The following is a 72,089-nucleotide window of genomic DNA, read 5'->3' on the forward strand; positions in this document are numbered from 1 at the left end:
ACTGGGAGGCCTGGTGTACTAGACACAACTCCAAGTGTTTTGATCTCATTACCCAACATGACTCTCCCAGGCACTTCACTCTGCACACTAACACGTATCTTAACAGTCATGTCATTGCACTGGATGAGAGCTGATAACTGGGGAGGCATTTGCACAGGGCCTCCAGCTAACTTGGTTAGGCATGTGGGTGCCTTAGCAACATCCTCCACCTTGAAATATGATTCATCAACCACAGTTATGCTGGCTCCAGTGTCTCTGATGACAGGAGTCTCCTGGCCATTCACAAGAAAACTATCTTTATAATACTCTTTAGTATTATCTGGGATGAAATTATAGACATCTAAATTCTGTTGTTCCCACAAACCCAGGGACACTAAAGAAACACTAGCTGAGACTCTCATGGGCCCATCAGCTAATAGGTGAAGGTTTCCACTTGCCATAGGTACTTCTTCCTCTGGGGAGAAGACTAAAGAGACAGTGTGGACCCCTGAAGGTTTACCCTTACATCTGGGATCCCCTTTCACATGGTCAGTTGACCCACAAACATAACATTTCCCAAATGTTTTGATGAATGGGGGCTTGTTCTGACCTCCATCCGGTTTGGGTCCAGATGGTACACTAGTCTGATTCGGTTTCCATTGTGGCTTACCCTTATTGTTTTGTTTGGGGCCCTCTTTTGGATTGGAGGTATTCAAATTCTCCTCGTTATCTTTCTTTGGCTGCTTTCTCTCATCCTTCTTCTGAGTTGCCCCAGAATCTTTGTGAGTAGCCCTGTTGGTAACCCACAAGTCAGCAGCCTTAGCTAACTTCTTTGGATATATCTCCTTAGAATCAGCCAAGTGCTGTCTGAGCTCAGGAGAGCAGGCATCATAAATTGACTCCAACATAACAAGATTTCTCATAACTTCATAAGTGTTTACTCTGTAACCCTTAACCCAACCATCTACGTTTTTCAAACATTCACATAACTAGGTAGCCCAAGGGGTACCATCATGCTTTTTTGGGGTCCTAACCTCTCAAGGTACTGGGAAGTGGTCTTCCCAAATCTAGTAATTAAAGCTAGCTTCACACACTCATAATTCATCCAATCCACCTCCCCCAACTCCATCACAACATCAGATGCAACAGTGGGTAGCCTAGAGAAGAGCCAAGAAAGCAACTGATTCCCTGTAATGTCTTGAATCCCATGGTTATATTCAAAAATTGCCAACCAATCCAAAATATCAAGCTTAGCCTCATACATACCAACAATTTCTTTAGGCATATGCATTCTCTTAGGACTGGACGACCTAGAAGACTCTGGGAGGGAAGCATTTTCCAAAGACAACTTTTTCATTTCAAAGGCATGATTCAACTCCATTTCTCTGAGCTTAAGTTCTTGATGCTTTTGATCAGTTTGAGCATTTATACATTTAAATTCAAGCCTCATTTTTTCTAGAGCAATGAATTCTGGACTGAGTGTAGGACCTGTAGGGGTCCCAGTGAACAAAGGTTGAGGTTGCTGAGCAGGCAGAGGCGCAGTGAGGCCTACATTGGGAGACACATCTGCCTCATCTAACTCATCAATTGATACTCATCCTCATCATTTTCCACATTTGTTGAGGGATTAGTTATTTCAGACCCACCCTCCGAACTTTGTTTCTCTAACAACCTTTCAATCAATTCTGACTTTTTAGCTTTAACAGAGAAATTCCTATCTCTACACAGGTTTTTCAGAAATCCACAGTGTAACTAAGGAGGGACTCCTGACTGTAGCTTTCCATATCAGACATGATTAATATTTTTAGTGATGTTTAGCCTTCTGGTTAGTTGATCCAAGGTAATAGCAGCACTCTAAGTGTAATCACTATACTTGATCCTGTGGGATGTTTTTACCCATGCATCCAAGCCCTACCACAAAACTGTGCATTACTGGCATTGAAAACATCATGATGGCCAGAACTCCCCAGAAAGTGCACAGGGAAACATGAAGAATAGGCTGCCACCCTGTGAATCTGATAAAATGAGAAGCCTGGTATTGTTATCGTTAGACTCATCATTAGTAACTGTTAGAATCACCGTTACCCAATCATTACTCTTTGCTATGGAATCATTCCATTATTTGCATTCTGTTTAGTTCTGATTAGTATATTGCTGAAGTAGACACTGTTATTTGCAATATGCTTTTAGAATGATACTGTATGTATATAGTGCTTGCATTGCGAGGGATTTGCAGTAAACACTAGGAAGCATTCAGAATGAGACACGAGGCCTATGAGCCATTTTTTGATGGAGAAAGACAGAAGTTGCTCAGTGCGAAGAAATGTTATGGTACACTGTGTTGTAAACATTGGCAGAGAGTACAGATAACATGAACCTTTGTCCTAGTAGAGACGGCCTATGAAGCTTATCAGCATGGCTGGTGTGCTCCGCAGAGACTGCAAAGGTGGGGGCTGCGCCAAGGGAGTGGGTAGACAGGAGAGAGGGAACCCTTTTCACACAGAAGAGGTGCTTTAAGAACGGGGCCTAAGAGCTTTTTGTAATGCAGAGTGAATTCTACAGTGGAGAGAATGGAGAAGCAGGGAATATATGATGTATTTCGCAACATATTCGGAAGGCCAAGAGGGAGAGATATGAGGTCACGCTGACAGCACACGAAGTGACAGGACATGCCGAGACAAGTAACACGCAAGGAGACAGGCAGGCATTTTGCTAAATGCTGAGGGAGAGACATTCTTAGACATTCTGTGCGTCATTGGAGACTATAACTAGGGGGGCTGGAGAGAGTGAGAGAGGAGTTCGGGAGAGTTGTGAGTCTGCACGAGAGAGAGAGTTGGCCAGAGAGTTCGAGGGAGTTTGAGGTCTGCACTGGGAGAACTGCATGAGGAGAGTTGAGACTGCACGAGAGATCGGGAGAGCCACAGAAAGGGTTGGCTGGAGATGGTGCTTGGTGCAGCAGACTGATGGGCCTTGATGAGATCGAGAGCTTGGCAGTTGGCAGTCTTGAGGCCTGCCACTGGCCGATTGACAACAGAATGGGAAGTATGGGTTTGGCCTAGGCTTAAATTGATTGATAAGAACAGACACACACACACACAGGTTTGGGTGAAGGGGAAACTAGACAGGGATTGTTTAGAGTATGAAGATGGTGTGGATTTGATGGTGTGGATTTACCCATGAAGGTGATGGATGCTAGCGCTTGCATTAGATTGCATTAGAACCACACACTTGCAGCACAGGCTTACATAGTTACTGCATGGTAGCTTTGCACCAGAAGTATAAAAGGTGCAAATCAGACATAGCATTAGAACTGCCTGCATTGTCATGCATTATACTTAGCTGTGTGTATATAAATAAATGTATCCTATTGTTATAAATTGAATCGATTCTTTGTGTTTTCTTTGTGTCTTAGTGTAATTTGTTATTGCCCACGGTAGTAAGATAGGTGTATGTTATTTGGCGTAGTCTAGGAGTAGGTAACCACAGTGCACATGGGGCCTGATATGAATGCAGCCAAAGGGGGTGTATAGTGATTCACACCCCCAATAGGAGATTGTCAAAGATGGCCAGAACTCCCCAGAAAGTGCACAGGGAAACATGAAGAATAGGCTGCCACCCATTTTTGCCTATGTTTGTGAGCACATTAGGGCACTGCCTAAAACCATAATTGGGCTACACACACAGTAGCCTGAAACCATTGGGAATGGCAATGCTGATTGCCAAAAGCAACCCAGAGCTGTTGGGAATTCATTTTATTGATGTCAAAAATGTGCTAAAATCATGGCTCACAAGACCACTCTAAAGATTCAACCTTCTTGTGGGGTGTTCCACATCACCACTCTACTGTAAGGATTCCCATCAAAACAATGTTAAGCAAGGATCATATAATATCAAGTAAAATCCCCTTTGTGAAATGGAATTAATTCAAGACAGATCCCAAAAATGGGTGCAATACCGGCATTGGACACAAACCGGCGCTAGCGGTCTAAACTCTGACTGGGGACCTGTATTGCAGAAGCTAAACAGCATCCTGAGCTAGCTGGGACTTCAAAGGTTTGTTCCCAGGAGGCAGTCTGATTCAATTAAAACAGTTCAAAGGGCCTCTGTCCATGGGAAGCATTCACACCAGCCCTTACCAGCAACAGCCCAGGAGATCACATGGTCATGCTAACCAAAGGCAGAGTGGCCCCCTAGTCTGCTGACCTCGGTGAACACAATATACTATTTCCATTGAATAGGGTATGCAGATTTTAGCTGTTTACTGTCAACACACTGCTCTGGGAGAAGCCAGACATGTGATCTCTGACTCACCAAGCTTCTGTGGGTGGACACAAACACTGAAGTGAAGTGAATTGAAGGCCAATATATGTTTTATAAGAATACTGATAACTAATTGTAACCAGATGACAGAAATGTACAACTTTGGGAACTTTAAAATGACACATTCACTCCCAGTTCAAGACTAGGCTGGTCGCTCTGTGATGTTCTGAGGCAAAACCCCCAGATTTATGAATGCTGCAAACACTGTATTTTTGCTAGAGACACGATAATATGCTCAGGAAGAGGGTACAGGTCTGTGTAAAGATTTGATGAAAAATCAATGTTGCAAAAGCTACCAAAAACAAAAATAAGTTGTCATTTTTTAATGCAAGCTCTTAGAAACATCAGAGTTGGAACAGAGACTATCTCATGTAATATATGATATGTACATGTAATGAAACCTGTTAGTTATGAAAAATTCATATTCTAAGTAAAAGCAAAAGCAAAGGGGCGTTTCTTCAATAGATTGTAAATGATGATGACTCACTCTGACTCACTCTGACACGCAATCCCTTATCAAATCAGGGATCAAAGAATCCTTTGACCTATCAAATCACGAGAGGGCTGGGCATGCAGAATGAGCCGACCCACCCACTTTCTAAAGACATAAAAAGAGCCACTGGAAGCTAGACAGGGACATTCATTTTCCAACCTTCAACTGAATTAATGCGCAGCACGCTGACGGAGAACTCCAGAAGCCAGAACTCCAGAGATCCAGACTAACTCCAGAACAAAAACTCCAAAGAGCTGAACTCTTCAGCATGCCTTAAAATATTTTGCAAACTATTCAACCGCCGGGCTGTGCGGTTTACTGCTTGCTAAGAATCCTGTGTATCGAGAACAGAATCAGAGACCCAGACCAGACTGCTGTGACCAGAACCGGTGCCTGATTGACCCGCCGAGCAAAGAGAACCGCAGCTAAACTTGTTGACCAAATCCGTGACAAGGCCATTCCTTTCAAATTTATATATATAGTGTGAGTACCAAGCTAGAACTGTGCAGAAACCATCTCTTAGCTTAAAATAATCTGATTCAAAACATTTAACCTGTTCAAAACTGCATCATAGAATCGTGTGTCTCTTCTCCGATTTTAAACCTGTAAAAGTGTCATTTACCATTTTGAATCATTATCTCATTTCTGAAAAACTACCTTCATAAAATCGTCCGTATCTCTTGAAACGTTTGTGCTAGGAACGAGATTTAACTTTTATTTGGAAGCTAAGATTCCCAGCTTCCCAACAAGCTCTAATCCGACTACTCCTTATAGCGCCTCTGTAATTGCGCTCGACGCACTCGAAAAAAAGTGCCGCGATTTGACATTTGCTTCATTTCAACCACGTGTAGAAAGATCTGTCCTTTGCTTCCTTTCCTGAAATCCGTTTTCAACCTGATAATCCCTCATTAATCATTGTTAGTGTGGACCTGAACTGATTTAAAGTATCTCTCACTCACCCTGAACCTCTAGAGGGAATTAAAATCAATTTTAGCATATTTCACTCCCTTGCAAATCAGCTGAAAGTCTTTTGCTTGTGTTTCAAAATCATCCATGGTGCTATAAGCTTGCTAGGGGGGAACTGAATTCGTATTGTACTGTGATTGTATTCCTGAAGACTGTGTGTGTTACTTCCATCTCCTTACATTGCATAGGGGGGGAGTGAATTGTCAGAGAAAAAGTGATCATATTATCTTTTGCTGAAATCATATCAAATTTATTTCTGTACTGCCTTTTATTCATCTTTGCATCTCCTTGAAACCATAAAGCATTCCCAGCTACCTTGTTCTTTCCGTACCAACTCCTAAGTAATAAAATAAGTGTGCTAGTATAACATTATCCATTGTTGATCGCCATTATACTCATAAGTGTGATATCAAATATTAATTTATTATGAAAGTGTGATATATATCTATTGTTTAATTTGTCAAATAAACCTTTTTAATTTGCAAAACAAACCTACTTCTTGGCTCAGTGGGATCAGGGGGATTCTAAGAGAGGGGCGTTATACAAGGGTTCATCATCAAAGATTATAACTTGTCATAAAAAAAAATAAGGGCTTCCCTTGAGCAATCCCAGACAAGGCACTGACTTAGTCGGAATGCTTGATTGGAGTCATTAACAGAGTGGGGGCTCGTAGCTGGGGATTCTGGATTACAGCTACCGCTTGTGCAGCTTAATACAGTGTACTAACTGATAGGATACATGAATCCTGTTGGATCACTACGCTGTGCTATGCTGTTAAAACACCCCTCAAAAAGGAACGCTCTCAAGAAACTTGTCTGTTTTGCAAAATAAAATACTAACTTCGGTAAGTCAGGAAGGAAATCAATTTCCAGAATGACGACACTAGTAGACATCAAAATAGCGAGAGAGCACCTCTTACATAAACTGTTTGTGAGAGGTGAATGGTCTGAACAGGACCAAAATGTATGGTTGCAGGCGATCACACAACAGGTCACTACAACTGGGTCAGATATCTGGAGAGATCAGGGTCCCTTACATGTGGCCCTGAGTGAACTATATATGGCTCCTAAAGCTAAAGATGAACACGACAAGATTGTCAGGATAGCGGCATATTTGTATCTATGTATGGGAGCCATGCAGGACAAATGTGCTGAAGGCCAAGATCTGGCAAGTAGACAACTGTTTGTGAAAGGGGTTGTAGATGCACACACCTGTATAAAGAATATTATGAAAAGAGACTATAAATAGTTTTAAGTAACCTTTTAAGGTGCGGGGGAGGAAACGTAATCCTGGCACAGGATCACAAGTACCTATCCGTACTGAGAAGAAAAAGAGGATCCATAGGTAGGAGCCCTCCCGTCCCCTGCACACTATTAGTATCCCGTGTATTAACGGTTAATAATAAATCTAAAGTCAAACATAGGTATACAGTAATGTAAATAATTGGTCATATAATTCCAAAGCTACAAGGCGTTTCAAATTGAAGAATTTAATGGTGAAAAACCGTTTTCTTGAAAAAATGATATACATCAATAAATCTTCTGATGCTGAGACCAAAAATAAATGTCAAATGATATACAATATACTAATTTGTTTAGAACAATGTAAATCAAGTATATATACAATTACAACTAAAAAATGGCTGACGCGTTTCGGGATCCTGTCCCTTCTTCTAGAGCCAAGTGAATTGCAAACTAGAAATCCACCCCGAAGCTGCATAAAGCACTCAGACACGTCCAGGGCCAGCTGGACTCCCTATCAGTGTTAGGCTGTGAGGACGCACGCCCAGGCACAGAGGGTCTACAGTACCCTGGGATTAAGGAACAGAGAGAGTTCTGGTCTGTGCGAGGGGCTTTTTCATCTCTTCTTTTCTCATTGCTCACTTCTCCTTCACACTTGCAGTAACTTTCAATATCCCAGATTTTAGCTTCTTTCCAGAAACTTGAATTGATTCATTTCTACGTATTAGTATTTCGAGACCCCACTCCTGCATGCAGAAATGCTGCCTCGCGTCTCCTCGGTAGTACAACTGTTGGCATTAGAGAAGGCCCAATCTGATCTGGACTCTTCTGAGCAGAGGCTGCACAGGAGCCAGGAGTCAGAAAATGATAGTAGACAGTACATCATTAAAATAAAGGAGGATATGGATATCCTGCAACAGGAAAAGGCTGACCAGGATACCAGAATTCTGGCTTTGCAGAAGGAGCTCCAAGACAGTTTGGACTCCTACCTGCAGTGCCAGAACAAGCTGGAGCAACAGATCAATTTCAACAGGGCATGCACAGAGCAGGTAGCCACCTTGCAAATCCAACTAGACAGAGAGAAAGAGGAAAGCAATACATTGATTTTGAAAGACCTCGATACCCAGGCAGAGTTTGATGAAGAGCGCCAGAAAGCTGGTGCCCTTCAACGGCAGAGGGACGACCTGGCGGCACAGATGCAGGCTCTTGCCCAGGAAAGGGACACCTTAGGCCAGGAAGTCTGCCACTTAAAAAGAAAAATTCAAGAAAATCACTTGGCCCTCCAGGGACTGGGTGTCCTCCAAAAAGAGCATCAGAACTTGTTAGAGCACACCAGGAGGGTGGAAGATGCTCTGACAAGAAAGGAGCAGGCCAGTACGGAAGGTGCCCAGGAGGTAACCACCCTGCAGCAAAGGCTGACCCAGTGCTCCAGGACCAATCAGGAAGCACAGAGGGAAAATGAGGCTCTCTGTCAACACAATGATAGGCTCCAGCAACAGGTAGCCATGCAGGAGAGACTGATAGAGTCTAGTAAGGCCTTGGTTGAGAAACTGAAAGCGCAGGCTCTTGCATCGCAACAGGGAGCAGGGGCTGATAGAGATGAAGTTCGCTGGGAAAGGGAAACCCCTGAGCATAACCTCAGGAGCCCTAGTACCAGAGGCCTCCACCTCTCCCAATTCCTGGACTCTGCCACCCCCATGTCCCCTGGCGCACATGAGCACAGGGCCACAGGGATGGCAGATTACTATCCAGCCAAAAGTATGTGGCTCATAGGCCAGTACCACCCAGGAATGGAGGGGCGGGCATGGGCACCCCAGCACAGTGCAATTTAGTGGGGAACCCCAGGAGAGTAGGCCCACTAAGGGCATCCTGAAAACCTTTGCCCAGTTAGGTCAGTGGGGGGTACCCATCAAATCCTGGCAGCAAGGAGGGATCTGAAGACTCCTCTGAGCATCACAGGACACAGGAGACCAGGTCCCCACATTCTGCCAGCCATTCCCAGGCTCGCAGAATCCGGGAAAACCTGGAAGATCAGACGGGGACCTCTGGGAGCAGTGCTTCTGAGTCAGAGGATGAATGGACCAGGGTTACCCGAACTAAATAAGGCAATAAGGCAAAAATGGCTTTGCTTAAGGACCCCTTAAAGCAGATCAAGGCAATAAGGAGTGTCATCACGCCTTATCACAAGAACTCCAAGTATTCTGTTTGGGAACACTTGGAGCTCTTTGAGCAAATGATGGAGACTTTCCGTTTGAAGGACAGCAGTAGCTGCATCCAGTACGTCAAATGGACATTCTCCCCAGAATACTCCAGTTTCTTTGCGGGCTGGAGGACCAAAATCATTCAAGATGGTCCACCTATAGGGCGGCCATCTTGAAACATTTTTCTGTTCATAGAAATCCTCAAGAGGCTCGCAAGGCAGCCTACAATTTGCAATGTGGGGAGGATCAGGCCCCACAAGAATTTGTGCAGGAGTTAAAGCGTGCTTTTGCGCAGACTACCAAAAGGGTGCGCACCGACAGTAAGGAATTTGTTAATACGTTTTTCCATGCCTTACCCAAATACATAATGACCCAGCTCGTGAGAGATTTTCACGAGAAAAGATCTTTAGACTGGGTCATTGAGAACGCCACCCGTATCTATGAGGGGCACAAACCGGTGGAAAATAAGAATCAGCCCAAAAACCCCAAAACCAACAGCACCCCTGCTGCTGCCAAGGTAGCAGAGGTAAAGGTTGCCCCCGTTTTAGATTTGGAGATGGGGGGGCCTAAAAACCTGCCTGCACCAAATAATTCTAAGCCCAGAAGGCCCTCGGGCCAGTCACAGACAGGGAGTCAAGGAGGTAGTCGCACAAATGGGGTCCCTCGCTCCCCTGACTATGTAAGTCCCCGCTATAAGGGAAACAGTCCAATCCTGGGTTATGTGTGGACTCCTCCGGCCCAAGTGGGGGATCCAACCAAGCGCCCAACCCAGCAAACTTCGCTCCGCACTTCCCCCAGGACGGCAGAAATTCACCAAATCCTGGGCAGAACTTGTTCCCCAGGTATCCACCCAACTTCCAGCCCCAAATCATCCATCCTTCTTTCCCCAATTCCCTGAGCCCAGACAACCGAATCCGGGAGAGGGGAGGCCAAGGGTGGAAGGGTACCCAAATCTTCCCAACCCGGGGTACTACCAGAGAAGGGTAGCTGTCCCTTCTCTGGTAGTACCCCGGGTTGGGAAGATTTGGGTACCCCTCCACCCTTGGCCTGGGATCAGCCCAGGGGAGAAAATAGAACCCTGTATTAGCCTGAGCGGGTTTCACAGTTAGAGCGCCAGGTCCAAAATATGGCACGGGATCTGGGTCACATACTGAGGGGTCAACAGAACCCTCAGATGAGCATGCCACCGCAGAATGCCCCAAACTCTGGGCCTGGTGCTCCAGAACAATGATGGGGGCAGCACCCCGATAACCCACCATTTCCCAGGGAGGAGGCACAAGGGGAAGGGGGGTTTAAAGCCTTGGAGGAAGCTTCCTTCCCCACTTGTAAACAGCCCCTGGAAACCCAGGAAATGGAAACAAAACCTCCTACCCCTGAAAGTCTGCCACCCAAGGAGCAGAGAGGAGGTGGGAGAAACAAAGGACCCAAACAGACCCATTTTGTGGAGGAGGTACAGGTCTTCAAATTTGAGGGAGAGGGATCCTCAGAGGATCCTAGGAAAAGCATCTTCTCCTTCAGAGATGGGGGAACTCCTCCCAAGGAAAAATGGGTTCCAAGGGATTCCAACCCAGACTGGGTAGATGTGGGGATTGAGCTGTCGCCGCCCATCATTCTATCCCAGAACCAACAATACCAAAATCCCATGGGTCAAACCCATCCTGATGACTGCCTCCAAAAAGGGGGGGGTGGCCCAGAACCGGGACTAGGGGAATCCGAAACCATTTCCAGTTGCCAACTTTTTCTTTCAGATTCCCAAGGCTCTCCACAGAATTCTGCCCAAATTTCTTCTCTCTCAATGTCCAAAACCAGAAAGTTAGCCCACCAGTTGTCCAAAAATGTGCATTATCTGTGCCCCCTTGAGGAGAAGGAGGGAAGATATTAAGCCTGGTACAAGTGCAGGGGCAGGGTACAATGTTGGCACTGGTGGACACTGGATCCCAAGCTACCCTTATGTCCAGAAGGGCCTTTGACGAACTAAATGCAGGAAGGGGGGAGAATTACCATATTCCTCTCACCTCTCTTCCTGGACAGCTTCAGAACTTTGACGGGAAGGAAATTCCCGTCGAGGGGATGGCATATTTGGACATTAAAATTGGGTGATACAAGGTGAAACACCCGGTCATAGTAGTGACTCCAGAGGGCACCCCTTGTTTACTAGGGAATGACCCCCTGAGAAGGTTGTCACCCATAAAAGATTGCATAAACAGGGTCCTCTGGACCCAGACTAGCCGACCAATAAAACTAAAACAGAGTGTCAACCATGTTTGTTTAAACGGCACGTGCCACAAGGTTGAACAAAAATCTGACCAATTAGAATTTCACTTCTAGAACAACCAAATTCCAGATGTGACAGTAATAGCAGTAGCACAACAGACTGGTGATGGGGGGTCCTCTCTATTTCTGAAAATCAACCTTCCCTCCAGTTTAAGGTGGTATTCCACACTGGAAGGAAACACTCTGAAATTCATTACTAATCCACAATCAGACATTCCCACTCCGATAGTCCAGAAAGATGTGAAATCAGCTCAGAGCCTGGCAGATATTCAGCAAATTGGAGAGCAGTTGTTCATCCCTGTTCAGTTAAATGATGGGAAGGACTCTGTTCTCACTTGAGTTGTGTGAACAACGGTAAGAGCTTCATCAGCGAAGCCATGTTCCGCCAACTCCCAAAAGATCCAGCCATTCCCATATTCAAACTGATAGACAAATGGGAAATGGACCTGGAAGCACCCAGTTCCAAAATCTCCTGCCAAGCAGGTGTATGCTCAAAATCTCCATTGGCAACAAGAGCATAGTCCATAATTGTTGGGTCGTGCAAGACGTCACTGCCGCCTTTTACTTAGGCAGTGATATTCTCAATCACTTTGCCATTAGTTTGGACCTAATAAACTTCAAAGCTTGGTCCCGATTAGCGGATAATCCCATGGGCTTTGATGATCCAGAAAAAAAGCCTTTAGGTCAGCTCAATTGCTACCTTATGCAGTTGAAATTCAGATTAAAGAGGAAGTCACCATCCCAGAAAGGACACGACAATTCTCCCTGGGAGTGAAAGTTAAAAGAGGACAAAAATTGAAAAACCCTGATGCTTATATTCACCTAAATGCTTCTCTCCAACAGCAAGGGTTGGGGGTAAACCCAACACCATTAGTCAATATAGAACATGACACCATTCCAATAGAAGTGGATAACAGCGACTTAAAGAGTATTACTCTAGCCGCGGGCACCATTATTGGAATGGCGGTTGATGACCAACATTTTTCCATTGATTTAGGGAATGAACTGTTAGGACCGATCCCCAAGGACTGTTTTGACAGTGACAGTGATGACAATACAACACCAGACAGGATCTTCACCCGGCATGGGGGGAACTTCCTGGTGTACACTTCCTGCCCTTATGGTAAGGAAGATGTGACTTGTGACTTCAGGAGGGATGAGGTGATTTTCCAGGTCCATGAGGGCTACCTTTCCCACCTGAAGCCTCCAGTCCAAATCAACACTCTGACCAGGGACTTCTCCACCCAGCTGGAGGAGGCCGCTGAGATAGCCAAACCAGAAGTCTTTTCCGGCTTCAGGCAGATGGTGGAAGAGAGAGTCAACCTAGCTGATGCCTGCGTGACTCTGGAACAGAAGCAAAAGTTGAAACAAGTTTTCTTGGATTTCCAAGATCTCTTTGGGTAGACTCATATGAATGTGGTCACACCGACATCCACACAACAACAATTCCCACGGACCCTGGCATGACTCCAGTGTTTGTGAAGCAATATCGCTTGCCTCTCGCATCCATGGAGTCCCTTACTGAAATAATTAAGAACCTTGAGTCCCGTCCAGTACATAGCACCTTCAATAATCCGGTGCTGGGAATATTGAAGCCAAACGGCCAGTGGAGACTCTGTGCCGACCTTAGGGCGCTCAACAAACGGGTCCATACTTCCTGATGGCCTCTGCCCTACATTGACCAAGGGCTGGCCCAGATTCAGGGGTCACAGGTGTTCACTGCAATAGACCTGACCAATGGATACTGGACCGTGCCTGTCAGTAGGGAGGACCAATACAAACCGGCTTTTACCTTTGGGGGCCAGCAGTACACATGGACCCAAACTCTCTTCGGATACCTCAACTCCGGCAATGAATTCAACATTTTCCTACATAAGGCCATGCCCGACCTGGGTGCGAGGGGTAATCTGCTTTATGTAGATGATGTCCTCATCAAAAGTTCATCTGTGGAGGAACATTTAGCGGAGATCCGTTATGTTCTGACACAGTTGAGGGCCGCCGGAGCAAAACTTTCCTTTCAGAAAGTACAGTGGTGTAGAACCCGTGTTAATTTCTTGGGGCATGAGATTATTCCTCAGGGTCTCTGTCCCCAAGAAAAGAAAGTGAAAGCACTTCAGAAACTGAAGGATCCCACAACTCTGCGGGAACTAAGGAGCCTCCTTGGACTGACTAATTACAGCAGAAAGTTCATTGAGGGCTATGCAGAGATCACTAGACCCCTGATTCATCTTTTGAATGGAGGGGGTCAAATGGGAATGGGGTCCAGAACAATCCGAGGCAGTAAGACAACTCAAAAGAAGCCTCTCACAAGCGCCTTGCCTAGCTTACCCTGTCAGAAACAAGGAGTTCTTCCTGGAGACAGGTCTCCTAATACGTGCTTGATGGCAGTATTATACCAAAAGCATGACAAGGTCAATAAAGTAATCTCCTATGCGAGCAAAACTTTATCCTCTGTGGAGGAAAAATTCAACGATTGTGAGAAGGCACTCCTGGCAATGGTGTGGGCATTGAAGAATTACCGCCCATTCATCCAGGGGAACATATCATAGTGGAGACTCCACACCAGCCTCTGCAATATCTCAAAAGTGATAAAATCCGGGCCGGAAATGTGAGTAATTCCCGAATTACTTCCTGGATTCTGTCAATGCAAGGATTTCCTGTGGAGGTCAGATATGGCCAAAACAAGAAGAGTCCCCTCGCGCAAGGTCTGGCTGACTTGCATGATTGTGCCAGAGAAAACTGTCTCGAGGACGAAAGTCTAAAAATCAAGGACAACATGGAGGCATACCTTAATTCCCCACACAAAGTCTTTGAAGAAGACAAGTGTGAGGGGATGCCCACTGTCTATGTGGACGGATGCTCTTACCATGTTGACAACAACGGGCAAAAAGAACTGGTGGCCGGCGTAGGGAATGCATGGGTACAAAATCGGTCCCCGAAGTAGTCAGGTGGCAGAATTGATGGCTGTGCATCAGGCCATCCTCACTGCTGTCCAACATCAACTCCACGAACCGGTCATAATCACAGATTCAGATTATGTACGGAAAGGGTTTATGGAGCACCTGGTTAATTGGAAAACCAGAGGCATGTTATGTGCTAATAACAAACCCTTGAAACATGCAAAGTTAATCCAAAACATTGATGATCTGGTCACCTCGAATGGGATGACAAACTACTGGAAAAAGATCAAGGGTCATTCCAAAGTAAAGGGACCAGACAAAACTGGAAATGACTTAGCTGATCAGCTGGCTAAAATTGGGGCCATCCAAGGGGATCTAATAGAAATAGAGTCCCTGTTGGGGGAAATCCAGGTCACTGCTATCACTAGGTCCCAGACAAATGCTCACAACAATCTTTCAACTGCACAATGGAGTAAGGAGACCCCTGATACTGATTTCTTTACGGCTCAGAAGGGGGATCCAATAATTGGTAAGTTTTACCAACACATTGAGGACCCTGAGAACTTTCCCCTGACGGATACCGATTACATTGGGAAGGAGAACCTTAGAGTGTTGATGAAATGTCCAAAAATGTTCCGAATCCAAGGCGGTTTGTTGGTAAGGAAATCCCAAGCTGGCCATGATCAGTGGGTGGTGCCTACCTCATTCCAAAGCCTGATGTTAAGTCACGCCCATGATGCAGCCACCGCCGGTCATAGGGGGTTTCATACAACACTTGAGATCTTAAGAGAGGTTGCTTACTGGCCACACATGGGGCAGGACCTCGACTAATACTTAAAGGGATGTCTTGTGCGTGCACAATTTCAGCCAACATCCCTCACACACCGGGCGCCTCTCCAAAAGAGGGGAATGACACTGCCATGGTCAGATTTGCAAATCGACTTCATAGGCCCCGTGATTCGCTTCTCTAGGGGAAACAAGTACATGTTGACGGTCACATGCTTGTTTACCAAGTGGGTGGAATGTCTCCGGGCCCCAAACTGCAAGGCAGAAACAGCACCTGCCCTGATGATCAACCACATCTTTTTGATTTTTTGGTCTACCCCAAAGGATTGAGTCAGACAGAGGTAGCCATTTTACCAGCAAAGTAATGACTAAGATGTGGGAGATACTGGGGATCAAAAGGAAGCTACATATTGCTTACCGGCCAGCCTTTTCTGGTGCAGTGGAGAAATACAACAGAACCATTGTGAGCTTATTAAAAAAGTTTGTGGCAGATTCTGGGGCAAGTTGGGATATCCGATTACCTCTGGTCCTAATGGCCATCAGATCTACCCCTTCATCTGCAACCAAAATGTCACCATTTGAGTTGATGACTGGATGCAAGATGGTGCTTCCCCAGCATTTGCCCTACAGGACCCAAGGGCAGACGTTGATCAATGCCTCCACAACTCATGTGTATGTGGAGAATTTGAGGAAACACCTCCAACATGCTTTTGCCTATGCTCAGCGGAATCTAGAAAGATCAGCTGATAGCATGAAAACTCACTATGATTTGAAAACCACCAGGAAGGAATATAAGGTGGGGGACCGGGTCTATCTATACAATTTCCAAAGGAACCAGGCCAAACAGCGAAAATGTTTGCCTACCTGGAAGTGACCATTTGAAATTATAGACAAGATCTCCCCAGTTGCATACAAGATCCGCATCCCCAAAGGTAGTTTGGTGGAAGGGGAAGACAAGTGGGTCCATATAAATCAGTTAAAATGTTGCCATCCCAGGCACACCCTGCAGCAATTGGAGGAGTCCTCTGCAATACCAGAGGGGCCGCTCCAGAGTAATTCAGTTCCAACCCTAAAATATTCCACATATCAAAAATATAGTAACATGATGTAAATGTCTCCTAATTATATCCTGTTCTTAAAATAAGACTGCCAAATGTATCATGATGTATAAAATGTATCTGTTCGCCACACCATTAATAGTGGTGGAAAAATGTCTAGGAAGGTGTATTGCCGCTTTGCTTTGTCATCCTAGGAGAAAGAAAACCCAGAGACTGACCACGGAAGACGACCTGGAGACCGGGAGCAAAGAACCGAGGGGCCCGGGGTACCGCCCAATACTCCCATCAGGACCGGCAAGGAGAAACGATCGATCCATCCTGATGGAGGAAAAGATGCTGAACTTTGTCATCTGTGGAATCGAAAGAAGATGAGGCGGACATCCCAGATCTTGCGAGTTCCATCAGTGAAAGGTCAGAATGGCCATCGCAAGAGGGGGGGCTTGTGGGATGTTTTTACCCATGCATCCAAGCCCTACCACAAAACTGTGCATTACTGGCATTGAAAACATCATGATGGCCAGAACTCCCCAGAAAGTGCACAGGGAAACATGAAGAATAGGCTGCCACCCATTTTTGCCTATGTTTATGAGCACAGGAGGGCACTGCCTAAAACCATCATTGGGCTACACACACAGTAGCCTGAAACCATTGGGAATGGCAATGGTGATTGCCAAAAGCAACCCAGAGCTGTTGGGAATTCATTTTATTGATGTCAAAAATTTGCTAAATTCATGGCTCACAAGACCACTCTAAAGATTCAACCTTCTTGTGGGGTGTTCCACATCACCACTCTACTGTAAGGATTCCCATCAAAACAATGTTAAGCAAGGATCATATACTATCAAGTAACATCCCCTTTAAACAGCATCCTGAGCTAGCTGGGACTTCAAAGGTTTGTTCCCAGGAGGCAGTCTGATTCAATTAAAACAGTTCAAAGGGCCTCTGTCCATGGGAAGCATTCACACCAGCCCTTACCAGCAACAGCCCAGGAGATCACATGGTCATGCTAACCAAATGCAGAGTGGCCCCCTGGTCTGCTGACCTCAGTCAACAGATTAGACTCTTTCCATTGAATAGGGTATGCAGATTTTAGGTGCTTACTGTCAACACACTACTCTGGGAGAAGCCAGACATGTGATCTCTGACTCACCAAGCTTCTGAGGGCGGACCCAAACACTGAAGTGAAGTGAATTGAAGGCAAACATATGTTTTATAAGAATACTGATAACTAATTGTAACCAGATGACAGAAATGTACAACTTTGGGATCTTTAAAATGACACATTCACTCCCAGTTCAAGACTAGGCTGGTCGCTCTGTGATGTTCTGAGGCAAAACCCCTGGAATTATCAATGCTGCAAACACTGTATTTATGCTTGAGACACAATAACTTAGATTAATATACTCAGGAAGAGGGTACAGGTCTGTGTAAAGATTTGATGAAAAACCAATGTTGCAAAAGCTACCAGAAACGAAAATAAGTTGTCATGTTTGAATGCAAGCTCTTAGAAACATCAGAGTTGGAACAGAGACTACCTTATGTGACATATGATATGTACATGTAATGTCAACGACGTGTGTATCTGGGAAACCTGTTAGTTATGAAAAATTCATTTTCTAAGTAAAAGCAAAGGGGCTTTTCTTCAATAGATTGTAAATGATGATGACTCACTCTGACTCACACTGACACGCGATCCCTTCTCAAATCAGGGACCAAAGAATCCTTTGACCTATCAAATCACGAGAGGGCTGGGCATGCAGAATGAGCCGACCCACCCACTTTCTAAAGACATAAAAAGAGCCACTGGAAGCTAGACAGGGACATTCATTTTCCAACCTTCAACTGAATTCCTGCACAGCACGCTGATGGATAACTCCAGAAGCCAGAACTCCAGAGATCCAGACTAACTCCAGAACAAAAACTCCAAAGAGCTGAACTCTTCAGCAGGCCTCAAAATCTTTTGCAAACTATTCAACCACCGGGCTGTGCGGTTTGCTGCTTGCTAAGAATCCTGTGTATCCAGAACAGAACCAGAGACCAAGACCAGACCGCTGTGAACAGAACCAATGCCTGATTGACCCGCCGAGCAGAGAGAACCGCAGCTAAACTTGTTGACCATATCCGTGACAAGGCTATTCCTTTCAAATTTATAGTGTGAGTACCCCGCTAGAACTGTGCAGAACCCATCTCTTAGCTTAAAATAATCCGATTCAAAACATTTAACCTGTCCAAAACTGCATCATAGAATTGTGTGTCCCTTGTCCGATTTTAAACCTGTATAAGTGTCATTTGCCATTTTGAATCATTATTTCATTTCTGAAAAACTACCTTCATAAAATTGTCCGTATCTCTTGAACCGTTTGTGCTAGGAATGAGATTTAACTTTCATTTGGAAACTAAGATTCCCAGCTTTCCAACAAGCTCTAAACCGACTTGGAGCGCCTCCGTAATTGCGCTCGACGCACTCGATAAAAAGTGCTGCGATTTGACATTTGCTTCATTTCAACCACGTGTAGAAAGATCTGTCCTTCGCTTCCTTTCCTGAAATCCGATTTCAACCTGATAATCCCTCATTAATCATTGTTAGTGTGGACCTGAACTGATTTAAAGTATCTCTCACTCACCCTGAACCTCTAGAGGGAATTAAAATCAATTTTAGCATATTTCACTCCCTTGCAAATCAGCTGAAAGTCTTTCGCCTGTGTTTCAAAATCATCCCTGGTGCTATAAACTTGCTAGGGGGGAACTGAATTCGTATTGTACTGTGATTGTATTCCTGAAGACTGTGTGTGTTACTTCCATCTCCTTACATTGCATAGGGGGGGAGTGAATTGTCAGAGAAAAAGTGATCATATTATCTTTTGCTGAAATCATATCAAGTTTATTTCTGTACTGCCTTTTATTCATCTTTGCATCTCCTTGAAACCATAAAGCATTCCCAGCTACCTTGTTCTTTCCGTACCAACTCCTAAGTAATAAAATAAGTGTGCTAGTATAACATTATCCATTGTTGATCGCCATTATACTCATAAGTGTGATATCAAATATTAATTTATTATAAAAGTGTGATATATATCTATTGTTTAATTTTTCAAATAAACCCTTTTAATTTGCAAAACAAACCTACTTCTTGGCTCAGTGGGGTCAGGGGGATTCTAAGAGAGCGGCGTTATACAAGGGTTCATTATGCAGATTATAACTTGTCATAATAATATGTAAATAAGGGCTTCCCTTGAGCAATCCCAGACAATGCACTGACTTAGTGGGAATGCTTGATTGGAGTCATTAACAATCCTCACCACTGTACAACAGTGTTAGGCAGAATCATACACTGACTCAAGGTTTCTGAGTAAAAGAATATACATTTATTCACACATCAGTTGTAAAACCATTCACTAAAGTAAAGCAGTAGAAAAATCACACTCTTAATATACTTAATATACTCTTAACATACTACACACCACCCAATAGATTCTGGACATGTTAAGTCCAAAATGAAGTGTGAGGAAAATGGCAGTCCAGCAATTTTAAATGGAGGCAAAGACAAGGTTTAGACAAAAATTAAGCAGCACGAACAAGTAAGTAAGCAGGAAAATCAAATCGAAAGGCCTGAGGTAAAGTCAGTGGTCCAGAGTCTTTGCAGAGGATCACATAGTTCAGAGTAGTTCACGGTTAAGTCTTTGCCAAGAGTTCGGAATGAAGTTGGTCAGAAGAAAAGTTACTTTAAAGAATAGAGAAGGATAAGCCCTCGGATTAGCGAAAGATTTCAAACACTTTCACCACGGTCAGACGGAACTAACAACTGGGTTAGAACAGTACCTTAAATGAAGAAGAAGGCTGTAGCTGTGGTAGAAGTTCATGGCAGGTCCTGCAGGCTCACGGTTCCTGAAGCGAATGTTAGACTGACACAAAGTAGGAAGACTGGAGAGTCCTGCACTGCCCAGGGAAGAAGCCAGCAGCAGAGCAAAGCGACAAATAAAAGATGTGCTCCTTAAAACCCATGGAGGGTCCGGTTCTCCTGGCTATCCGGTTCACTGTAGCTGTTCACAGCAAATTCAACCAGAGGAGGGAGGCCTGGCTTGCAGTTTGGCGAACTGGTTGGTCCCACCAGCTCAAGGAGAGAAGGTTCCTTGCAGATCTTCCCTGTCGTCGAAGTTTGGAGATTTGGACCCGCAGCAGGGCTTCACCGAGAGGTTCAGTCGTGGAAGAGGTCCTCTTCTGTCAGCTTATCTTCGGTTCTCTCGATCCAGTGGCGAATCTGCCTTCTTAGTCCCAGAGATCTGCTTTTTATGCAGTTTTCCCCCTTTCAAACAGTCTGGCTGTCAATCACACAGCAGGGTGGCTGTTCCGGCGGGACAGTCACCACAGCCAATCATACAGAGTGCGACATGGGTCTACAAGGAGACCCTGTGCAGGGAGTCTCAAACCCCTCCCTCACATCATGCCCCACTCAGACATTCAGGCACCTAAGGAGGACTTCTGTGCAGAAGCCCGCCAAAGGACAGCAAGCAAAGGAATCAAACCTGGTTTGGCATGCAGAGTAAAACACGAGAAAGACCTTTACAAAAAGAAATGGCGAATAAACCCAGTCGGAACAAAATAAAAGTAAATGCGGTCCAGCGGATTTAAGTTCGAGGCTACTAACTTAGCCTAAAACAGTACCAGGGCTATTTAAATAGACCGCAGTAGGAAAAATAGGGTAGATACCACTGCCACCTCCAAATCTTAAAGAAAGGGGAACGAAATAATGTTCTATGAGAAACAGAAAAAAAGGGATACCTATTAACCCTTTCCAGAACTCTATGTAAGATAGTTTGGACTGGGTCTGTGAATTTAAAAAGACTAATAAAGTCAATGGCAACTTTACATGTTCTGGGAGACAGTAGTCAGTCCCAGAAAATGGAGTTTAAAGTGGGAAGTCTGAAAAAGACAACCCTGTGTCACTGCTCTAAATGTGCTGTGTAACACACAGTACAAAGATGATTCCTATGGAGTAGGTGAAGCTGCACAGACTATGAACACTAAAATGTAAAACACACACAGCAAAACACATGTAAGAGTGGGAAAAAAAAGCTCACACTCTCACCAGGTGAAACAAATAAATCCTAGAAATCCAGCAAAGCAGCTGAGGGACTAAGAAGGTCAGGGAAATTAGCCATTCTGGAGAATTCTCCCTAACAGTCCCATACAGTGTTTTGCACGCAGTTTGACACGCAAGTAGCAGATTTTACACACAAGTAATTCCAATCGAGTGATACAATGAGAGTTACTGAGAAAAAACACACAAAAAAGAAAGAAGTGGGATAAATGACTCAGATTCTCCACTCCTATTTGAAAGACATTCGATTGATATTCATTCCACTTAACCGCCACACAATTTTTTTATTCACTTCTCTCAAAACAATGTTTTTTTGTTGCCTAATAGTTTTTATAAATGGCACAGTTTTGTTTCCGAAGTATTACATTGTAAAGATCGTTCTTCGTGTACAATGGTAGTATCTTTCTTTTTCAACCAGCCATGCATTGCAACACCATGCTGCGATTCTAAATTTCCAAGTCCTTTCCCAACGTAGCCTTCCCTAAAACGGGCTCCCAAATGTTCTCCTACGAGCGCTAAGGCAGTCCATCACAATGATAAATGCATTATTTAATGCAGTGAAAGGGGGAACATTACCAATGAAAAAATACCTCAGTGCAATGCAAACCCATAATTTCTACCATAAAACTATGATGGAATCACAGCCTTTGTAATATTATACATATATGCTGTAGCTACAGAGATTCTAAAGTTCTGCGCAAAGAAGATGAAACTATACTAAATCTGTCATAACCACAGTAGCACTATAATCAAACTGTCGGCAGACTAGTGTTATTCTGCTAAATCATCTTGAACTTTATTTTTTTTTATTCTCATAGCTATTGTTACCTCGGTTATACTGCAAATCGCATAGCATAGTTGAAATAAAATTGTACAATAAATTCACAGTTACGTGCATAGATTCTGACATGCAATAGGGGAGAGGAAATTCATACTGCCATCAGTAATACCATGGAAGAGGCACCTTTGTTTTAGGGCGTGCTTCTCGTGATTGTGTGTGGCAACACTCGAAGCTGTTGCAACGGTGTAGGTCAGAACACGCGGGCCTGGCTTGCAAAGTTTTTTTTTATTTTTTTTTAACAGGATTGGGCTATTGTAAACACACATTTGTAAATCAGGCTCACGAGAATGTACGCAACTGTCTTTGCACTTGACTGATATGGCTGACCCCACCAATGACGCTGCAGTTCACAAAAGAACACAGCATCACATTGCTTGCAATGCTATACATTTTCAGATGAAACTATGAGGTGCAAATGAAATGCAGAGGTCACAATGTGATGAAGCCTCAGAATGTGAGGTGCAAAGTGCAATTCATATTCCGCACACACATTTCCGCAAAGGTAAATCACAGTGAGTGGTGGTAGGCTCAATGAACCTACTACAAGTTGTTCCCGCAACGCTGCCCCCCAGTGGCTCACTGTCTCCAGAGCCATGGCTCTCTCTAAGCTGGACTATTGCAACAGAGTCTTCCTCAAACTCTCTTCTTCTGCCTTGCGCCCTCTGCAACTCATGCAGAACAGAACCGCAAGAGTTATCTTTCGCCTCAAGCCCAGGGACTGCATCTCTCCGACGCTGAAATCCCTCTATTGGCTCTGCGTGGGTACAAGGATGTATTTCAAGACCCACTGCATTGTTCACAAGGCTTTCTGGGGCCTGGGACTTACCTACCTGCAATGCTGCCTACCTAAATACTGTCCCTCACAAGCCCTCTGCTCATCTACCTCCAACCGTCTGCGAGTGAGCTGTTTCTCCAAGCAGAGATTTGGAGAGAGATCCTTATCCTCAGCAAGTGCCTCCCTCTGGAACAGCCTTTGGAACAGCCTCCCTGCCACCCTCCGTCTTGAGTCTGATCTTCTTCAGTTCCAGAAACTCTTGAAGACCTTCCACTTCGCCTCTTCATTCTCCCTCCCTTTACCCTGCTAACCTATTCTTCTGCCCTTTTCCCTCTCTCCATCCTCTTCCTTACAGCTTGCTGACTGGCGGCCTGGTGTACCCCAGAGTCTCACAGGTCCCTGGCACCCCTGCCAGTCCTCTTTCGCACTTGCCTCAGGGACCCAAAGCCCACCCATACTCTCTGCACTTGAGAAATAACCCAAGAGAGTGGCTCTCTCTGCACTTACACCAGTCTCCACCGACTGGGTGCACTTGGACCTCCCCTTTCCTGTGACCATCTGTGCACTTGCACCATCCAAATGCACTGTTCCTGAAGATTGTCTGTCTGTTCTCCCTTGTCTTTGCCCCCTTGTCTTCATCCCCTTAATTGCACTGGTGAACTGCAGAATCGCTGTAAGACCTATTTGCTGTATCTCAAACTGTTAAATGTATTTAAGCTCTTACTCTGCCTGTGCAGACTTTTATTGTATCAGAATTTCAAGGGCTCTGAGCGACTGTTGTTTTTTCCCCATGTTCCCTTTTTTTTTATGAATAAACCAAACCATACCACACCATACCATGCATATCTAAGTGTCAGACATAATTCCGAAACTTACCGCAATGCACGTTAATACATATTGCTCTTTTTTTCAGCTGATTCCGCTATCGCACTTACACGTTTCACCACTATTTTGGCTCCCTGTCTTTCAACAGGGGCCAAAGCGCCAGTAGCTTCATCCCCTGCCCTGTGAACAAGAGCACTGCGAGAAAGAGCTGGTGACCTAGAAGTCCTCATAGGCGCGTGGGAGTTCAGGCACCAGTTGTCCTCTGTAATGTTGGAGGACCCGACGTTGAGTGCCCGCCTACTGTACATCTGTCAATTCAGAACCAGGGTCTGATGCTGTAAAACCCCTGATCAACTGTGTGAACCACTCGATCCACTGGGCAACATGTTTAGATCCGCTTCACTGACATTTTATTTCACAACATTCACAACATAAGGTACTCGCAGCTCAGTGCCATGTGTTTTCTTTTTATTTGTTTTTATTTTGGACACAGTTTATTAGAATTGCCAGAAGCTTAATTTGTGACTACTAACGGAAAATGTGTGCCTATTAGCTGAGAGGGATGATGGGGAAATAATTCCTCAGAGGCTGCTCAATGGGAATATGTGGCTCTTATTGCAGAAAAGAGTGCATTGTGTGTCGGTTGATATCAGAAATATATATCGATTCTAACCACTGTAGATGACTACTGTACATTCAAAAACAACACAGAGAAAACTGCCTTCACTTATAGATAGCGTTACATGCTTTTTTGAAAGTCATGCTGCAAGTGGAGGTATAACATTTTAAAGGTGCCCACTTTTGACAGCTGATTGCCAATCTAGGGGAGAGAGACAAGCAGCATAATCAGTGCCTTAGCCTATGCTTGAGACCAGCTGTGAGGAGTGATGTGTTTTCAATGAAACAATAGGGACTTCCGCAGGTAAAAAGGAATGCGACCCCAAAGACCAAGAACATCGCATAGCATCCAAAAAACAAGGTACACTCCACCATAATGTAACATGCATCTGTTTTCTTGCACCCTATTGCAGGGATCTAATTTCACCAAAATATCAGAGGTAGTGGATGTGACATCACAAGACCCTTGACCTTTGATAACATGACAGGAAGTGATGTCATTTGAACTCACCACAAAGTGACATCACAGGAAGCGATGGAACACAACCTTTCACCCCTTGACAAAACAGGAAGTAGCATCACATAGCATTGTTCCTAAGTAAACTATGAAAAATATGGTTACGCTATAACTGTAATCTGATATACATTTCATAAAAGAATTAATCACCATATGTATTGTTAATATCAGTGTGCATAGCCCCATATTAAAAATTACGGTGAATGCAAGCAGACATCCAAGGCCAAATCATAATGATTTGCTATTATATAGCACCTACGCTTAATCCCTTTATATAGAACACATATACATACAAATAACCCAACCTGTGTTGGTACTCATTTATCAGCCTCAGATGGATGAAAGCCTGAGTTGGCTTTACTGGTATTCGAACCTGCTTCGTGCATATCATATACACATCGCAGTACGGAGCACTCAACCCAGTGAGCTATCTTGCCGGCAACAGTAAAATGGGCAATTACATGTCTGAATGTTCTCAAAGTCAGAAATCAAATTACACTCTGTAGTGGATACCATGGTAACTGAGATGTAACAGCAGGCCCATTCATCTGCAGGTCTGGTACAAAGTTGGCCACATGTCAAGCCTGCATGGAACTACTTTTCAGGCTTCAAAGGTTGGCAAAATATTACCATTGGGAGGGTTCATAACTGTGTATTAAAGAATTAAGAGTAGTGCAGGGAAAGCAGCGCACTCACACAGCATTACAACAAAGCATTAATTGTGGCACAATGAAATCGAGGGACACTTGATATACTATGGTCAAACATTTCTACACTGTACACAAGCTTTTAGGCACAAGGATTTTGTCGAGTGATGATCGTAACAGAGAGAAAGGCAGAAAAAAAACATGCTATTACTGCAACTTGCGAAAAGCAAAATACATACTACGAAATGGATGATTATTATACTCTTATTGCTTTTTGGAAGTGTTGTCTGCATCGTGAATTTGAGGTGTTTAAGAACAGACCTAATCAGTGACTCACCCCCTGAAGTGTGCCTGAAATAAACCTTTAATGAGTCTAGCAATTATTGTATATGGTTCCAGAAAGACAAATGATTTGTTATTCCTATTCTTTCTTATTTAGGGGCACTGCTCAAAGTGTTACACTTGTGGAGCCCTTTTGTTAAACGGTAATTATATAGTGCCTCCTCGTATTTATATTGGCCTAAGCCCAATCGCCTTACACGGAAAACTGCGTTGCAAAGTTCCAATTATTGGGTTAACTTCGACGCCATTTTAAGATTTGCCCGCCATTTTGATTTCTACTTGTGTGTTCTTCATTCTAAAATGGTGGACTATGTTTTCAACTTGCAACCAAGCCTTTTGACCTTTGCGGTCTGTTAATGTTTAGGCTGTCCGAGAGTCGACTGTTTAGACTAGGTAAAGAGACCTTGCGCTCCATATGAACTGTCATCTAAGTATTGTCTGCGCACATAAGCCTCATCCTTGTATAAACATTGGGACAATGAAGAACAAACCTCAAGCGTACACTTAGGCTGAACTGCATTGTGTAGAAATGTAGAACAAGGATTACTGCGGGATCCGAGAACATACATCACCATTGTGTCTCCATGGAAATGCAAACCTATGTAATCCTTAGCATAATATTGTATAATCTGTATGTGAACTAGGCACAGACTCTAGACCAAGGAATTATTAACTTGTAGAGAGGTTGGACAATATTACACAGAATTGTATAAAAGCATGAATTTTTCAATGTCCAGCATTCTCTCACCTCTCTCTGTCGGGCTGGTACACATTGCGGGGTGTTGGGAGCCAGATAGCTATCTGTTTCTTGGTAAACTGTACAGTAATAAACGATCTGTGAATCTTTTTAGCCCATGATTGGTGTATTTTCCTTTGTGGTACTCAGCCTCGATATTTCTTTGTTCTTTCACCTTGTATTTTTTTTTAGGAGGCCTCAACAAGGAAGCCAGCCACTCCAGAAACAATCAGTCACATGGCGCTGGCCACGGCCCAGGAGCATCCATTTAAAAAAGAAAGAAATGTCTTTAGGGGTAGCAAGGGCGACCACATGGGTAGCAAGTGAGACCTCAGGGTCACAGGTCCGACCCCTGGCAACCCCCAAATGACGTCCCTGCCCTATTGTATATTATTGCAATTTCAATTTGTGTATAGTCCTTGGAAGGTGTTGCACTCAATGGTGGAGCAATAATCTCCTTTGTGTTATTCCCATTTATTAGGGGACATGACCATAACATGCTCTATTTTTCTTTTCCTTTGTGGAAATTATGTGTGTTTGATATTGCTTCGCCATATGCACTACAATTGGACATGGCCTTGAAGTTGAAGAAAGGTCAGGGTCCAGACCATCTCGCATACGACCTTGCCGATGGGAGAGGTTCAATTATTGCACAAGACTGCAGCAAACCACTGTTACGAAAAGACTTCTGCATAACAGGAGTAGAAGGGTGATTAGTGTTTAAACCACATAGTTAGCCCCCACACTTCTACAAAACACCAGTATTGCAAGGTAAGACAGGCAGTGACAAGATAAATACCTCATTCATCTTTTGTAGTAACATTGGCAGAGGGAATTGTATACTCTTAAGAGGGGTGTGAATGTGAGGCATTCCCAGCGAAAGAGCAAAAGTATAACAGCTAATGGCCAATCAAGCTTCTGAAAAAATATGAATACTTTAATCAAACAAATCAATCATACAACAAACTATTAAAAACAGTATGGACAACCCATACCTGTAAAAGGAGACAGAAGATGCAGAATAGGAGAGCAGCAAAACAATGCAACCATGTTGTTCAAAAGGGTATGTCTTGGTGGTAAAAAGTGCAAAAGGGGCTTAACCAGTCTCAAGTGCCTGAAAAGATGCACAAGGGAACAGGGGAACGTGAGAAGAAAATGTATTCCAATTTTAGGTGGTTTGACAGTGTTAAAGCTGGCGTTTGACTGTTGTGCTTGTGGGTCAAACCGTGTTAAAAGTGTTGAGTCACATTGATTCCAGGCAGCATGTCGAAGTTGAGTTGGGTTTGAGCGAGGCCCCATGCAGTTCAACAGTGGCATCATGCAATATTGGTTGAATAGATCGCCAGGAGCAGTTCGGGGATTGAGTCTGATTCAAAATGATGAATACCAATGGTTGGGTCAATAAGTGATGCAATGATCCTGCGTTTCAAGTCTAGCTGCAATGTGTAGGCCTACTGCTTCTATGCTTGGTTTGATGCAACAATTCAAAGTCATCTGCACATTGTACTCGTGCTCAAAACAGACAAGCGATGAAGCTCTGCTGGGTTGATGAGTTGTCAAGCTAATTTGATGATGCAAATAGTCCAAATAGTGGTGCTTCGTAGTTTGAGTGAGTGCCAAAGACAGCACCAGTGGGTCCTGTTTGTTCAATGGTGTTCAATGTGCTGTGAATGCAGCTCAAATTGGTTTCAAAGGTGAAAACAGAGATCCTGGCTCTGAGGATGTTGTGAGATAACAGAGGCTCCGGGGCAAAGTGAGTCTCTGTTCTACTATCCTAGGGGTTGCTTGTTAGCAGAGTGGTAGGCCTTCACCCTCAGAAAGAGTTTCCCCACAATGTGCCACAGAAGTGAGAAAGGAGCAGAGCTTGCCTCTGCCTTGGATCACTCCTTCACCTCAATGGCTGAGGTCTTTGGAAATGTAGAGGAGGAGCCTATATGTTTTATCAGCCGGAAATTGCAACATGCGCAAAGCCAATAATGGTACCTATATCACAAAGAGGCCTTGAAACAAGGTATCCATTGAGAAAACCCTATATGTATCTGCAAAGAAATGATGGTCTTCTGAAGGAAGTTCTGGAAGAAGTGTGAAAATGAATGAAAGAGGAGACTGGTGACATCACATGAAGCAGGAATAATGCACCTAGACGAGATGCCAATAAAGAAAGTAGACAAAGTAATCATAAGGCTGGCTATACATAGTGACTAGACTGCTGGCGGTGCTGCCAATATATATATGTGTGTATAGAATCTGGATGTTCCACAACATATTTTAGCAAACTTGGACCTCGGGAATGACAGGGCTGAAAGTGTGGCGCAGCAGAATAGAATAGCTGATGGCGAAGGAAGATTCCAGAAGGCTTGCCTAGCCCAGTGTCAAGAGTCTGGGCCACCAAGAGCCTGGTTTTCTACTCAAGAAGATACAATGAACGTGAGAAACGAGCTGAGCTCCTGTTTGAGGTGTAACAGAAAAACACTAGAAGTGTCAAGGTTTCTTCTATTAATAATATTAAATACAATGAAGAGCAGAGGAAGGAGCTCAAAATGTGGTCTCTAGTCACAGGGTCAGATGAAAAGAGACTTTGAGGTGAACTACAACGAGACCAGAAGATAAGGCCATGCCTTCACTCCCTTTTATTCTCAGGCACAGTGAGCCTTCGCAAGGCTGAGTTCAGAGGACTAAATGACTGGCAGACAGCAGGAGTGATGATGGATGATTGGCTATTTGGGGGGGAGGCAACACCAGGGCAACTACCTAGCACCTGGTTTACTAGTTTGCGTGCTGCTAGCAAGTGGAATATTCCAGAAGGGTAACGTGTGCCAGCCAATTATAGTCACGTAGCATGACGCCACTTCTGACAGATTTCTTGTATAAAGTTGTGTTTTTTCATGTAATGCTTCGAGAGACTCTTGAGTGAGAATACTGTACGTCGTTCGTTGATGCCCATTGTACTCCCTGTTTCAATAAGTGCAATTCAAACAGTTGTGTTTTTGCTAAAATTCCTGAGTCGATCTGATTATTGATCTATGTGTAAAATCTGCATCCCCATCCATCTCAGATTTTGTTACATAATCTTAAAGGACCTCCAGATTCACTTGGTAGCAGAAATAGAATGGTTACAGAACCATCGACCAGTAGGCTTTTAGAATTTTTCAGAACATTGGGGCGTGCTCCGCCATTTAGCTGGAGGATCGCAAGGCTTCCTGTGGAGAGCGGCCGATATATAATACTTGCAAAAAAAGACGATACAGGTGGGACGGGTCCCTCTTTCACGAAATATCTCCTGGTTTCCATAGGCACTGAGCGGACCGAAGGCAACTATGGCTGATTGGAGGAGGAGACGATCCCGAGGGTCAGGAGCTGAAAGGCAAATGGTGAGTAGATTAAGGGGACTAGAAAAATAAAGGAATGGGGATAGTGGTAAAAGTAGAGAGTAATAGGGGTTGGTTAATACATGATGAGGAGCGTCCGAGATACATGACAAGGAGCATCAAAAAGAGCCCAGAGTCCTAGCTCAAAGAGCTTTGAGAAGAAGTCATTTCAAAACCCAAGTGGATACTTAGGTGGCACATAATTAGATCTATGAGAGTAAATTAATCAAACTCCAGTCGGAGTATTTTAGGGACTGAGAGAAAAGGAGTGTCATGACGAGATATATGTAAGTTGACTAGTCTATCTGTGTATTTTGAAGTTTAAGAAAGGTGTTGAGGAACGACAAAAGTAAAATTGTTAGCTTAAAGGAGAGGAAAAAGTTGTTAATCATCTTTTTAGTCATTGTCAGAGCTGACTAAACGGGTAGATTGGAGTAAATTTTGAAGCATAGTCTTTGAGCGGTGAGTCTTTTGTATTTTGTCTTTTGTCTCACCTTCACTTTCATTTGTTAACGCTTCCCTACCTACCTCTGAAGCACCCGTTTATGTGTACCCCCACAACTATCCCCTCTAAGTTCCTGTTATTATGTATTTCTGCTTGTTGCATATGTTCGTCCTATGCTCTCTCTGCACCCCGCTCCATTAGGCACAGCTGACCACGATTTATCTCATTCTCCATTTCTCAAACCTTTCTACTGACGGCGCACCTATCACAGCATTACGGATGTCTGTTCCCTCTCTCATAATACTTGCTACCTCATCGGACTAGCATATTCAATTCGCTCTGCACGCATTTATGGCCTACTCCTGTCTTCCTCTTGTCAACATGATGGCTCCGTGACTACTGACTCACCTCTGCCCTCATTAATGCTGCTTCTTGCACTGTGTCTACTTGATGCCACTGTATTGATACTGTATTGGCCACTGAGTAGCTGCTGCCTTTAAACTGCCTCATTATTGCCGCATTTCACACTATGCACACGCAATGCCACTGTATTGGTACTGTATTGACCACTGAGTAGTGATTGCCTTAAACTGCCTCATAAATGTTGCATCTTGCACTGTGCCTACTTGATGTCACTGTATTGGCACTGTATTGCCCACTGAGTAGTTACTGCCTTAAACTGCCTTATTAATGCTGCATGTTGCACCTGCTTACGTGATGCCATTGTATTGGTGACCACAGAGTAGCTATTGCCTAAACTGCTTACAGCATTCCTATTACTATGACTGACCAGCCCACTCCCATTATCTGCACCCACTGCGCTTGGTGCCTCCCCTTCTTTTTATTCATGCTGATAGGTCCTCTCCTAGGTTGTAGCTCTACCACACTTGCTACCTCATCACTGACCTGCCCTCTCGCAAACCTCTCACTCCTCTGCAGGCCACAACTTGCAACTATCATGTATCCTACCCCACATGTTCCTTGTATTAGTGGTACATTGTGCCTTACACGGCATCAAAAAACCCCGCTGGCTACTGCCACTACTGCCTTTCCTTGCAACCCTTACCTCAAATCCCCTTCCCTCTGGTTTGAACACTTTGCATCCAAACCAACTCCTAAACAAACCTGCATGGGGCCCCTGAGAAATCTCAGAATAGGATCTAGACTATCCCACGCCTCCCACCACCGCAGTAATATCAACCAGCAGACCAACCGACCTCACTCGGAGTCAATAGCCCTCACCCTCCAACACTCTACCTCACCCACAGTGGGCGCTAACCCTAACGTGAGCATCCAACTTCAGACCCACCCAGTACCTCTCAAGTCTGCCCTGATCAATACCTGATCACTCACAGCACACGCACTTGACGGGCCGACCTCATTACCACTCGCTACCTTGACTTCCTAGCTGTTGCCAAGACCTGGCTCCATGCATCTTAAGGCCCACTCCTATCTCTATCGATTGCTGATGGTTATACGATTATAAGAAGTGACCGCAACACTGGTCAATCTAAAGGAAGTGGCATTGCCTTCATACACAAAAACACCATTAGTATTCGCCTCGTCACTGCTCCCCAAATCAGCTCTGCTGAACTGTGAAGCTAGCCATCACCCCCAATCAGACTATTATACTCCACCTTATCTACCGACCCCCTGGTCCCTTATCCACATTTGCTGAGGACCCCGCCCACATCCTTACTGATAACACCAAGACAAAGTCCCAAATCACAGTACTTGGTCACTTCAATCTAGGCTACCTAGACCCTAATGATGCCCCTGCACACGACATCAACAACCTGCTACTCAACCTAGACTTCTCACAACAGGTCAACTTGCCAACACATTACAAGGGCAGGACTCTCGACTGGATAGCTAACTTAATCTGTGACACTAACATTGTATCCAACCAACCATGTACATGGACAGACCACCACCTCATCACCTTTAGTATCCCCACTAAAATCATCCACACCACACCGGATATCGCACCTGCCACTGCCACAAGAAATAGGCACAACATAACGTGCGCTAAATTACTCCCACTCATCCTCCTTGCGCTCAACGAGCTATCCCTCTGATGCTCTGACCCTACTGTCATGGTAGACACATACAATCAGACTATGCTGAAAGCACTGACCTCATTGCGCCCACCAAACGTAGAAAACCCAAACCTCGGGCCCACCTCAACTGCTGGTTCATGCCACATTGAGATCCCTTCGCAAGTAAAAAAGGGTTTGCGAATCACGCTGGAAAATTTACCCAACTGAAACAAATAAAGCTAATGTTACGCTAGCTACTTTAAATTACAAAGAGGCCATAGTGCAGGCCAAAAGAGATGAGTACAACAAACGCATTGAACATGCCCAATATAACACCAAAGAATTATTCAGAATCCTAACGGAACTGGAGTCGCCTGCTACTCCCTCTGACACCTGCTCCAAACACAGTACCTGGTGTACTAACATTCAAAAGGCCCTCCTCGGCAAAATCGTCACCCTCCAAACTAAAATCACCGACAAAAAAACTGCCTGCCGACCAGCTTGCAGCAAAAAATCCTCCAGGTCAGCACCAAAACCAATCTCGATAACCTCAAACCATTCAGCTTCACACCCTTATCTATCTCTGAAGTCGAGCACATCTTCAATAATCTCAAACCCTCTAACTGTCAGGGCGACCCCTGCCCAGCCACCATCATTAAGGAGGCTTCACACAGTCTAGCACCTTTCATCACCTCACTCATAAATTCCTCATTCAGCTCTGGGACTATCCCTGACAACCTAAAGGATGCCTGGGTCATTCCCCTCCTTAAAAAACATACTTTGGATGCTAATATACCCACTAACTACAGGCCCATCACCACGGTCCCCTTCCTTCTAAAAAATCTTGATCGTGATGCTTACCTTCAGGTCCAAGAGTACCTGGCAACTAATCATCTCCTGGGACTTAGGCAATCAGGTTTCACCCCCGGCACGGAAACCGCCCTCTTAGATCTTAAAACCCAGATTGAAGACCTAAAAGATAAGGGCAAGTTAGCCCTCCTTCCCCTATTAGATCTCTCTGCAGCCTTCGATTTAGTAAACCACCAAATCCTTTGCTGTCACCTTAAAACTGCCACCCACTTCTCGGACAAAGTCACGACATGGATCACTTCCTTCCTGGAAAATAGATCCATGAGAGTTTTCTCCTCTTCTGCCACCGCCAACCTCGCGCCGGTCACCTGCGGTGTTCCACAAGGATCGTGTGTTTCCCCAACAATCTACAATGTGTTCACAAAACCACTCTGTGACATACTGGACTATCTGGGTGTCACATATACTAATTACGCTGATGACACCCAGATACTCATCCCTATCACAGGTGACCACAAAACTGACACTGTAGCTATCAACTCAATTTACCAAGTCATTTAGGCCTGGATGGCGCAACATGAATTGTGCTAGAACGATGAAAAGACAGAGATTCTTATCTAGGCTTGCACCAAAGACTTAGTAAGCCATTTCCGTCCTTCAAAGTCTTCACAATTGACTGCAATACCATCAAAGTAGCCAAAGACACAAAAACGCTTGGTATCTATATATCTCTCTCACTCTCCAGACAAATTAATACAGTATCCTCTGCCGCATCCTATGCATGTAAGCTCATTACGGCATGCCGACTGTTCCTATCACGAGCCAACTGTACCACTTTAGCCAGGACCCTGGTCCTATCTAAGATACACTATTGCAACACCCTCTATCTCGGTACCAACCAATGCAACATCAACAAATTACAGATCATTCAAAATAATGCCATTCGAGAGGCACTAAACATCCCCAGGAACTCCCACATCTCAGATGCCAAAGAGTCTCACTCAAAGAGTTATCGCTAACTCACAAAAGCCTCACGAATCAAGCACCTAGTTACTTGGCCAGCATATGTTCTCTACACACCTCTTCAAGACCACTCAGAAGTGCTCAAGCCAACTGTCTCTCCATTCCCCTCTTCAACCTCCAGAGATCAGGCGTGAGCAGTTTCCCAGTCTTGGCTACAAAACTATGGAACACATTACCCAATCCACTCAGAGCAGAACAATCTTTCTTGGCCTTCGAGAGCAAAGCCAAAGCCTGGTTGTCAGCCCAAGATCAGCATGATTCTTAGCACCTGCTGCTCACCCAGACTTGCTACACCAGCGCCAACTTGCTAGATGCCTTTCCTGACTAATTGTTATTATGTATAGTATCTGTATGTTAGCCTAAATGACTTATTTATTGTACTGCTTGTATTCCCATCCTTATGTATTCTGTTGTATGTAATTTGTACTATGCCTGTTACCTAAGTGCTGCACCCGCTATGTTATGCGCCCGTATGCCCTAGGGCCTGGTGTGCTTTATAAATAAATAAATACAAAATACAAATGCAAATACAAATACAAATAGAAATACAAAGGGTGGTGTGCTCTCATATTTGTTATTTTTCTGAAACTTATTTTGTGTAAATCAGCGGTAAGTATCGACAGTCAAATAAGACTTGTCACAATGGGGGATGTTACTCCACTGATGCACCTTTGCAAAAAAACTCTGCCAAAACACACACCCAAGCTCAAACTGTATAGTGCGGAATGGGTCAAGGGTACAGAAGATAAAATGTTCATGCCATGGCGGCAAGGGGGCTAGCTGTCAAAAGTGGTTTTACAACACATGACCACATACTTACATGCTGCATACACAGGGAAGAAATTGGAGAAAAGGCTAGCTAGTTTAGAGCTCTGGAAAATGTACCAGGAGGAACGGGAAGATTCGCCACCTGAGGACTGGATGCTTAATCACTACAGGGAGGAAGGTGCTAAGCCTTCTGCTCCCCTTACCTCACCCGAAGTAAATGGCGATAGTACAACAGATGAAGGATTGTATCCATTAAGGGAATTAAAGGTGGCGACAGGATATAGCAATCTGATACAAGAACTGCCTGCTTACAGCAGTGACAATAGCTCAGTAAAAGCTAAAGGAAAAGAGGAGACCTTTAAGGCCTTACAAGACAAAGAGGAGAAAAGCAAACAACCAAATGTGACTCTTGATATAGAGCGGGAGATTAAGAGATGGAAAGGAGAAAAGGATAAAGCTGACAATGCTACACTCATGCAGAACAAATGAATGGGTGGACAGTTACTGCTCAAGTTCGATGGGAAAAGTATCAAGGAAGTAAGGCAAAGGGAAGATCAAGACAAACAGGATAGAAAAGACAAGCAACGCGAGAAACAATTGAAAGAAGAGAACTACAATAGGAAGAGTAGACAAAGACGAGAGCAGATGTATCAGGAGGAGCAGCTAAGAAAGGAAGAAACGGCAGAGGAGAAAAGGAAGTATGAAAACAGGCAGAGTGCTATCGAAGAACGAGATAGTTTAAAAAAGAAGAGAGAAGAGAAGAAGCTCAGTAATTACAGGATAAAAGAATGCAAAGACGAAGGGAAGAGGAAGTGTGTAGAGCAAATGAAAGAAGGGAAAAGAAAAGAAAAGAAAAGAAAGAAAATAAAAGAAAAGAAAAGAAAAGAAAAGAAAAGAAAAAAAAAGAAAAGAAAAGAAAAGAAAAGAAGAGGAAAGAGTTAGATGGGAAGTGAAGAGAATTAGACGAAGAAATAGAGCGAAAAAGGAGACAGAGGGAACGCGCTATTGATCGCATTGAGAAAGAGTTAATGGAACTGAGTCCAGTAATATCATGTGGCGACATAGAGGAGTTTCTCCCGTAGCAAGGAGTAATGCCAGGACCATCTAGGGTAAACCTCAATGGGAATTTCAAGATAGGTAGCATCAGAGATAGCATCAATAAAGCTTATCAGGAGAAGAGGGCAAAAGGTGAATCGAGAAGTAGAGGAAAAGGAGATTGATCTATAGCTGCCCAGTCACAAGGCAAAAAAGGAAGCCTGTTTAGTCTCGAACATAGAGCCTTGTCTTTAGACAGGCTGACTTTAAATATAGATGAGAAGGATGAAAGCCATACTAGCTGGGGACTAGATAGGTAAGACGAAAACAGAGAAACCTTCTGTAGGGAGGAGGGATAAAGTGCAAGCAGTCCCGAGGGATGTCTGCAGACAGACAAGGAACTCAGATGGTCTGATCTAAAGCAACCTAACAATAGGAAACCAGATCCCATGGCATACCCTGAGTGACCTAAAGGACGATCACATAGTGAGAGGGGGGAATTGCCACAGTATGTGAATGGGTTGAGGTCAATGCCAGGTAGAAGGCAATCAGGAACCATTGTCCCCACTATGGATAGGCAGATGATGGGAGCTGATTGCAGATGTGGGTTCACGCAGTTCCCCTTATTGGAGAAAAGAGGAGCCAGACTGCAGTATATCCCATGGCCTCAAATGGACAAGGATAATTTAAGATGTAAACTCCCTAGTTTAACGGCGGGTGTGGGAAAATTGATTTATGAGCTATAAAAGATCACAGGAGGAAATACTCAAGCCATAGGGGACATTAAAGTTCTCCTAGCAGCCATTCTTGGAGAAAGGGCTGATGACATTTAGACAAGAGTAGGTTACTCAAGTGTCACAGCACATAACACAGCTCATGACGGAGTACCATTTAATAATTGCAGAACAGATGTCCGGAGAGCACTCAGGGTACAGTATCCTGATACATCAGATATGGGTGAAATTATGGCCTGTAAAATGAAAGATGACAACGATCTGCTTGCTTATATTCAAAGTTTTCAAGAACTGTGGACTTTGGAAACGAGGGAGCCTTGGGGGAAATCAGTGCCAGTATTTTACCACATTCTTTGTCAGGGATTGCCAGAGCAGGTACAGAGACAGCTTAAGAAACTAGTGGGAATGGAAGTGAAGCCATGGGCAGAGATACAGTTGACTATCATGCATCATTGCAGATTGCTACAACAGAAAAATAAGAAGAACAACGATAGTGGAAAACATGAGGAGGCTAAGTTAGTTCAGAAGAAATTGTCAAAGTATGCCATAGAAGGGGCGGCATTGACAAGAAGAGAAGGTTGGGAATGCAGCAAGCAGTGGGTACATTGAAGGTGAATAATCAACACCAATCAGATCAAGGAGCAAATGGGTTCATGCTGCGAGGCCGAGGAATGGGTTTTATAGGAAGAGGTGGTTTCCGGAATAACCAAGATGAGTTGCAGAATATGCAGAATGATAACCAAAATGTGCAAGCAGGTTTTAATCAAGGGAGGCTGGTCAGACAAGCCCATTCTATATGTTGAACATGTTGCATGACAGGACACATCGTTTGAACATGTGGGAGCCATGGGTATGTACAGAATGGACAATTCTCAAGAGGGGGCAGCTTATCCTCCAGCGCATAGCACACAGTGAATCAAGCAGAAGCGCTGCAAATGCAACAGGCTTTGCAACCACAGCAAGCACTATTGAATTTTCCGGAAGGACAGTCACAGCATGCACCCATGCAGATACAGCAGAGCGCGAACATGTGACAATTATTGACACCTAGAGAGTGGGCATGTACCCACAATAGGACAGCTCACACGGTGACTTGATCTGTTCATTACTATCAAGTCACACAAAACCCCAAAGAGAAACCAGGGTTGATATTACCATAGGAGGCAAATCTTGTTCTTTTTTAGTAGATACTGGGCAACTCGCGCATGTATACAAGAGGTAAAATATCTGTTATCGGGAAATGCCATGAATGCTCAGGGCTTCTCTGGAGCTACAAGTAGAGTTCCTTTCACTAATAAATTACCAATCTCTATAGGAGAGTGTGGCATGTCTGTTCCCTTGATTGCATTCAAGGCAGACACTGGTTAATATTCTGGGCCGAGATTTAATATGATATGATATATGATATGATATTTTATTTACATTGCGCTCGTACACAAGTGTTTCAGAGCAAGAAAAAGCTAAATATGACGATTTCCTTTACTGATGAAGGCATGGTATGTTCCACTCCAGGGATGCATTATCTAAACATGGGTGAATTTATAATGGCGTTTACAGGTCAATAAAGCTCTGTGAGGAATGCAATTAGCGCCATAAGTCTTTCTTTATGGGGTACGCATTTTGTTGATGGCTATCCAGCTTAGTAGGCAAGACTATGAGGAAACCTGATGAGTTCTTTTTCAGGTCACAGTTACCTATTTATGGACGAAGAGGGGGGACAGACTATTACCCTAGTGTTACAGGCAGCCATAGTGTGAGGGGAGTTGGCCATGCTCGAAGGAACAGATGACGAGGGCAGGCCATGGAAAACAGTAATTGCCATTGGGGAAGGGTATAGTTTGACTGATGTCACAGACGAAGATTTGCTTAAAGATGATACATCAGATGATGAAGTAGTATTCGAGATGAGTATTGCATATTGGATCAAAATAGAGAGAAGTGAAATCACACAGCAAATGTTGATAGTACTGCAGCGCCCAGCATTTTTTTCATGAGGACATAGAAAAAGTGCCAACCTCTTTATGGACTACAGGCCCCTATGATGTAGGCCTATTGAGGGGGGTGGGACAAGTTAAGATTAAGCTGAAACCAGGAGCAATTTTATTTCGAGCAAGGCAGTATGCAATGTCTTGAGAGGTAGATGCAGGTATTTTTACGACTATGTGAGCTATGATGAAACAGGGTATCTTGGTGACATCAGAGTCACTGTGTACTAATGCTGTGTATCCTATGAAAAAATCAAAAGGGGGTCGTGGAGATTAATTCAGGACATGAGGCCAATTAAACATATTGTAGAGGCAGAGTTTCCTCTAGTTCAGAATCCTGCGACAATTTTATGTAGTATTGCTACAGAGGCAAGATATTTCACATTGATTGACTTGAAAAATGTGTTTTTCTCAATGCCGTTGCATAAGGACTCTCAAGACCTTATGTCATTCATGTTTCTTCAGACTAAGCTGAAGAGATTTGTTTGTCCCAAGGGTACAGTGAGTCTCCACCGATCTTTAATAGGGTCCTGCAGATGGACCTAAGCAATATCGATTTGTAAAGTGTTGTGCTGCAGTACATAAATGATATTTTATTTTGTAGCATGACAGAAGAAGAGTGCAGACAAGATTCGATTCAGTTAATGACTATCCTAGGAGACAAGGGATATAAAGTATACAAGGAGAAATTGCAATATTGCCAGGAGGAGGTGTTGTACATGGGCCAGTTAATCTTGCGTGAGGGAAAGAAAGTCACACCTGATATAGCTAAGGGTGTTATGAAAACACCAAAACCACACACGATCATGCAAATGCAGCAATTTCTGGGACTATGCAACTATGTTAGAGCATGAGTATTTTGGTTATAGTCCTTACATAAGATCCCTTCTGCAAGCTTTAAAGAAAGCACAAGTGAACAAGGGAAAAATAGAATGGACTGAGGAAATGGAGGGAGGGTTTAAGGAATTGAAAAAGCAATTTGTACAGCTCCAGTGTTAGGAATTCCCTATTATTTCGAGGAGTTCTTTCTGGTTTCATACACAAATGGGACAGTTACGACATCAGTGTTAAACTGGCACACATATTATAGTGGGATCTTGATCCAGTTATGAGAGGACACTTTCCTTCTGAACAATCACTGGCAGCAGCCATGTTTGCCATTGAGAAGTCTACAAGCATTGTGATGGGGTGTTCCATGACTTTATTTGATGAGCATGCTATCTTTGCTGTTTTGAAGAAACCTAAGGGTACACTGACATCTCAGAGGGTATCTCAGAGGGCTTCTGCATATGAGGTAATTATATCGAAACCAGCGATCAAAATAGTCAGGTGTAAAATAGTGAGCCCTGCCACATTTGTAGGGAAACCGGTGACAGAGGATGAACAAGTGCATGACTGCTCAAACTACGAAGAGTTCTATGACAAGATCCCAAGAGTAAAGGAGAATGCTCTAGCAGGGGGGAAGCTTCTCTTTATTGACAGGTCTTCAAAAATTGTTCATACTCATGGGGAAAGGCAATACGGTTGAGCTGTGGCAAGGCACAGAGATAATGGGGAATTTGAAGTGGTATGAAGTGCAAGACTACTATCTCACTTTTCGGCACAGGCTTCCGAATTGGGGGCGCTTATCGTCGCACACGAGAAACATGCAGGGCATGAAGTAACAGTGTTCTGTGACTCCGCCTATGTGATGTCAACTGTGGGCTAGCATGTTGGAAAAGGAGGGGCTAACTCTAAGCGCACGGCACTCCAATGCAACACGCTGCATTATTGGACGGGCTTATTAAAGCACTACAACTCCAGTAGCCATTGCAATAGTTAAATGCTGAGAACATACTAAGAGGACTGATTTTAATCCGAGTGGGAATGACACCGCACATGAAGAGGCCAAAAGGGTTGCATATTTCCCAGATATCTCCAGTTTTGATACTCCAGATGAAAAAGTGGTCACAATTAAGATTGTAAATAAAGGGTTTCATCATTTGTCCAGAACGCAGTTGATGGAAGTTCAAGGCAGTGCTTCATAGGAAGAGCAAGAATTGTGGAAGCATAGCGTGTGTTCTTTATCCCCCTCTGACGCATGTGGTGACAGGACAGCAGTGGTAAACCGCTGATGCTTGTAGCCTTATTAAGGGTAGTGCTTGAACAGCTGCACTACCCTGTGCATGTAACTAGGGAAAGCCTTGCAGCAGCTATAGTGGAGTATTGGTTCGTACCGAACCTGTTAGAACATGTTGCCTTTTATGTAGTAAATTGCATCGTATGACAAAAGTTTCCTGCTGGGCACATACTGCGAATGATCAGACGAGTGATTCCTCAACCAAACAATCCTTTTTCAACATTTCATATCGACTTTGTCGATATACTGCAATTATGTAGTGGATATAGGTATATGATACTAGTGGTGTGTCCTTTTCTCTAGATGGATTGAAGCTGGTCCATGTACACACCCTGATTCCACTTGCGCTGCTAGGTTTTTAGTCCAAGAAGTCTTTCCTAGATAGGGAGTATGTGAGGTGCTGAGATCTGACAATGGACCCCATTTTGTTAATGAAATATTCAAACAGAGCAGCCTATTGCATAGTATAAAACACATGTTTTATTCTGCTTATCACCCACAAGTGAATGGAGTATGTGAGAGACTCAGTGGTCTTCTCAAAGAAAGTATTGCTAAACATAAATTGACAATGAAGAAGGGATGGCTGTACTGCCTGCACCTTGCCTTTTATGCATTAAGGAATCAGCCCGGTTCGGACCACCACATCACAGCCCATGGGTTAGTGTCAGGAAGGCGAATGGGATGGCCCCTGTCCACTTCCATCGAGGAGTAGAAGTGATGCCCAGACGACTGCAGAATTGTTAGGTAATTTGCTATGTGCGTATTTGACATGTATGACTGCTATTATCTCTGTCATTAAAGGTCAACTATAGCGTAAGCGGTGTCGGTCTCAGGACACAGATTAAATACCATTCATCAATCGGATGTCAAAACTACTATCTGCACCCAACTTCTTTATTGGAGACCCCATTTAAGTGCGTAACTTCACAAGGAAGTGGCATGAGCCCCATTTTAGTGTACCATATATTGTCGAGAATGTCACTCCCTCAGCAGTAAAGGTCCAAGAAAGGCATGCCTGGATTTACGGGGCGATGTGAAGCCATATGCTGGTGAGACCGATACACCCCCACCCACTGATTTGGAAGCAAGGCAAGAAGAAGCAGTTCAACACGTGCAGACTCGATCGATGACGAGGAAGAAGGACACTAAGATTGTTGATTAAATAAATGCAAGTGTGGATTTGAAATGCGGCTCGCCTCAGACACTCTTTATGGACATTTTAGCATGAGTGCAAAAATCTACGTTCATGGGCCATGGGAATCATTTTAATTGGACTTTTAGAAAGTGCTGGTGTGCAAAAAATGCCAGATCTTGATTTCATATACAAAGACTGGAAAAGGGAACAGTTCCCTGATTCATTCCTCACTAAGTTTCTCTTTGGCTAGATTCATGGTCCTATCTGATGTCTATATACATGGACTCCTTCTCGCTGTCTTCGTTTTTATCCTCTGAGCTTACCATGGTCTTGTTGGGCATAGCACTGACATACATACTTTTGTGCAGGATCCTAATAATGGCCCGGCGATTCGAAAACTGCTTGCAGAGATAAATGAGGAAATGCAGCAGCTACCTGAGCAACTAAAAAGGCTGCCTGATGATTAAAACGTTTCTTTTTTCTTCCTTAAAAGTAATACACAGCCACAATGTGGACCATTGAGAATAACGCAGTTCCAGAAAGTGAGCAGGCTCAACGACGTGTGGAGAGACACCAGTGGTGGGGTCTCATGTATTGGTGCATAACATATGCGTGCACAGCATATATTATTGTGTTTCTTTTTTTATTAATCCATGCTGCTTACCGTGCTGGTCCCAGAAAGGTAGGAGTCCTTTTGATTCTTCCCACTCCAGTTACCTATTCAGAGTTAGATGTTGCAAAGAGACCAAAGCCCTATGTGATTATCCCTACACCAGCTGTTAGTTTGGAAAACAAATCCCTACCATCTTCTTGCCCCACCCCTGTGCAACCATGCACTGATCTTAGACAATCTTAGACAATCCCCTAGGGGGGTGTGGATCACTATACCCCCTGCTCTCATATTTTAGGGCCTTTGTGCACTGTGTTACTCCTAACTTACTTCTAACAACATACACCTATCCTACTCCTATGGACACAAAACACAAGACACAAGAAAACACCAGAATCGATTCAATTATAACAATGGAATACATTTATTTATGCACAGCAAAGCATAATGCAGGCAATGCTAAAACTCTAGCCAATATCGAATTTGCACCTTTTATGCTTCTGGTGCAAATCTACCATACAACAACTATAAGCCTTTCAGGTTTCTAATGCAAGCTTGTGATTCTAATGCAGTCTAATGCAAGCGTCAAACATCCAACAATCCTCTCCTTCATGCAGAATCAATCCTCTCCTCAATCCACACCAATCCACACCATACTTCACACTCACTCTCTTAAGACAATCCCTGTCTGATCTCCCATTTCCCAAACCCAAAGCTCTTTGTGTGAGTGTCTGTTCTAATCATCGGCATAATTCTAGGGGGGGGGCAGGGATGCCCGTCCCCCCAACCTCCATTGCACACCATTCTGTCCCTCCTCATTTTGGCTCAGGCACCTCCTCTTCAGATGCCATGTCCTCCCCAAACCCATCAGCAAACCCACCCCACTGGTTGTAATCAATCCGTTTGTCTAGGCCATGAACCATACTTCCCATTTTCATCTCTCTCCTCTCCAGCTCTGTCTTTGTGAAGCCAGGTCTCTCCTCTATGCACAACTCTGCAATCAGCCAGTCAGCAGTGGCAGTCCCCTCAAGATCTAGTCACACGACTGCCTCTGCCAAGCTCTGCCAAGCCATCGGATTCTGCTGCACCAAGACATCTCTCCCTCATTCCTCAGAAAGCAGCTCCACCCAAAACTCCAACAGCCAATAGCTCGAACGAACTCCATCAGTCTCTAACCCCATTCTCCAACAGCAACTCTCAGCAACCAGCAAGAACGAACAGCAACTACCTCACAGCAACTAACAGCTCTGTCTTCTCTCGGCTTCTGGTTATACTTTCCAATGACGCACTCATTTCCATGGTTACTTACATTCTCTAAGCTAAGAATGTCTCTTTCTGTGTCAGCATTCTATATTCAGGCAGTGCCTGCCAGTCTGTGTTATGCGTGTTTCGTGTTCTGGTCACTACGTTCTGTGTCAAAGTGACATAGGACATCATATCTCTGCCTTGGCCTTCTGTGTCTGCTGCAAAACATCATCTATTCCATCTATTTCTCCATTCACTCCACTGTTGGCTCTTTATTATGAAATCCTCTCTCTGTGCCCGTGTTCAAACCATCTCATTGCCTGAAAAGGCTTCTCTCCCATCTCCCCATGTCGCTCCCTCCATGGCCCCAACCTTTGCTGTCTCCGCTGCACACCAGCAATGCTGATTAGGACAAGGGTTCGTACTATCTGTCTGCCAAGCAAATGTTTACGAATTCCTTCTTTCAGTGTACCATAACATCTCCGCACATAGCCCAGTGGCGCTTCTGTGTGTCTCCATCAGAAATGGCTTCAAATGCCAGCCAAATGCTTTCTAATGTTTACGCTTTCTCTCGCAAATCCAAGCGCTAGCTATATGCAAACTCATTATGAGTGCACACTCTACATACATACATGTGTGTCAAACATATCTCTGAATGTCTCTACAAAGCATAACAATGTGTCATTCTAAATGGCTCGACATGGCATTTTCAAATGTGACAGTGTGTCATTCCAGGCCTCATTTGTTCTCTCTAGTGCCTTGCAAATTTCTCTCTTAGCCTAAGTGCTACATTATAATGCATAATGTATCATTCTAAAAGCATCTCTCAATCATATAACAATAAAATAACTAAGCAAACCCTTCATATAACAGGGCCTATTTCTCTCTTCAAATGCGTAAATGCAAATGGCTAATGCATACAAAAGTGGCAGTCTAAAAATGTGGATAGTATAATGATGGTACTTCTTCATGTACTACTAAACAGGATGCAATAATGTATACTAAACATGATGCAATAATTCCTAAAGGGATAATACTAAATAATGGTTCTGTAACAAAGAGTACGGATTCCCTAATGATTCTCTAATGATAACAAATCCAGGCATCCTCATTTTATCAAGTTCTATACAGCGACACATGTAAGGTCACCTATTTCTCTGACAAGTGTTCCTAAAATTCCCCCTGTAGGATGGTCTGTTTTTTCTATACTCCATGACCATTATGTACGAGCTCATTTGGCAAGAAAGAAACCCAAGAGAGGTGCAAGGTAAGATGATTATGAGATAAATAATTATTTATAGACAGTACAGCTCATCTGCGGAACAACATGTGGTGTCAACACATGAGGGTGGTAGGAAAGAGCCCTCTGAGGAGGATTGCTATGTTTGTTCTCTCCTATCTTATGCTATGGGGAAGTCCAAGATATTCATAGCTATAGAAATAGATGTCCAAACAGCTCATTGCCTCACTCACCTTGTACTCTGCCATGCAAGAGGTCAATTCCAGAGTCAAACAGCATTCTTGTTATGGGTGACTGCATGGTCCCCTCCAGAAGAAAATGATTATGTTCAGGATTTGAAGACAGGACCAAGAGCACACACCAGAGATCATGTTATAAGATGTGAGCAGCATGGAATGAAGGGAGCAGGAATTAGATGGCAGATCACTAAGAAGCTCAATTGCCAAGGTAAAACTGATGAATAAATATGAAGATGAAAGGAGAGAGGACAGATGCAGATCTGGGGAACAGTACTTTCTCCAGATGTCTGGGAAGAAAGCACAGTCATATGGAGAGATGTGGCAGTAGCAGGACATCACAGACCAGTTATAGATTGTGTGGAAAAAGGATGCAACCCTCTTTGGCCAAAGCTTGCAAAGTTGCTGACATGGGTCAAAGTCAAAGGAGGCTTATTGCAGATAGTGCCTCTCGCTAGTGCAGAGCTATGCTTTAGAAACAATGGCACAAGAAAAGTTGGAGAGAACCAACAGTGCAGTCGAATCTTCGATGAAATAGGAATGAAGGATGGAACAGTAGTGATAATGGACCACTACTGGGCCTGTGGATCCAGAGCGTACATGAAGCTGCCCAGAGACTGGGGAGGGATGTGTGCCATAGTGATTGTTCATGTTCCAGCACTAGTGATTCCGAAGAGTGACCTGAACATTGGAAAATGTCCAAAAGCAGATGCTTACCTGAGAAAGAGGAGATCAGTTGGAATTCTCAATTCAATAAAGTGAGAGAATTACTTCTCAGCTAAATCAATAGAAGCTTTCAATGACATTCCATATGAACACAGGTTGTTCAGCCAGAATTCAGTGATATTCACAACAATCGTCATGCCAGGGATCCAGACGATGGCAAATGCCAGATGGTTACAGATAACCCAATGAGAGTTCCTGCAGATGATCAACACTACCATAAAGGGATTCAATTCGATCAAGGAAGAGTTGAGGGCCATAAGACTGATGACTCTTCAGAATAGGTATGGCCTGGATATGATTACAGCTATGGATGGAGGTGTTTGTGCCAAAATCAGATAATCATGTTGCACATTCACACCTTCTCACAATGATGAAAATGGGACCTTGACAGAGGCCATAAAGATGCTCAGAAACTTACATGTCAAGATGGAAGATGAAGTAGAAGACATTGCTGATGACAGCTGGTTTGCATCAATCTTCTCATGGGTTGCACAATGGATGGCAAATATCTTCAAGTTTTTTGGAGCCTTATTGGTGATGATCATGTTTGGATTCTGTGTGATCAGAAAATAATCAAACAGTGCAAGAAGTCAGCAAATAAAGCAACATGAATGAAAATCATGATTGATGTAGAGTCAGGATTTGGGCCCAAAGAGCTGACAGATGAGGGAATCAGAGACTTTGTAAAGGCCAGTATTCATGCACCTGAGGGAACACAATTCCTGTAACCAAAAAACCACAAGAAGTATGTGGAAAGATGGATCTACTGCAGCCCGAATGGGCAATGCAGTCTTTTGACCTGGAGTGTTGATGAACATGTGAAGTCAGCAGGATGTCTGGAAGGAGTAATAAAGATATGGACTCCAAAGAAGCACTTCCTCAGAAGAGGATGTCTAGATGTGAAGACTGTTTGATAAATCAACCAGAGTTGGGGTGTAGTGGAGGAGCCAAATACCTCTACTCGAAGTCCCGCCCCCATTCCACCTATATGTTGGCAGCCGGCTATTGCGACATGCGCAAAGCCAGTAATGATACCTATACCGCAAAGAGTCTTTGAAACAAGGTATCCATTGAGAAAACTCTATATGCAGCCGCAAAGAAATTACGGTCTTTTGAAGGAAGTTCCGGAAGAAGTGTGAAAATTAATGAAAGAGGAGACTGATGATGTCACAAGAAGCAGGGATGATGCACCTAGAAGAGATGCCAATAAAGAAAGAATGTAGACCTTGTACGTGCGGAGAAGCACTGAAGAAAATGCAAAGCCATTTCAGATGCAGTAACGCAAGTAGATGAAGTAATCATAAGGTTTTATTCACGTAGTGAATAGACTGCAGGTGGTACCCCCAATATTACATGGCCACAGTAGTGGCCATGTAGTTATGGTTAAGTTGGTGTTTCCATAGGAAGAGCACTTGCAACGTTTGGTGAGGATTCGTCCAGGGGGGGCAGAGTTATAGGGGGGGTCCCAAAACTTTTTTTTCCCATAGACTGAATGGGAAAACATTTTTGCTCACATCTACAGCCCAAACCGCTGGACGGATTTTCACCAAATTTGGACCAGGAGCAGCGGTATGGTCCCGAAAGCGTGCTTTTGCAAATTTGCTGAAAATCCGTCCAGTAGTTTTTTTTTAAAATGACCAAAAAGTAGGTAAAAAAAAATTAGTGATATCTGTGTTCGGTCCGCGGACACACTTGTCTGTTCGCTCCGCGGACAGTGTCCTGATTGGCCAATCGGCTTGCGTGATGTCCGCGGACATGCAACGTGTTCGCTGATTGGACGGCGTGGAGCGTGAAGCGCGTCAGATTTTCGGTAGCCCCCGCCATCTTGGATTTGCGGACGTCCGCGGACAGCGCAGTGAAACTTTGTTCAAAATTTGTATTTAGTAGAGTGTGTTGGTGTGTAGGAGTGTTTGGGGAGGGTGGGAGTGTATGAGATAGGATGAAAGTTGTGTTTTTTTATGTGTTAGACGTTCTTTTTGTGTTCGATTTGTCTGCGGACATCACAGGTGTTCTGAAATGTTCTAAATAAACTGAATGGGGGGTGTTCTGAGGACTCAATATGTGTCCGTTGTATTCGCAAGCAAGCTGAAACTGTTCTAAGAACACTCGCGGTGTCCTGAAATGTTCGCAAATAAACAAAATAGGGGTGTCCTGAGGACGCTGTCCGTATTGTTCATTGTCAAGTTGAATGTGTTCTAAGAACACTCGCGGTGTCCTGAAATGTTCGCCAATACACAAAATGGGGGTGTTCTGAAGACGTTGTCGAACACTCGCTGTGTCCTGAAATGTTCGCAAATATGAATGGGGGTTGTGGCTGGCAAGTTGAATGTGTTCTAAGAACACTCGCGGTGTCCTGAAATGTTTGCAAATAAACAAAATGGGGGTGTTCTGAGGATGTTGTCTGTATTGTTCTCTGTCACGTTGAATGTGTTCTAAGAACACTCGCGGTGTCCTGAAATGTTCGCAAATAAACAAAATGGGAGTGTTCTGAAGACGCTTCTAAGAACACTCGCGGTGTCCGGGGAATGTTCGTAGGGGGTGTCCTGAGGACGCTGTCCGTATTGTTCGTTGTCAAGTTGAATGTGTTCTAAGAACACTCGCAGTGTCCTGAAATGTTTGCAAATACACAAAATGGGTGTGTTCTGAAGACGTGTTCTAAGAACACTTGCGGTGTCCTGAAATGTTCGCAAATAAACAAAATGGGGGTGTTCTGAGGACACTGTCCGTATTGTTCTCTGTCACGTTGAATGTGTTCTAAGAACACTTGCGGTGTCCTGAAATGTTCGCAAATAAACAAAATGGGGGTGTTCTGAAGACGCTTCTAAGAACACTTGCGGTGTCCGGGCAATGTTCGTAGGGGGTGTCCTGAGGATGCTGTCCGTATTGTTCTCTGTCAAGTTGAATGTGTTCTAAGAACACTCGCAGTGTCCTGAAATGTTCGCAAATACACAAAATGGGGGTGTTCTGAAGACGTTGTCGAACACTCGCTGTGTCCTGAATGTTCGCAAATATGAATGGGGGTTGTGGCTGGCAAGTTGAATGTGTTCTAAGAACACTCGCTGTGTCCTGAAATGTTCGCAAATAAACAAAATGGGGGTGTTCTGAAGACGCTTCTAAGAACACTCGCAGTGTCCGGGGAATGTTCGTAGGGGGGTCCTGAGGACACTGTCCGTATTGTTCTCTGTCAAGTTGAATGTGTTCTAAGAACACTCGCAGTGTCCTGAAATGTTCGCAAATACACAAAATGGGTGTGTTCTGAAGACGTTGTCGAACACTCGCTGTGTCCTGAAATGTTCGCAAATATGAATGGGGCTTGTGGCTGGCAAGTTGAATGTGTTCTAAGAACACTCGCTGTGTCCTGAAATGTTCGCAAATAAACAAAATGGGGGTGTTCTGAGGACGCTGTCCGTATTGTTCTCTGTCACGTTGAATGTGTTCTAAGAACACTCGCAGTGTCCTCAAATGTTCGCAAATAAACAAAATGGGGGTGTTCTGAAGACGCTTCTAAGAACACTCGCAGTGTCCGGGAAATGTTCGTAGGGGGTGTCCTGAGGACGCTGTCTGTATTGTTCTCTGTCAAGTTGAATGTGTTCTAAGAACACTCGCGGTGTCCTGGAATGTTCGTAGGGGGTGTCCTGAAGGCGTAGTCCGTATTGTTCGCTGGCAAGTTGAATGTGTTCTAAGAACACTTGCGGTGTCCTGAAATGTTCACAAATAAACAAAATGGGGGTGTCCTGAGGAAGCTGTCCGTATTGTTCTCTGCCAAGTTGAATGTGTTCTAAGAACTCTCGCGTTGTTCTGAAATGTTCGTAGGGGGTGTCCTGAAGATGCTGTTCCTATTGTTCTCTGTCAAGTTGAATGTGTTCTTAGAACACTCATGGTGTCCTGAAATGTTTGCAAATAAATGAAATGGGGGTGTTCTGAGGACACTGTCCGTATTGTTCGTTGTCAAGTTGAAAGTGTTCTAAGAACTATCGCGATGTTCTGAAATGTTCGTAGGGGGTGTCCTGAAAACGCTGTCCGTATTGTTCGCTGGCAAGTTGAAAGTGTTCTAAGAACACTCATAATGTCCGCGGACATTAAAAGTTTCCATAGATCATAGTTGAAATGTTTGACTCCATGGATGTGATATGCTGCGGTGGTTGTTGCTAGGGCATAGAGTCTTGGGTGCATGGCCATTTGGCCATGCACCCAAGACTCTATGCCCTGGCAACAACCACCGCAGCATATCACATTCATATTTGCTTATAACTTTGGGTGAAAAACAAATGTATAAGGAACAAAGGCATTAGATACTATGGATGTGATATGCTGCTATGGTTCTCCTTATTATTGTATACTTACTGTTTGGTCTAGTAACCAGAGTACATGTATTTCTTGTTAATTTCTGTGATAAAAGAAAATAGCATGTTAGTATTAGTATTTTGTAATGACTTATTACATTGTATAATCAACATACTTTTTTTTTTTGGACCCTCATATTTAGTAGATTACAAATCAGAGTACTGTGCAATTTGCTCAGTTTCTGTATTTGTTGCTAAAATCATTGGGTCTGTGGGAGAAAAAAAAATCCATGTTGGATTAAAAAAAAACCTTTTTCTGTCATGCTACAGTTTATTTGTTTGTTTGTTTTCAGTGTTCACTTGTTGTTTCTGGCTAATGCTTTATACTTTGGCTTGTTGCATTTTTTTGGAGCAGTAACATATTATTTATTTGTTTGGATATTATAAAATTTTGAGCAGTTAGATACCAATTGGCGTATTCTAACTGTCTATTTTTTTGATATATTTTAGTGGTATTGATTTATCTATTTGGATATTGTTAAATTTTGGGACAGTTAGATACCAATTGGCGTATTCTAACTGTGTATTTTCTGGTCTAATTTAGTGGTATTCATTTATCTGATTAGTTGTTGTAGAATCTTTGAGCAGTTAGATAGCTTTTGGAGTATTCTAACAGTTTATATTTTTTTAACACAAGTTTACTTAGGGTTTAAATACAGTTTAGTTATCAAATTTTGGTTTTAAGAACATCAAATAAGCGTTTGTAAGATTTGCTGGTAATCTCTGCTTTAGAGTAATGGTACTATCATTACATTCAAACCATCCACATTTCTTTTTTATATATGCAGTGTAGTGCCCTGAATTGGTTGTGGCTCCTGTGTGGTAGATTATACCTATTGTTGTGAAGGTTTTCTTACCAAGTGATATTTGACCATGTGTGAATCCAGTCAGCTTGCAGTTGTTTTTGGTACCATCTGCATTGTAACGTAGAAGCAATAGTATTATGTATTTACTATGTGTTTGTATTACTAACGTGGAGTGATTATCTGAATTGCAGGTAGAGCATAATCTACCATGGTTTGCATTTTGTACAAGTCGCTGAAATGGAATGGATTAACCATTTGGTATTGATATATATATGAAGCGTTCATTGGGGATTTCTTCTTGTGTCGCATTGTTGCAGAGAGTGCATTTATGTTTCCACATGTATGAAATCTGAAAGATTTCATTTATAGGTATGTTTTTGTTTTCCAGTACTTGTAGTAAGTACATTACAAATTCTTGTGGATCTTCCTATGAGTTTATAGTGAATTTCACCATTCCAGCAGAGTAGTCCAATTGTTGTCTTATTCCATAAACACTATACGTGTTGTCAGGATTGTTTGCTGCATTTCTGTGAAGTACTAACATTTGCAAACACAATGGGTCTGTACTGTGTAAGTAAATGTTGTCAACAATTGGTGGTAATTGAAATAGAATATTCATTGCTATATTTGCGTAGCAATTTACACCAACTATATTTGAGAATTTAAATGGTCCAGGTAGTTCTGTATCTAAATGCTTTTTTTGGAGTTTGTCTTCCTTCTTTAAAGAAGTACCTGGTTTACTTTCCCTAATTGATTCTTTTTTGCTTGTGGTACTTGATGAAGTATTAGTTTCTAAAAACTTTGTTAAAGGGAGTTATGGTTAAGTTGTGCTACTAAAAACCTCTGAAATTCAGTGAAAAAAACGTTGTTAAAGGGACGTTATGGTTAAGTTGTGCTACTAAAAACCTATGAAATTCAGTGAAAAAACTTTGCTAAAGGGACGTTATGGTTCCAAGTAAAACCGAAAAACCCTTGAAATTCGCCAGTTATGGTAAGCTAAGCAACAATAACTCGCGCCACCACCGTGCACTGCTAAGCCTAACACCCAGGACATCAAAGATGACATCACAAATATCATTGATGACATCACTGATGACATCACATGTGCATTTATCTTTCATGAAAAGTCTGTACAAGGGTTTCTTATTGTAATTTTAATTTAAAAAAGTGTCGAGGATTATTGGAATAAATATAAAGTGCTAATTCGTCCATTCAGTATACTAAGGTGCTCATGTAGAAACATAGGCATTGTGTGCAGCATACATGATGGAGGTGCAATATTCATAAACTTGCCATGTTGAATAGTGAAATGATAACTGTTTTCTTATTAGACTTTTGGATACTGTGAAACATGTGATACGTAGATAATAAAACCCACTTACTACATAATTGCATTATTATAGACAAAACACAAAGAGACAACACCACATACATATATGAGTATATACAAGGAAATTGAAGTAAGAAAAAAACAGCAGTAGTAGCAAAAAGTGTTCATAACCTAACTGATTACCTTTATGCAGAGAAATGATTGCTCTGTTTCAAACCTGCTACTTACCCTATGTATATATATATATATATATCACATGATGTGCCTGGACTCTAAGGAAAGTAGTGTGAATACAAGATATAAAAATAGGAACATATACAGGGAAAGTACAGTAATAAAAAACAACAGAACTATCAGAAAGTGCTGACAACTCTACTGATTATTTTAATGCACAGAAAGGATTGCTGTCTTTCAAGCTTGTGTCTTCCCCTATGTATATGATTCATATGATATGACTGGACCCTAAGGGAATTATTGTAAGAACATACTTGAAGGATAGCCTACAAATATACTACCTTTTCCAATTTTAATTCCTGACTGTTACTGAAGAAAACCATGTGGCCTAGATATGTCAGTAAAGGAAAAAAGGGGGAGCCAGACATGTGATGTCATCAGTGATGTCATCAATGACATTTGTGATGTCATCTTTGATGTCCTGGGTGTTAGGCTTAGCAGTGCACGGTGGTGGCGCGAGTTATGATTGCTTAGCTTACCATAACCGGAGAATTTTAAGGGATTTTTTGGTTTTACTTGGAACCATAACGTCCCTTTAACAAAGTGTTTTCACTGAATTTCATAGGTTTTTAGTAGCACAACTTAACCATAACGTCCCTTTAACAAAGTTTTTTCACTGAATATATATATATATATGTGTGTGTGTGTGGCCTCCCAGAGCTTTCAGGAATTAGCTATTCTCCCTTATCAGAGTCCGAAGCTAATCCTTCCACATCTTCCTGAGCTACACTTGGAAACATCTCTTACCGGACAAGAAAGACTCTGCCATCCGACGAGGGACTCGATCAGAGAAGTTTTTTTCAGCTTGGGCTTTTTTCCTCTCTTTCGGCTTCTTCGGCAGGAGGTCCCTTTCATCCCTATTCCATCAGGGAGACAGGGTGGCTTCTTACTGCAGAAGGCCTTTTCTCTACTCAAAAAAGAAGACGTCCAGAAGAAAGGGGCAAAGACAAAAGTCGTCATCTGTAGATTCAGGTGAGGTGGAAGGGGATCAGGGTCTTAGAAGTTCCAGTTTTTAGGAATCCGGTGTCAACCCTGATAGACCTGATAAAGTGTGGCATAGTAGAATACAATAGCTGACGGTGAAGGAAGATTCAAGAAGGCTTGCCTGGCCCAGTGTTAAGAGTCGGGGCCGCAAGAGCCTGGTTATCAATTCGAGAAGATACAATGAACATGAGAAGCGAGCTGAGCTCCTGTTTGAGGTGTAATGGAAAACACTAGAAGTGTCATGGTTTCTTCATTTAATGGTATTAAATACAACGAAGGAGCTCAAAACATGGTCTCTAGTCACATGGTCAGATGAAAATAGACTTTGGGGTGAGCTACACCAAGACCAGAAGACAAGGTCATGCCTTCACTCCCTTTTTTTCTCAGGCACAGTGAGCCTTTGCAATGCCGAGTTCAAAGGACTAATTGACTGGCAGACAGAAGGAGTGATGATGGATGTTGGGCTAATTGGGTGGCTAGGCATGACCAAGCCAACCCCCTAGCACCTGGGGTACCAGCTTGCATACTGCTAGCGAGTGGAATATTCCAGAAGTGTACAAATGTGCCAACCAATTATAGAGTGCCATGTAGCAAGGAGCCCTATAGTTTGAGAAACCAAAAGAACATTGTGTATTAGTCTGACACGGAAGATGACTTGCACTTGGGCTGGTCTTAGTTGTCCACCTGACCTTTGATACCCAATCACGATACTCACCCCTACAGAAAGTATACTTAAATGTTCCCTTTAAGCCTATCACATCCCCTAGTAGATTTTCTTATTTTGACATGTAGTATGACATCACTCATGACAAATATTTAGTATAAAGTTGTATGTTTTCATGTAATGCTTCGGGAGACTCTTGAGTGAGAATACTACACAGTGTCCATTGATGGTAGGGGATGTAAAAAGCCTACTAGTATCAGCGGTTGGGGACCAAGCAGATAGAGTGTGGATAAAAGCCGGTTTTCCGGAGATAACATTAGATTGTGACCGTCATGATGGTGTTTCCTTTAACACAGTACGAGCACGAGTGTGGGACGCATTAAGAGAAACATTTCTAGACACACCAGACTTACAGTCGGTTATGCAATGCACAATGAACGAGGGGGAGGATGCTATGGATTACATTTTTCGGGTACAGGAGATGTGGAGAGCGGAAACGGGCACGCCCTGGAACCAGTCAACATCATTATTCTATTTCATATTTAAGAGATGATTGCCAAAGAGGTACAAAAAGCACTTGACAAAATTGCAGGAATCGAAGCGAAGGGGTGGCCCGAAATACAGAGTATAATAGTACACCACTGCAAACGAATAAAGGAACGAGAAAAGGAAATAGCACAAAAAAGATTGGCAGATGAAGCCAAGTTAGTACAAACGAAACTGGTGATGGTCGCTGCAGCAGTAGCGGCACTCCCACATGGTAGGGAGGGAGACGAGGAGGAGGAGCAATACAGGGGAGGATGGCAGCAAATTGGGCAGGAGCGGGAGAGGCACAGTGGAACGGACAGGAGCAGTACAGAGGTTCACAGTGGTAGGATTGGGCCCCTCGCGGGGGACAAGGTGGGTACAGGGGTTGCAGAGGAGGGGGCAGGGGTACGTGGTAATAGAGGATATGGGGGGCAAGGCCCCAGAGGTGCACAAGGGAGCTGCTGGAATTGCGGGAGGTGGGGGCACATCTCACGAGAATGTAGAAACAGACCAAACAACGTTTTTCAGGATGTGGAGCAATATGGTAACCCCCACCCAGGGAGCCCATATGGCCTCCCAATGGGAAGACAACAGAGTCCAGAGGAGCAAGGGTATGCAGACCAAAGACACGTTCAACACAGCAGAACACAGTGTCACCCACAGAACGACAAATCTATACACTACACACTAGGAAACCCCTTTGCCAAAAGTTGCGAACGGGGCACCTGCCCCAGCCCCCTATAGCGGTGTGGCGGTTGTGTCAGGCAATGTTTTTAGTCAGGGGGGAGGAATGAGGCAGCCAGCATAGGACAGCCCACAGGGAACACTTGCGTGTCCCGTCCTATCTACCACCTACAATGCAGCGGAGGAACCATTAGTGGGGGCGAAGATAGGAGACAAGCAGTTCATATTTATGGTGGATTCGGGAGCCGAAAAGTCATGCATACGTGAGGGTAGGTTTCCGCTATCTAACCGTAGGTTGGAGATGCAGGGGTTCTCTGGGGCTGTCATCGAAGTTCCTTACACAGAAGAGTTGGCTGTGACAGTGGGGGGTAAGACAGTGAGGATGCCCCTACTGTATTACAAACATTCCCCAATAAACTTGCTCGGAAGGGACCTTCTCAGCAAGCTCAATATGACTAAATCTTCACAGAAAGAGGGATAGTTTGCTCAACACCAGGAATATGCCCGCTGCGCGTAATGCTAGTGGTACATGCGCGAGAAACAGCACCAGAGATACGTGGCATGCCGGTAGATGAAAGTGTGTTCATTGAAGGGTTGAAAACTCTAGCACGAGTAGTACCTGAGCTAAAAAGGTTAGAATGGAGGGTACCAGCAGAATTCATCTTCCGCCCAATAGTACGCACAGACATTACACCGGGGTCAGTGATATCTTTGGATTTGCACGCAGTACAGATATCAGCAAAAAAAATTGCAGTAATTGGTATGGACATAGACGGTTGTGAATGGCGCACTGTGTTGTGCATCAATGCTGACATTGCCTTACGTGATTTATCAGATGAGGATCTCTTTTCAGACTCAGAAAGTGATGGAGAAATAATAATGGAAATAGCAATACCATGTGATATCTTGATACAAACGAGACAAGTGCCTGTACAGTTAATGGCGGTGGTGGGAGCACCACCTTCCTTCTTTGATGATGACATGAAATTAGTACCAAGCAACTTGTGGACTACAGGTCCCCATAATGTGGGGTTGGTGCACGGAGTTACCCCAGTCACAATAAAACTAAAACCAGGAGCAATCCTGCCCCGAGTCAAACAGTACCCATTGTCCCGTGAAGCTGAGGAAGGGATATAGGAAACGATAAGTGCCTTATTGGCCCAGGGAATAATAGTACCCTCAAATTCCCCATGTAATACTTGCATTTACCAGATCAAAAAAGCAGAGGGAGGGGCATGGAGGATGATCCAGGACCTACGCCCACTAAATGACATCATACAAAAAGAGTTTCCCCTAGTCCCGAACCCTGCATCAATACTTTGCATTATCCCAAAGAACGCATCATATTTCACAGTAGTGGATTTGAAAAACGCGTTTTTCTCCATTCCCCTGGCAGAAGAGAGCAGATACTTGACAGCCTTTACATTAGGGGGGAATAGATATGAGCATTGCAGGTTACCACAGGGTTACTGTGAGAGCCCCAGTATATTTAATCGTATCTTCCATGAAGACTTGGGAAATTTGACTGCTGAGAGTACAATCATTCAGTACGTAGATGACTTGCTCATATGCGCACAGAATGAGGAAGAGTGCAGGAAGGACTCAGTTACACTCCTAACACTGTTAGCCCACAAGGGGTACAAAGTGGATAGAGGGAAACTGCAATACTGCCAACAAGAAGTATTATACTTGGGCCAGCTGATATCAAAGGATGGCAAAAGGTTAATACCTGACAGAGTAGGAGCAATCACAGCAGTGAAAGAGCCAAAACAGATAAAATAAATGCATTAGTTTTTAGGAATGTGCAACTATTGCAGAGCATGGATACTAGACTACGCAGAATACACAAGACCTTTACTAAAGCACTCAAAGAGGCCCAGCGGGAGAATAAAGAAATAAAATGGTCAAAAGAGATGAGTGACTCATTTGCGTCGCTCAAACAACTAATTTCAAGCGCTCCAGTGCTCGCCAACCCAGACTATGAGCGCAAATTTGTCCTGTTTTCTCACTGCAAGGGAACACTAATGACAGCTGTTCTGACACAAAAGACATCCCTGGAACACAAGCCATTGGCTTACTACAGTGGCACACTAGACACACTTATGCAAGGACACTTTGCGTGCAAACAGTGTCTCGCTGCCGCCGCGTTCGCCATTGAGAAAAGCGCCACCATAGTAATGGGATGCTCCGTTACATTATATTTGGAACACTCCCGTTTCGCGATACTGGAAAGAACAAAAAGCACACTAACAACACAGCGAGCAACAGTGTACGAGATAATATTATCCAGCGCTAACATTCACATAGTGAGGTGTAGAACGGTAAATCCAGCGACATTCATCACAGAGCCATGTACAGTAGAAGACATGCAAAAACACGATTGTGCAACATACACAGGAGAAGAGGGTGAAGGCACGGTGGTAAGTGAAAATGCCCTAACAGAAGGAGAGGTATACTTTGTAGATGGATCCGCATCAATTGACATGGATACAGGTGAAAAACATGTAGGAATGGCGGTGGTGAGACTAGAGGAAGGTGAGTACGAAGTGCTAGTACAATACCGCCTACCATCACACTTTTCTGCACAAGCAGCAGAGCTTGTTGCCCTAATTGAAGCCTTACATGCAGCCAAGGGATGCACAGTCACAATATACACAGATTCAGCATACATGACTACAACGGTACACGGTGGTCTGGCCCGGTGGGGTGCGGAGAGGGTTTCGCAGGGCGGATGGGACCCCAGTACAACATGCCGAGTTGTTACAGGAATTAATTGAGGCACTTGAAGAACCTACAATGGTGGCCATCGTCAAGTGCCAAGCACATACGTCCAATACAGATATTGTATCTTTGGGAAACGTGGCAGCGGACGCTGCCACCAGGGAGGCATCATATTTCCAAAAGGAAATTGCAGGTGAGTACATGTTGCAGCAACAAGCAAGTGAGGAATGACCAGAAGGGTACAATGCCATGCCCATATCACAAATACTAGAGTTACAGGAAGAAGCAAGTAATGAAGAAAAGGCATTGTGGGAAAAAAGGGGTTGCAGCCAGTCGGCAACAGATTTACTATGGCGCCAAAATAACAGAGGTAAAGTGGTGATGCCCATTAAATTGATGTAGATAGCGTTCCAGCATTTGCACTTTCCAGCACACAATGCCAAACAACACATAGCAGCAGAGATACAGGAAGATTGGTTCATGCCAGGGCTCCAGGAACATATATCAAGGTTAGCAATGGAGTGCACAACATGTCAAATATACAATTCTGGGATGACATTACGGACACTCAGAGGGACAATTCCAAAGCCAACAGGGCCCTTCCGAGAACTACATATTGACTACGCAGACATGGGGGAAAGGTGTAATGGGGCACGCTACATGATAGTATTTGTAGGTCCATTTTCAAGATGAGTTGAGGCTGGTCCATGTGCACGTCTAGATGCTAAGTGCGCAGCAAAGTTCCTAGTGAGGGAAGTATTCGCCCGCTGGGGAATTTGCGACGTGATCCGCTCAGACAATGGCACTCATTTTGTGAATGAACTGTTCAAGGAAGTTACTGCATTATTGGGGATCAAACCCAAGCTTTGCTCGATTGATCACCCTCAAAGTAATGGCGTTGTGGAGAAGATCAACGGCCTATTAAAAGGAAGATTGTCCAAACTATGCTTCTCACTCAAAAAGAACTGGGTGTATTGCTTAGCCCTAGCACTATTCGAGTTGAGAAACCAGCCAAGTAAGGACCACCACTTGTCCCGGCACGAGATTGTGACGGGGAGAAGAATGCACACAGCACATTCCCCGCTGCGTAGACACTCAGATGCACATAGAAGCGCCACGATATTAGGAGATGAATTCACTGATTATTTGAAAAAACTGACTAGAGCAGCACGTGCAATTTCATTGTCACCGCCATTTACAAGAGAAGAGGGGAACCAAACTGTGTCATTTGTGGAACAGGGCCCCCAAGGACAATTAATGCCAGGGGATTTTATTTATGTTAGAAGCTTTGTGCGCAGATGGAGTGCCCCAAGATTCCATGGCCCATACGAGGTAGTTTTTTGTACTCCCACAGCAGTGAAGGTTAAAGGGCTAAGGTACTGGATACATTTAACAGACGTACGAAGGGCATACAATAATGTTCAGGAGGAAGTGGATGAGGAGGCGCAGACAACAGCAAACGATAACAAATGAAACCTTGAACGAAAAAAGTGCAACTAAAAATAACTGTATCAGGTATATTAATATGCTAACAAAAATAATTTTTGACTTACAGGTACGAGAAAGAAATAAATGAATAACATTAATGGTTGAAATGAAAAATGGAAAAAAGTGATCAAATATTAATAAGAATATGTCTCTCTCTCTCTCTCTCTCTCTCTCTCTCTCTCTCTCTCCCTCTCTCGTTCTCTCTACACCCATCCCCTCCCTCTCCCTCTATCTCACATTATAATTGTATGGTGGCTACTGTACAAAATGAAAATGTTTACATGTATATACTTAATGCACTTTTATGTTTCAAATAGGAACAACCATGGCAACAAAAGGGCATCCCGCAACGGAGAGCAATAGAATAACAAGATATAGAAATGCTATAGTAGAAAGTTGTAGATATTCTTTTTATTTTTTTTAATTTTTATTGTTGTTTTGGTTCAGAGATTAATCTGACCTTTCAACAAGTAGATACAAAAATAGATAAAATAAATAACTTAGTTTAGAAGGAAAAAATAAAATATTTTCAGAGTCACATCATTTAGATTATTCACATTTAGATTCTTCCTTATTTCACATTTGAGGCGTGGTGAGCTTATCATAATATACATAGTCATTGTATTCAATTAAAAGAAAGTGCTAATTCATTTTTGATGGAATATCAAAATTTTCATCTGACCCGAGTTTACTAGTTGGCTTCGGCATCACATGATTAAGATATTTTACAGTTGCATATCTTATAGATTTAGAACCTCCCACAAATAGTCTCATCCATAGCTCTTCCATATCTAATGCATAATTACTGTCAAATAAATGTTTCAAGTAACATATTCGTACAAACAATAAGGCTCGACATTCCACTATTAGGTGTTTCAAGGTCTCATTACAGGTCATGCAGAAGCGACATTGAATGTCTTCTTTTGGGGTTTTACCCCATTTTGCCATAATTTCTTTTGTTGGCCAAATATTTAGCCTAAATCTCAAAAAATCAAGCGCTGATATGGACTCGGAGATTGAATCAGATATTTTTCAATTTGTCCACGACATTTATAATTATATGGATCTTTTGTAAATTTTTGCAGTGTCAAGCAAGCCATTCTTGTTTTAATCCAATCATTGTTCCAAAGTTTAGTTTTTGCTTTGTCAGGGTTCTCAATTAGAAGTTTGTTAGTATTGTTTGCAGCATTCATAATTTTATAAGCAAACGTACGCCAGCTCCTTGGAAATTTGTCATTTGAGTATGACAAGTAATTAGACAGCCTAAAAAGTAGACAGTTTCTGTTCTCTTTCATTATACATTTTCTGAGTAGCTGACACATATTCAGCTTATATATGGCATACATTGAGAGCAAACCCAGCTCATGTCTAATAATACACATGGATTCAGACATAGGCAACATCAAGGCTTTTTTCCAATAGGTGCTTTCAAATTTTAACCAATAGGAATAGGACTGGCATTTCTTAGTCTTCGATCCATACAATATAATGGGTATATACTTTTGTTTATAATAAACCATTAAAGGATTGATTGAAAATTTGCAATATTTTTTGCTAATCAAGGACATCTGAGACAGAGCTGTTTTTTGTTTTATCTGTAGTTGTTCCTCATATGGTTTGTCTGAGATGTCATCATTGATACAAATACCCAGATATATGTAAGAGTGTACAACCTTCAACGGAACTGTCTGTAGATACCATTGTTTATCTTTTTGGCTCTTTCTTTTTTCTCCAAATTGGATGACTTGAGTCTTCGTCAAGTTGATGGTAATAGAATTTTTGCTCGCATAAATATCTAGTGTGTTTAACATGTTATGCAAGCCAATTGGTATTTGAGAGATGAGGACCATGTCATCCGGATAGAGAAGGTAATTAATTTTTGAGCCTTGAAGTTTCACCGGATCAGTAATAACATTAGAGAAGCCAGTTCCTATGTCCCAGATGAAAAAGTTAAATAAGGCAGATGCCAGAAGTGTGGAGGGTTTTGACCCATGTGGAATCATTAGACGGGGTAAATATGGGGATTAAGCTGTCGCTGCCCATCATTTTACCCCAGAACAAAAATAAATCATTGGAGTGCGTAAAGATGGGGATGCGCTGTCGCCGCCCATCATTTCATCCCAGAATCCAGGAGAGCTGCGCAGTTGTGCGCACACCAAAATGGTTACCTAACTTGCCACCCACCAGTGTAAAGAAAGGTCTTTGTTAACAAAATCCACTGTTACTGATGTCAAAAAGTTGCTGAAATCGTGACTCATTGGACCACTTTAAAGATTCAACCCTTTTGTGGGGTTCCACATAACCATTTTACTGTAAGGAGCCCCATCAAAACAATGTTAAGCAAGGATTTACTACCATGTAAGAACCATTCCTGTTTAGAATGCATTAATCCAAGAAAATCCCAAAATTGCATGCAGTACCAACAAAATCCTCAAGGGGGAGCTGGCGGTCTAAACTCTGACAGGAGAATTGAGTGCAGTTGCTGACAAAGGGATTTGACTCAGCTGACTTCAAAGGCTGCATTTTAATTAAAAATTAGCCACATGCTGTTCCCAGAGGCCTGAAGCCTGGGAAACCCTATCACCTCAAGAGCTTCACACCAGGAGTTAGAATCTCACATGACCTCTTGATTGATAGAAGGCAGACTGGCTGGGAGCTTCCCAGAGACCACACAAAGGACCCTTTCCTCTGAAAGGAAGATGTTAATTTTGTCTGTTTAATGTCAACAAAGCCCTGCCTGCCCAGAGGACTGACCCACCCAAGTCTTGGAGGCGGACCTCAACACTCTGAGGACTGAATTGGAAGTAAAATATATATTTTACAAAAACACTGATAACTCTTTGTAATCAAATGACAGAAATGTATAACTTTGAGAGCTTTAATTTAAAAAATGTACCTTTAATTCAAGACTAAACTCGAATTTGTGTGATGTTCTGGGGCAAAACCCCATTGTTTATTAATATTACAGACTCCCTGTTTCAGCTAGACAAACGAAAATGCATTGGTATGTGGGTAGATATGTGAGGAACAGTTGTATAAAATTTAATGAAGATCCAATGTTGTTTAGCACATTAAAAAGTGCTAGAAGTTGCCATTGGTGAATGCAAGCTCCTAGAAACAGCAGATTTGGGACAGAGTATACCTCATGTGATAGGTGACATGGGTATGTAATTTCAAACAACTGTGTAACTCTGAAGTATGTATTTTGATCATATATAGATTTGGGTGCACAGATGATAAGGGAGGTTCTTCAAGAGATCATAAATGGCTGACATCACTCTGACACAACTTAGTTCGCCAATCAGGGGACGAATGAAAGTTTGACCAATTAGAAGCTGAGAGAGAGGTAGGGTCAGTGATGCTAGAACACACCCACATTCTAAACACATAAAAGCAGACAGACAGGACAGATAGGGACCTTCCAAATCCATCTGCAGCGGGACGCTCTGCCGGAAAAATCCATACTTACCTCCATCAACCTCCAGAGAGCCAAACTAGAGACTTCAATCTATCCAGAACTAGAGACCCAGACCAGAGAACCAGAGAGAGCTGAACCAGATCCCTGTGAGCAGTTCCAGAGGCCAGGCGCTGTGAGCAGAACCCGGAAAGACCTGACCAGACTGAAGTCCGTGACCAAGTCGCTTTCCTGTTCAAAATCTCTTGTGAGTACTTAGCAAAACTCAGAACACATCTCTTAGTTTAAATTCATCTAATTCAATCTATTTAACCTAAGTAGAACTGCCTCCTAGCTGTCACCTGTCATTCTAGCTGCAAAAATTTGTCACTTGTCATTTTGAAAAAGTGTGCGTTTAAAATTTACAAAACCAAAAACGACCTTTACTAAATTACTCATATCTCCGCAACCGTTTGGGCTAGAGACTTGCAATAACTTTCATTTGGAAGCTGAGATCCCAGGCTTTTCTAGGACCCCAAAACGGTAGAGATAGTCCTTGCGGTTCCTTTGTAATAGCGCTCGGCGCATCCGCGAATTTTACCGCGATTTGCAATTTCTTCACATGTAAAAACTGCTGCTGTTTGCTTTCCATTGGCCAGAAATTCGTTTAACCTGCTAACTATCCCTGCATCATTGCTAGTGTGAGCCTGGACTAATATTAACTAGATACCACTCACCCTGAACCTCTATAAGGGAATTAAAAGCAAATTTAGCATATTTCTCATTCATTGCCAGCACATATCCAAGCATTTGCCTGTGTTTTCAAAACTCCTATCTGTTTTCTGTAAGCTTGCTGGGATTGAACTGAATCACATTTGATTGCATTTCTGAGAACTGTGTGCTTCCTTCCATTTCCTTGCCTTGCATCAAGGGGGGGAGGGGATTGCCAGAGAAAAGTGATTACATTGTTTTGTTGAAATCATATTGAGTATTTCTATACTGCATTTCATTCATTCAACCTTGCATCCATTTGAACTCTATAAAGCATTTTGTACCACCTTATACTTTTGTTCCTATTTACCAGTGTGCTACCTTATCCATTTCATGTCAACTCATTGGTGATTATAAGAAGGGTGCCAGTGCCAGATTCTCTGTTGTTAATCATTATCATATCAGATTAAGTGTGCTATTCAATTATTAATTTATTATAAAGTGTGATCTATATATCTCTTGTTTAAATTATCAAATAAACCTTTTAACTTGTAAAACAGAACTACTTCTTGGCTCAGTGGGGTCAGGGGGATTCCAAGAGAGGGGTGTTATATAGGGGTAGTCATCCAGAACGCATGAACTGGACCTAAAGATATATCAATAAGGGTTTTCATTCAGTATTATAGACTAGGCGTTGACTTAGCTGTAGTGTTGAATTGAATCCTCTTACAAAGTGGGGGCTCGAGCCGAGACGTTGGGTTAGATTTACCATTTGTGCAGATTAATACAGTGTGCTAACTGACAGGATACATACATCCAGTCGGATCACCACGCTGCATTACGCTGTGAAGCATTCCTCAAAAGGGACACTCCAAGAAAAGTTCTGTTCTGCAAAAATAAATTACTAACTTCTGTAAGTCAGGACAGAGACCAATCTCTAGAATGACGGCCTTAGTAGACATGAAAATAGCCAGAGAGCACTTCTTACATAAGTTATTTGTGAGAGGTGAGTGGACTCACCAGGACCAAACAGTCTGGTTGCAGGCCATCATGCAACAGGTCACGGAAACAGGGTCAGACTTATGGAGAGATCAGGGTCCATTACATGTGGCCCTGAGTGAACTATATATGGCTCCTAAAGCCAAAGAGGAACACAATAAGATTGCCAGGATAGCAGCATACCTGTACCTATATATGGGAGACATGCAGGATAGATGTGCTGAAAGCCAAAATCTGGCAAATAGGCAACAGATGGTGTTAGAGAAGGTCCAATCTGATCTGGACTCTTCTGAGCAGAGGCTGCAGAGGAGCCAGGAGTCAGAAAATGACAGCAGACTGTACATCACTAAAATGAAGGAGGATATGGATGTGCTGCAAAAGGAAAAGTCAGAACAGGATACCAGATTTCTGGCCCTGCAGAAGGAGCACCAAGACAGTTTGGACTCCTTACTGCAGAGCCAGAAAAAGCTGGAGCAACAATTAGACTTTAACAGGGCATGCACGGAGCAGGTAGCCACCCTGCAAAGTCATCTAGATAGAGTGAAGGTAGAGAGCAACAAGCTGATCTTGAAAGACCTGGATACCCAGGCAGAGTTTGATGAGGAGCGCCAGAAAGCTGGTGCCTTCCAAAGGCAAAGGGACGACCTGGCGGCACAAATGCAGGCTCTTAGTCAGGAAAGAGACGCCTTAGGCCAGGAAGTCTGCCATTTAAAAAGAAAAATGGAAGAAAATCACCTGGCCCACCAGGGGCTGGGTGATCTCCAAAAAGAAAACCAGAACTTGGTAGAGCACACCAGAAGGGTGGAAGATGCTCTAGCAAGAAAGGAGCAGGCCAATAGGGACATTGCCCAGGAGGTAAACCTCCTGCAGCAAAGACTGGCCCAGTTCTCCAGGACCAACCAGGAAGCACAGAGGGAGAATGAGGCCCTCTGTCAACACAATGATAGGCTCCAGCAACAGGTAGCGATGCAGGAGAAACTGATAGAGTCGAGTAAGGCCTTAACAGAGGAACTGAAAGCACAAATGCAGGCTCTTGCATTGCAACAGGGAGCAGGGGCGGATAGAGATGAGGCCCGCTGGGAAAGAGAGATTCCTGACCATAACCGCAGGAGCCCTAACACCAGGGGCCTTCATCTCCCCCAGTCCCTGGACTCTACCACCCCCATGTCCCCTGGCGCACATGAGCACAGGGCCGCAGGGATGGCAGATTACTATCCAGCTAAGAGTATGGGGCTCATAGGCCAGTACCACTCAGGAATGGAGGGGTGGGCATCCGGGTATGGGCACCCAAGTACAGTACAGTTCAATGGGGAACCCCAGGAGAGTAGGCCCATTAAGGGCATCCTGAAAACCTCTGCCCAGTTAGGTCAGTGGAGGGGGTACCCATCAAATCCTGGCAGCAAGGAGGAATCTGAAGACTCCTCTGAACTGCGCAGGACACGGGAGACCAGGTCCCCACATTCTGCCAGCCATTCCCAGGCTCGCAGAATCCGGGAAAACCTGGAAGAACAGACGGGAACCTCTGGGAGCAGTGCCTCTGAGTCCGAGGAAGAATGGACAAGGGTTACCCGAACCAAAAAGGCCAATAAGGCAAAAAGGGCCTTGCTTAAGGACCCCTTAAAGCAGATTAAGGCGATCAGGAGCGTCATCACGCCTTACCATAAGAACGCTAAGTATTCTGTTTGGGAGCACTTAGAGTTGTTTGAACAAATGATGGAGACTTTCCATTTGAAGGACAGCCAAAGCTGTATTCAATATGTAAAGTGGACATTCTCCCCGGAATACTCCAGTTTCTTCGCGGGGCTGGAGGACCAAAATCATTTAAGATGGTCCACATATAAGGCGGCCATCCTGAAACATTTTTCTGTTCACAGAAATCCTCAAGAGGCTCGCAAGGCGGCCTACAATTTGCAATGTGGGGAGGATCAGGCCCCACGAGAATTTGTGCAGGAGTTAAAGCGTGCTTTTGCGCAAACCACCAGAAGGGTGCGCACAGATAGTAGAGAGTTTGTCAATACATTTTTCCATGCCTTGCCCAAATATATAATGACCCAGCTCGTGAGAGATTTTCATGAGAAAAGATCTTTAGACTGGGTCATTGAACAGGCTACCCGGATCTATGAGGTGCAGAAGCCCATAGAAAATAAAAGCAATGCCCAGAAAAACCCCAAAGCCAACAGCACCCCTGCTGCTGTCAAGGTGGCAGAGGTAAAGGTCACCCCCGTTTTGGATCTGGAGATGGGGGGGCCTAAAAACCTACCTGCACCTAATAATGCTAGGCCCAGAAGGTCCTCGGGCCAGTCGCAGACAGGGAGCCAGGGAGGCAGCCCCACAAATGGGGTCCCTCGCTCTCCTGACTATGTAAGTCCTCGCTACAAAGGTAACAGACCCATCCTGGGTTATGTGTGGACTCCTCCAGCCCAAGGGGGGGGATCCAGCCAAGCACCTAACCCAGGGAACTTCCCTCCAAACTTCCCACAGGAGGGCAGAAATTTACCAAACCCTGGGCAGAACTTTTTCCCCAGATATCCACCCGACTTCCAACCCCAAAATCATCCATCCTTCTTTCCTCAATTCCCTGAGCCCAGACCACTGAATCCGGGAGAGGGGAGGCCAAGGGTGGAGGGGTACCAAAATCTTCCCAACCAGGGGTACTACCAGAGGAGGGACAGCTACCCTTCCCGGGATCAGCCCAGGGGAGAAAACAGGGCCCCGTATCAGCCTGAGCGGGTTTCCCAGTTAGAGCGCCAGGTTCAAAACATGGCGCGGGATCTGGGTCATATACTGAGGGCACAGCAGAACCCTCAGATCAGCATGCCGGCGCAGAACGCACCCAACTCTGGACCTGGTGCTCCAGAACAATGACGGGGGCAGCACCCCGATAAATCACCGGTTCCCAGGGAGGAGGCACAAAGGGAAGGGGGGTGTAAAGCCTTGGAGGAAGCTTCCTTCCTCACTTGTAAACAGCCCCTGGAAACCCAGGAACCGGAAACAAAATCTCTTGCCCCTGAAAGTCTGCCTCCTAAGGAGCAGAGGGGGGGTAGGAGAAACAAAAGACCCAAACAGACTCAGTTTGAGGAGGAGGTACAGATCTTCCAATTTGAGGGAGAGGGATCCTCAGAGGATCCTGGGAAAAGGATCTTCTCCTTCAGAGAGGGGGGAACTCCTCCCAAAGAAAAATGGGTCCCTAGGGATGCAAATCCAGACTGGGGAGATGTGGGGACTGAGCTACCGCCGCCCACCATCTCATCCCAGAACCAACCGCAAGAAAATCCCCTGGTTCAAACCCATCCTGGGGACTGCCTCCAAAAAGGGGGGGGCAGCCCAGAACCGGAACCAGGGGAACCCACAATGGCTCTGATCTCCAGTTGCCAACTTTTTCTTTCAGATTCCCAAGACTCTCCACAGAATTCTGCCCAAATCTCTTCGCTAGCGATGTCCAAAACCAGAAAGTTAGCCCACCAGTTGTCCAAAAATGTACATTATCTGTGCCCCCTTGAGGAGAAGGAGGGAAGATATTATGCACCGGTACAAGTACAGGGGCAGGGTACAATCTCGGCACTGGTGGACACTGGATCTCAAGCTACCCTTCTGTCCAGAAGGGCCTTTGACGAACTGAATGCAGGAAGGGGAGAGAATTACCAAATTCCTCTCACCTCTCTTCCTGGACAACTGCAGAACTTTGACGGGAAGGAAATTCCCGTTGAGGGGACTGCAGACTTGGACATTAAGATCGGGCGACATAAGTTGAAACACCCGGTCATAGTTGTGACCCCAGAGGGCACCCCTTGTTTACTAGGGAATGACCTCCTGAGAAGGTTGTCACCCCTAATAGATTGTGTAAACAAGGTCCTCTGGACCCAGACTAGCCGACCAATAAAATTAAAACAGAGTGTCAACCATGTTAGTTTAAACGGCACATGCCACATGGTTGAACAAAAATCTGACCAAGTAGAATTTCACTTCCAGAATAACCAGATTCCAGACGTGACAGTAATAGCAGTAGGACAACAGACTGGTGATGGGGGGTCCTCTCTATTTCTGAAAATCAACCTTCCTTCCAGTCTAAAGTGGTATTCCACGCTGGAAGGAAACACTCTGAAATTCTATACTAATCCACAATCTGAAACTCCCACTCCTATAGTCCAGAAAGATGTGAAATCAGCTCAAAGCCTGGCTGATATTCAGCAAATTGAAGAGCAGTTGTTCATCCCTGTTCAGTTAAATGATGGGAAGGACTCTGTTCTCGCTCGAGTGTGTGTAAACAACGGTAAGAGCTTCATCAGCGAAGCCATGTTCCGCCAACTCCCAAAAGATCCAGCCATTCCCACCTTCAAACTGATAGACAAATGGGAAATGGACCTGGAAGTACCTAATTCCAAACATCTCCTGCCAAGCAGGGTATGCTCAAAATCTCCATTGGCAACAAGAGCATAGTCCACAATTGTTGGGTCGTGCGAGACGTCCCTGCCGCCTTTTACTTAGGCAGTGACATTCTCAATCGCTTTGCCATTAGTTTGGACCTAATAAACTTCAAAGCTTGGTCCCGATTAGCGGATAATCCCATGGGCTTTGATGATCCAGAAAAAGCATTTAGGTCAGCTCAATTGCTACCTTATGCAGTTGAAATTCAGGTTAAAGAGGAAGTCACCATCCCAGAAAGGACCCGACAATTCTCCCTGGAAGTGAAAGTTAAAAGGGGACAAGAGTTGAAAAACCCTGATGCTTACATACATCTAAATGCTTCTCTCCAACAGCAAGGGTTGGGGGTAAACCCGACTCCATTAGTCAACATAGAACATGACCCCATTCTAATAGAGGTGGATAACAGCGACTTAAAGAGTATTACTCTAGCCGCAGGCACCATTATTGGAATGGCGGTTGATGACCGACATTTCTCCATTGATCTTGTAAATGAACTGTTAGGACCCATCCCCAAGGACTGTTTTGACAGTGACAGTGATGACAACGCAACACCAGACAGGATTTTTACCCGGCATGGGGGGAACTTCCTGGTGTACACTTCCTGCCCCTATGGTAAGGAAGATGTGACCTGTGACTTCAGGAGGGATGAGGTGATTTTCCAGGTCCATGAGGGCTGCCTTTCCCACCTGAAGCCTCCGGTCCAAATCAGCACTCTGACCAGGGACTTCTCCACCCAGCTGGAGGAGGCCGCGGAGATAGCCAAACCAGAAGTCTTTCCAGGCTTCAGGCAGATGGTGGAAGAGAGAGTCAACCTAGCTGATGCCTGTGTGACTCTGGAACAAAAGCAAAAGTTGAAACAAGTTTTCTTGGATTTCCAAGATCTCTTTGCGGTAGACTCATATGACTGTGGTCGCACCGACATCCACACCACAACAATCCCCACGGACCCTGGCATGACTCCTGTGTTTGTGAAGCAATATCGCTTGCCTCTCGCATCAATGGAGTCCCTTACTGAAATAATTAAGAACCTTGAGTCCCGGGGAATAATCCGTCCAGTCCACAGCACCTTCAATAATCCGGTGCTGGGAATATTGAAGCCGAACGGCCAGTGGAGACTCTGCGCTGACCTCAGGGAGCTCAACAAACGGGTCCACACTTCCCGATGGCCTCTTCCCTACATTGACCAAGGGCTGGCCCAGATTCAGGGGTCACAGGTATTCACTGCAATAGACCTGACCAATGGATACTGGACCGTGCCTGTCAGTAGGGAGGACCAATACAAGCTGGCTTTTACCTTTGGGGGCCAGCAGTACACATGGACCCGGACTCCCTTCGGATACCTTAACTCCGGTAATGAGTTCAATATTTTCCTACATAAGGCCATGCCCGACCTGGGTGCGAGGGGTAACCTGGCTTATGTAGATGATGTCCTCATCAAAAGTTCATCTGTGGAGGAACACATAGCGGAGATCCGTTATGTTCTGACACAGTTGAGGGCCGCCGGAGCAAAACTTTCCTTTCAGAAAGCACAGTGGTGTAGAACCCGTGTTAATTTCTTGGGGCATGAGATTACTCCTCAGGGTCTCTGTCCCCAGGAAAAGAAAGTGGAAGCACTTCAGAAACTGAAAGACCCCACAACTCTGCGGGAACTAAGGAGCCTCCTTGGACTGACTAATTACAGCAGAAAGTTCATTGAGGGCTACGCAGAGATCACCAGACCCCTGATTCATCTCCTGAAGGGGGGGGTCAAGTGGGAATGGGGTCCAGAACAAGCCGAGGCAGTAAAACAACTCAAAAGAAGCCTCTCACAAGCGCCTTGCCTAGCTTACCCTGTCAGAAACAAGGAGTTCTTCCTGGAGACGGGGTTCTCTAATACGTGCTTGACGGCAGTATTATACCAAAAGCATGACAAGGTCAATAAAGTAATCTCCTATGCGAGCAAAACTTTATCCTCTGTGGAGGAAAAATTCAACGATTGTGAGAAGGCACTCCTGGCAACGGTGTGGGCATTGAAGAATTACCGCCCGTTTATCCAGGGGGAACACATCATAGTGGAGACTCCACACCAGCCTCTGCAATATCTCCAAAGTGATAGAATCCGGGCCGGAAATGTGAGTAATTCCCGAATTACTTCCTGGATTCTGTCAATGCAAGGCTTTCCTGTGGAGGTCAGATATGGCCAAAACAAGAAGAGTCCCCTCGCGCAAGGTCTGGCTGACTTGCATGATTGTGCCAGAGAAAACTGTCTCGAGGACGAAAGTCTAAAAATAAAGGACAACATGGAGGCATACCTTAATTCCCCCCACAAAGTCTTTGAAGAGGACAAGTGTGAGGGAATGCCCACTGTCTATGTGGATGGATGCTCTTACCATGTTGACAACGACGGGGAGAAAGAACTGGTGGCCGGCGTAGGGAATGCATGGGTGAATGAGTCCCCAGAACCCTCCGCTGGATACAAAATTGGTCCCCGAAGTAGTCAGGTGGCAGAATTGATGGCCGTGCATCAGGCCATCCTCACTGCTGTCCAGCATCAACTCCACGAACTGGTCATAATCACGGATTCGGATTATGTACGGAACGGGTTCGTGGAGCACCTGGTTAATTGGAAAACCAGAGGCATGTTATGTGCTAACAACAAACCCT

Source organism: Ambystoma mexicanum, chromosome 10 (genome assembly GCF_040938575.1).
Source record: "Ambystoma mexicanum isolate Mex_15411 chromosome 10, UKY_AmexF1_1, whole genome shotgun sequence".
In the NCBI taxonomy this organism is placed as follows: Eukaryota; Metazoa; Chordata; class Amphibia; order Caudata; family Ambystomatidae; genus Ambystoma; species Ambystoma mexicanum.